Below are 72,089 nucleotides of genomic sequence, written 5' to 3'. Positions count from 1 at the left end.
GACTCAGTTAAAAAGCTATCAATTGTACACATTAAGTGGATAAATTGTGTGGCATGTAAGTTATACCAAATAAAGCTGTTTAAAGGAAACCCAAATACGAAATTCTTAGAAAAAATCTCATATTAATGGCAAATGTGAAAAACTGCATACATTCAGGTATTAATTAAACACACACATATGTGCATACATGCACACAGAAGATTTCAACTGGAATTTGGCATTTGACTTTCTCTTTTAAGTTTTGTGATAATACAGAAAAACAATTTTTCAGAGAAGCACATGGAAAGGAAGTTCTGTCAAATTAGACATAACATATAGTGGGACACCTGGGTGGTTAAGTGATTGAGTGTCTGCCTTCGGCTCCCTTGTGATCTGGAGTTCCAGGACGAAGTCCCCTGCCTGGCTCCCCTTGAAGAGCCTGCTTTTCCCCCTGCTTGTGTCTCTCCCTATCTCAGTGTGTCTCTCATGAATAAATAAATAAAATCTTTTAAAAAAAAATAAAGGAAGATAAAACATATAGTAATTAATATCAATTAAGTTCAGTAGGTTGATTTTGAGTGGAAAAAAATGTATGGACACTAAAATCCATAGTAGGATTCTCCAAAGAATCAATAGAATAGATATGCACACATCTATGAATATTTTTAGTCTATATTTCTATGGACCGAGAGATAAGATATAGGCTTACTACATACAGAAATAGATGTCTATGTACCTATATGTCTCTGCATAGATAGAGAGCGGGATAAATTTCCTGTAATCAATTGGCTAATATGATTGTGAGAGCTGGCAAATGTGGAGTCTGCAAAGAAGGCCAGCAGGCTAGAGACCCAAGGCAGTGCAGATGGTGAAGCTTCGGAATCTGAAGACAGTCATAGGTGAATAGGAAAAAGCACCTCTGAAATATATAGGTAATCGCTTCTTGGCTTTTTGGCTAATATCAAGTGTGAAATATACAGGTAATTATTATGTTCTCTAGAATGGACTGTCTAGTAAATGGTATGGTCTTTTGGGGTAAAACTTTAATATAAGCTAAATGGAACAATGCAAATAGCTTCTAGAAAGAGTTATACAAAATCTTTGAAGTTAGAATATGTGACTACATGTATGAGAATATACAGCATTTTCACGCATGCACTAGTAGAGAAGATAGAAAATAAAAATTCTGGTAGGATGTTTAACAATGTTGCTTCATAATGTCATCAAGGAACATATTCACAATATATGCCACTGAAAGAGTAATGAGAGTGCCACTTTAGGTTGAGGTACATGGCATGAAGACAAGTACTGATATGGGGTGGGGTGGGGTGGGTAACAATGAGCGCACAGGGATAAATGAAATGCACAGAGTCTGGGAGCTTGGGGTGACACAGCCACAAGGGAAGAGAAGACAGGACCCATGTTAGTTTCTTAGGGCTGCTGTAACAAATTATTACAACTGGGTGCTAAAGAACCCAAAAAATTATTGTGTCACACTTCTGGAGGCACTTAGACATCTGAAGCCAAGCTGTTGGCAGGGCCACATTTTGTCTCAAGAATTGAGTCTTGCTTTCTAACTTCGGGGGACTATAGCTATCCTCGATCTTCTTTGTCTTAGTAAACACGTCACTGTCCCTTCATCACACAGCATTGTGTGTGTAAACTTCCCTCTTGGGACGCCTGGGTGGCTGAGTGGTTGAGCCCCTGCCTTCAGCCCAGGGAGTGATCCTGGAGTCCCAGGATTGAGTCCCACATCAGGCTCCCTGCAGGAACCCTGCTTCTCTCTCTCTCTGCCTGTGTCTCTGCCTCTCTCTCTCCCTCCCTCCCTCTCTCTCTCTCTCTCTGTGTCTCTCAGAATAAATAAATAAAATGTTTTTAAAAATAATAATAAACAAACTTCCCTCTTCTCAATAGGACAAGAGGAATTGAATTGGGGTTTACCTGAATCCAGTATGACATATCAACTTAATTACATCTGCAAAAAAAAAAAAAAAAAAAAAGAAAGAAAGAAAGAAAAAAAATTACATCTACAAAGATCCTATTGCCCAAAATAGGTTACAGTTACAGGCACTTATGATTAGGACTTGAATTTTGAGACAGGTTCTATAACTTGGAACACGGCTAAAAGCACTAGGTTGTTCAATGTCACTGAGGGGTTAAAGTGCACTACATTAGGGTATGAGGCCTATGTGTGTTGAGGGAATGAGAGGGTAAAGGAAATCATGAGAAAGAAGGGGATCCTGGATGACAAATTAATGGGCAAAGGGAGTTCAAAGGCAAGGTTGGGTAAAAGACATATGCAAACTTTATTGCCTGTGATGGGTTAAAGACCATATAGGTGGAAGGGTGATAGTTACTTGTGAATGCAGTCCTGGGAGTGTTCAGTGTTGCAACGAGAGATGAAGGATGGGGAGAACAGATGATACCTGGGGAACAGAGTTAATGTGGGTGGAGGGGGATCATCAGAGCTGGGAGAAGAGTGGGCATCAGTAGGCCAAAGGGTCCATGAGACAGTCAGGGAGTGTAGGGTTGTGGGTAATGAGTGTAGGGTCATGAGGAAACTAAGGACTCTGTTAAATGATGGGTCAGATATTGATAATGGACATAGGAGACACAATAAATGGGCTAAAATCCTTGGCTTTGGGTGGGGAAGGGACAAATGGCATTGGAGGAGGAGGAAAGAATACATGGAGGTTCTTGGGACAATGGAAGGAAGAGAGCTCTAGAATCAGGCAAGAAGGGTTTATTGGTATAGAGGTCTGAAACACACTTCATGGACCTAGAAGAGCAATGAAGACTAGGAGAGTCCTTTGCAGAGAAAGAGTTTTCACGGAAATGTAAAGGTCACAGAGGTGAAGACCTTAAAGTCACAATGGGGGATAGAGAGGAAGGAGGGGAGGGATGGAGTTGGGGGTGGTAGAAATTGTAGGGGTACATTTGAAGGTCACTAATTCATCCTCCTACTCATTAGTTGTCTTATTTGTACTTGGTTCAAAACTGTCAAGTTTGTAATTCCAGCCATGGGGCAATAACCTTACTTATATAAAATGCCTAGTAGTTCCTTCACTTGAATTGGCAGTAAGGACCACGGATAAAATTTTGAGTAAACAGGGAGACTCAACATCGTCTGTCTCCCTTGAGGATACCACGCACAAGTTGTGATCATGGAGGAGATTATGTGGAAACCAGTACCTTCAATGCCTCAGGAAACCTTGATTTTAAGCTTTAGCACCCTAAACAGAAAGCCCAGTTAAGCTCAATGAAATTCAGACTTGAAAAACAGAATTCTGTTTTTAGGACCTCCTAAATACTTACAATTGGTTAAGATAGCGATAGCAAACATACACGTAGGCATATCATCAATTGTATAATGAGAAATATGTAAACAAAGTTTAAAAATGCCCATGAATTTCCCCCAGTCAGTAATAGTTTGACCTTCAGACATACAGGTTGTGAGGTTGGGGGAGGGCTTCCGTTCTGCAATTTCAGAGTATAAAACACGTAGACACTAAAATATTTTGTACTGGGTTCAACATAAATACGTAATGGTTGGTTTACATAAATATTGTCATATCACACTCATTGTCAGTGACATTGCATTCCTTAACCAATGCTGCATGAAACTGGCATTTTCACATCAGTAGAAGTGGATCGGAGCAGCGGAATATGAAAACATATTCCACAGTGATTGTAAGCACAACACCCTTGTGCAAACACTCTTCCTTCTACGTTACAAAATTGAATGTATCTGCCTCCTGTTACACACATCATGAAGTATAGATCTTTGATTTGTACACATGTGACTTAACTGGGTGGCTCTGGGAAAGGAGATTGTTGTACCATCATGACTTACATTCTTACACCGAATATACAATTTCTAAATGATTCCTCAAAAACAAAACAAACAGGACGCCTGTGTGTCTCAGTGCTTGAGTATCTGCCTTCATCCCAGGGCGTAATCCTGGGGTTCCGGGATCAAGTCCCACATCAGCCTCCTTTCAGGGAGCCTGATTCTCCCTCTGCCTATGTCTCTGCCTCTCTGTGTGTCTCTCTCATGAATAAATAAATAGAATCTTCTTTTTTAAAAAAGCAGAAGTAAAAAAAAAAAGAAAATCAAAGAAGTTGAATGTGCATCATTTCATCTCTCTTTTTAAGATTTTTTTTTTTTTTTTACTTGATAGAGCAGAAGCATGTGAAGGAGCAGAGAGAGGGAGAAGCAGGCTCCCTGCTGAGGAGGGAGCCCAACTCCCAGCTCTATCCCTGGATCCCCACATCGTGACCTGAGCAGAAGGCAGATGGTTAATGTACTGAGCCAGCCATGCGCCCTCATCCTTTCACCTTTTAACACCACACCAGGCCACCTTTCCTTTGGACCGCTTTCTCACTTGGCCTAAACATCTTCCCCTGGGCAGAACCTGAGTATGATACGTTTCCTGCCCCGCTCTGTCCACTTTTGCACATGCGCACCACAGACCAGTAGGACTCTGCCGTCAGTACCCCAGACTTCACCCTTGGTGTTGGCTCCCCAGAGCGCCTCCCCAGGATTGCCACCAAGCGCTGCACATGCACAGGGAATATTTGTGGTGCACACTGCCCCTCTCAGAGCCTAAACTTGTAGCTGTGTGCTCCTCTCTTCATCAGCCCTCGTCTCCACAGCAAGACACCCAAAACTCATCTCAAGCAAGCCCACACACTTGAGTTCACAGGTCAGGCAAGGTGGGACCAGAGTCTACGGACAGATCAGTCCATCCCCTAACCAGCGTTGTTATCTCACCCAGAAATTGAACACACCCTCTCACTTCCCTATTGCTAAGACTTCACACATGCACATAAAGAGAATACATGCGGAGCCCTCAAGAAGCTGGGTACAGCATCAGCCACAATGAAGAGGACCCCAGAGCGGGTGGGGATCACGGACTGGACATTGAGGATCACCTCGTGTAATATGAATGCATAAGGTGTCCATGAGCGCGGCAGATCTTCTGATGCTCCTGGATCCCTGTTTCATACTTCAGTGCTAACGTCGTGGGCACAGAGCTTCAAAAGACCCAGAATTTGCATCGGGAAGACTCCCTCTGCCTATATGCAGCTTGCAGAGCCTATCAGACAATTGTCCCTTCAGATTTGGTCAAAAATGGGGATCCCTGGGTGGCGCAGCGATTTGGCGCCTGCCTTCAGCCCAGGGCGTGATCCTGGAGATCCGGGATTGGGTCCCGTGTCGGGCTCCCTGCATGGATCCTGCTTCTCCCTCTGCCTGTGTCTCTGCCTCTCTCTCTGTGTCTCTCATGAATAAGTAAATTTAAAAAAATCTTTAATAAAAAAATAACGATGAAGATGTAGGTACTGGGCCCGACCTATGTGCTTCATCTTCTGTTTCCCTATTGTAAAAAAGAAAAAAAAAAAAAAAGGTTTGTAGATTATAGGTGTGAAATTAAGATAAATGGAAAACTATAGAAAGAGTAGATTAGTTCAGAGAGCTCTCATTGTTGTGTTTGTATTTTCTTTTTTTTAAGATTTTATTTATTTATTCATGAGAGACACAGAGAGAGAGAAAGAGAGAGAGAGGCAGAGACAGGGAGAGGGAGAAGCAGGCTCCATGCAAGGAGCGCAATGTGGGTCTCCATCCTGGGTCTTCAGGATCACACCCTGGGCTGAGGGTGGCGCTAAACCGCTGGGCCACAGGGGCTGCCCTGTTTGTATTTCTTAACAGGATAGAAAAATGACTGTGTAAGTATATGCCTGTTTTCCTATAGTCTGTCCACTCTCGTTAGCAATATATATTCATTTTAATTCTTCCACATTGGTGTTACCTTGTATTTTCCTGAAACTTAGTAATTCTAGCAAATAGGAAGTGTCATCTCCCTGTCGTTTCTCTGCTTTCCAGGAGGAGAGGTTCAAGAGAATGTGATATAGCTATATCCCTCTCTATCTACAATAATGTAATATTGTTTACGATATAGAAATATATCAGAATCTACTATGTGTCATACGTACTATATAACGTCTATAATACCTATATCTATCTATCTATAGATATTCGTACCCAAAATTCAGCCTTTAAAAAAAGGACAGGCTTCCATTTGGGACAAAGTAGTGAGCCTTGAGGATGTTATGCGATAACAATAAGCCACACAAAATGGCAAATACTGTATTATCTCAATAATACCTGGAATCTGCGTTGAACTCCTAAGAATAGAGTACAATTGGGATGCCCGTGTGGCTCAGCAGCTGAGTGGCTGCCTTTGGCTCAGGATGTGATCCTGGGGTCCAGGATCAAGTCCCACACTGGGCTCCTTCCAAGGAGCCTGCTTCTGACTATGTCTCTGCCTCTCTGTCTCTCATGAATAAATAAAATCTGTTTTAAAAAGGATAGAGTACAATTGTGATGGTCAGGAGATGACTGAGGACAAAATAGGAGATGTTGGTCAAATGGTACAAAATTTCAGGTATACAGGATGTACAGATTCTGGAAATCTGGAGTCTACACAATATTCTATGTCTATTATATTGGGAATTTGCTGAAAGAGTATATCTTAGGAGTTCTCAACACAACTTTATTAAAAATATCTAATAAAATATCTTAACTATAGGAGGTCAGAAGGATATTAATCAGCTGCATTGTTTTTTAATCAGGTCATAATGTATAGATATTTATATTTGGTAAGTTGAGCATCTACTGAATCTCCAGGAATGGAAAATAGGAATCTAGATGAAAGGGTCATGATGCACAGGATTTAATGTTAAACACAGAAAAGGGGATCCCTGGGTGGCGCAGCGGTTTGGTGCCTGCCTTTGGCCCAGGGCACGATCCTGGAGACCTGGGATCGAATCCCACGTCGGGCTCCCGGTGCATGGAGCCTGCTTCTCCCTCTGCCTGTGTCTCTGCCTCTCTCTCTCTCTCTGTGTGACTATCATAAATAAATTTTAAAAAATTTAAAAAAATAAATAAATAAACACAGAAAAGAAGGGCAGCCCAGCTGGCTGAGCGGTTTAGCACCACCTTCGGCCCGGGGTGTGATCCTGGAGACCTGGGATTGAGTCCCACTTCAGGTTCCCTGCATGGAGCCTGCTTCTCCCTCTGCCTGTGTGTCTGCCTCTCTCTCTCTTTCTCTCTCTCTCTGTGTGTGTGTGTGTGTGTGTGTGTATTCTGAGTGAATAAATAAAATATTTCAAAAAATTAGTTAACAAGTAAATATATAGATTTAAAAAAAAGCAAATGAAATTACTAAGATCTATAGTCCTTTGCTCCCATTTATCATACTGTGGGTTTGGGGAATTGTGAGCACCAGCCCTGAAGAGATGAAAGGAAGAGCCACTCAGAATCTGATCTCCTCTAATCTGTCCTGGGAAGGGAAGAGATCCCAGAGCTAGGGCAGATCTGAACACAGCCTCAGAAGGGGATAGATCTGGGTGGGCGAGGGAGGGATCTGGCGGTAGACTCTGATATCTCTGCCTCTATCATTGCTGAGCCTGTCCAAAGAAATTCACCACGCAGGGTTCATATTATTTTAGTCTGGTCTAGTCTCTTTTATTTCTATTTTATAAAATAAAAGAAAAAGCAACTTAACATAAATAGAGTTTTCTGGGACACTTATATTAAAAGCTTTCCTTAAGAAGAATGTCAAATAAATGCTGCTGCTATGCTAATAAAAAAATCTTTGGTCCATGGATGACCCATCAGGGATGACACCAGATCTCACAGGATAACACAGACGTGGAACTGGCCCAACTGAATCAAAGTTCCCTGTGTACCTCGTCTTCCAGACAATGACTCCAAAATCCTGAATTCAGCAAGGTACCCACTTGCTCTAACCTAAATTTTCTGGATGTTCTGTATCATGAGTCTTCATCCATTTTTATTTCTTTTTTAAAAAATATTTTATTTATTTATTCCTGATAGACACATAGAGAGAGGCAGAGACATAGGCAGAGAGAGAAGCAGGCTCCCTGCATGGAGCCTGATGTGGGACTCCATCCCAGGACTCTGGGATCACAATCTGAGCTGAAGGCAGACACTCAACTGCTGAGCCACTCTGGTGTCCCTTCATCTGGTTTTCTCGTGACCAGATGCCATGGGAAGAAACAGGTTCTATCTGTCTATATCTGTACACCTGCTTGGTCAGTGTTGTTCACTTCCCTCCTCATGATCTAATGAAAAAGAAAAATTACAATGATGGCAGACGGGGGTATAAAAATTGACAAACATACTCCCAAGGACAAGAATCCTTGGGGTAGCTGTCATCTCAGTGAAGTTCTAGGTGAGATATTGTTCCTATGATGGTGTTGGCCTTTAGGCTTGTGAGTGCACAGAATGACAACCAGAATGAGTCCTACACATGAAACATCTGAGGACCATCTGAATGCTGCATGGAGTTAGTCTATGTGTTCCATACAATGTATAGCAGAACAAGATCCAAAGCCTATAATGTTTGCGATGTTTTTGTTGTGCTTCTTACCCAATAGACATATGGGAACTGTGGTATTTATCTGCTCATGTAGAATCTGGCACAGGATATTGGAGCAGCCAATGGAAACTATGGCTTTGACTTAATGCTTCACCCACCTGGAATATGGTGACTGATGGTGATGACCTAGAAGACATCCAAGGGGCCAGAGTTGCCGATGGACACACCTCTGGACACAGTGAAACTAGAAAAGAGGGATGCCTCTCTGGCTCAGTGGTTGAGCATCCGCCTTTGGCTCAGGTTGTGATCCCAAGGTCCTGGGATCGAGTCTCGCATCGGGCTTCCTGCATGGAGCTTGCTTTTACCTCTGTCTGTGTCTCTTGTGAATAAATAAATTCTCTCTGTTTGTGTCTCTCATGAATCAATAAAGAAAATCTTTTAAACAAAAACAGAAACTAGAAAAAAAGTCTCTTTCCAAACCATAGAGAAATTGTTTCAAACCAAAGGCTCCCAAGGTATCTCAGGTTCCACTTCAAAGTTATGACCAGGGGATCCTTCGGTGGCTTGGCAGTTTAGCGCCTGCTTTCGGCTCATGGTGTGATCCTGGAGTCCCGGGATTATGCCCCTTATCAGGGTACCTGCATGGAACATGCTACTCCCTCTGCCTATATCTCTGCCTCCTGCTTTCTGCATCTTTCATGAATAAATAAATAACCTCTTTTAAAAAAGAAGAAGAAAAGAATCCCTACCAATGTGAATAGTGTGGCAAGGCCTTTATCCAGATCTCAGGCATTATTCGACATCACATCACAGGCTTCATTCATGAGAAAATCTTAACCAATGTAAACAATATACGATGGCCACTAATCATTGTTCAGTACTTACTCATCACACAATCATAATGCAGAAAACCTTAAAATGTTTTAAATTTGAGAACATTTTTAAGGACTGGTCACCCCTTAGTCCATATTAGAGAATACATATTGGAGAAAAACCTTAAAAGCTTTAGAATGTAGAAAGGCCTTACAGCAATGCTAACTAACCCTGACACCTGTTTAGAGAACGTATACTGGCGAGGATTTTTCCTGAGGTTCTGGAAACTGCATGTAAATCATTGGATGTAAAGAAATCATCATAACAGTTCATGTAGAGACAAGCTTGGTGCTGCGCTCTATCGGCCAATGTAAAGATTACCAAAGGAATTTCAACTGGAAGCCAGGAAGACTTATGAGGTTGCCTGTACTTGCCCTTACTCTATCTGAAGATCCTTCAAGACCAACAGCTAGAAATATGCTCAACTGGCTACCATTAGACCTCAGAAACTGCCTTAACATTTGGTCTAATTACTAACCATTCCCATTTAGTAACATTAATTCTATCAATGGGCTAACTTAAAAATATACCTGCATCGTCGCCTCTTCTTCTTTCAAATTTATTCAAGTTACGTAACAAATAGTGTTTTATTCGCTCATGGGATAGAGTTTAGGGATTCATCAGTTGCATCTAACTCCCAGCACTCATTACATCTAGTGCCCTCCTTAAGGTTCATCACCTAGTTTACCCCATTCCCCTGTTGAAATGAGTTTGATTGAACTGACCTATTGTTAGGAGCAAAATACTGGATCAATGGCATGAAACAATCTACCAGGTCAACTTCTAACATGTGAGACTCTTGAAGTTTCAGATGGGGGATTGCAGGAGGGCAGGACAGCCTCTATGCTGCCCTCACCACCACCTACCGAATGTGCCACATTGGCCTTGTGAGGATTTTGAGTTGAGGGTACTTGGGATCCTGCAGGCTTGAGAACCTTTACTCCGTCCCTTAAACACACAGTAGATTCTAAATTGGGGGGTGAGGTCTTTCCCAGAATAAGAGTTATTAACAGAGTTTATCTCAGTGACCCATCTCTAAGGTAGGTCATTACCAAATATGTGCCCTTCTTATTGCCGTGTGAAATGTTTTCCTTTCCTCTGAAGCCCCAGGCCCCCAGTCCTTTTTCCTTAGTTCAGCATGACATTGGCACCTCATCTTGCCTGACAGTCTTTGGAATTTCCACATCTATGGAATTCCTGTTTGGATTCCTGTGGATTCCCTGTATGTACACCTATTACGTTTGTCTCCTTTTAATCTGACGTCGATTTCATTCCTACTCCAGCTGGAAGGATATTTGAAGGGACAAGAATTCTTGTGCTCAGACAGAGAATTTTATTTTGTTTTATTTTATTTGAGGATTTGATTTTAATGCCTCATTTCCGGACATCCTATAGAAAGCATAAAAAGATGGTGGAGTAGTAGGAGGTACATGTCCAGGAGTTGATATTTTTGAGCTCAGTTTTTGCCACTATTTCAGAAGGTCCCTTTTTGTTTCCTCCATGGATATTATCTTGTGTTTGCTTTAAATTTTCTAAGTAGAAGTCAAAATATGTAACCCACTCAGTTTGTTTAGTTGAATAGATCACTCTCTCTTGAGGAGCATATGTAAGTACACAAATTAAGTCTTTCAAGCAGTCCTCATTTAGGCCACTTGAGCATTAAATCACCCTTCAGTAGAATTTTCTATTTATTTAGACACTTGCAAATAGGTAATCCATATGTGTTAACATGACTCCCACCAGATGGTTGGAAGGTGCATCTCCATCCCTTTTCTCCCTACAGTGATGGTTTATTTTCCATCCTAGTAGGTTGAAAGGTGCAGCACCTAAGGGAGTTTAGCTGGAAATGAGTGTGCTAATTAGAGTGATCTTACCCCTTCAAGTGTCCCTCTGGAGATGGTTGATTGTATTTTATGTTTTGTGTTTTCCTGGAGTTAGCCTGGCTAAATTCAAAGTGCTGAGAATGCTAAGTGGCTGATACTTCTATGTTTTCCCTGATGGACCAGATGAATTATTTGTGTTTTTTTTTTTTTAATATTTTAAAGCTTGTGTGTGTGTTTTTTTTTTTTTTTTTTTTTTTTTTGAGAGAGAGGTTGTGTGTAAGCAGGGGTGGGAGGGGCAGAGCAAGAAGGAGAGAGAGAATCCAAAGCAGGTTGCAAGTCCCGTGCAGAGCTTGATGTGGGGCTCAATCTCACAACCTTGAGATCGTGATCTGAGCTAAAATCAAGAGTCAGACACTCAACATGGTGAGCTACTGAGGCACCCTTTGAATCCACTTTTATTTCATTTTTAAGATTTTATTTATTTATTTGACAGAACAAATGATAGTGAGAGAGCATGCCCAAGCAGGAGGAGCGGCAGGCAGAGGGAAAAGGAGAGGGAGAAGCAGTCTCCTCGTGGAGCAGGGAGCCTGGTGTGGGGCTTGACCCCAGGACCCTTGGATCCCGACTTGGCCAAAGGCAGACACTTAACTGAATGAGTCATTCAGGCACCGCCCCCCCCCCTTTTTTTGGCACTCCCCATTTTTAATAACAAATATTGTACAGGTTGGGGAGTTGTACACTTCAGGCCAAAGCCATCCACACGATAGATTTATAATATTAATTCACCATTCTTCTATGTTCAAGACCAAGGCATAGGGGAGCCCCGGTGGCTCAGTGGTTTAGCGCTGCCTTCAATCCCGGGTGTAATCCTGGAGTCCGGGGATGGAGTCCCATGTCGGGCTTCCTGCATGGAGCCTGTTTCTCCCTCTGCCTCTTTCTCTCTGTCTCTCATGAATAGATAAATAAAATCTTTATTAAAAAAAAAAAAGACCAAAGCACATAAATGCTACTGTAGTGCTCAGAGGCAAAATATATTTCTCCTGTATATTTTTTATAAGATTTTATTTATTGGGATCCCTGGGTGGCGCAGCGGTTTGGCGCCTGCCTTTGGCCCAAGGCACGATCCTGGAGGCCTGGGATCGAATCCCACGTCGGGCTCCCGGTGCATGGAGCCTGCTTCTGCCTCTGCCTGTGTCTCTGCCTCTCTCTCTCTCTCTCTCTCTGTGTGACTATCATATATAAATTTAAAAAAAAAAAAAAAAGATTTTATTTATTGGGCAGCCCAGGTGGCGCAGCAGTTTAGCGCCGCCTTCAGGCCAGGGCCTGATCCTGGAGACCCAGAATCAAGTCCTCTGTCAGGCTGCCTGCATGGAGCCTGCTTCTCCCCCTGCCTGTGTTCTGCCTCTCTCTCTCTGTCTATCATGAATAAATAACAAATCTTAAAAAAAAAAAAAAAGAAAAGATTTTATTTCTTCATGAGAGACACACAGAGAGAGGCAATGATATAGGCAGAGGTAGAAACAGGCTCCTCACAGGGAACATGATTCACGAATTGATCCCAGGACCCTGGGATCACAACCTGAGCCAAAGGCAGATGCTCCACCGTGTGCCACCCAGGTGTCCCCCCTCCTGAGTATTTGAGGAAATGTTTCCTTTCAAGAAAATCTGAGAAATATAATAATCCTCCCTTGCTGACGCTAAAGCAAAAGGACCTCCTTCATTCTTTCATGCAGTGATTTACTGGTTCCTACTGATTTCCAGATTAGATCACTATAGTAAATTATCTTACTTTCAGGTACCCCTGAAAGTAACGCCTGAGATCCATGTTTGTGTTGTGTTCTTAATTAAGCAAGAATAATAAATTTGATGATATGAAATTGGAAGTGTCAAAGGCTTTCTTTAGTGAATGAGCAAAATGATATTTATACTTTTATTTATCATAACCCATTTTCACTATATGTGTTTTTTTTTAAGATTTTTAATTTATTTATTCATTAGTGATACAGAGAGAGAGGGGGGCAGAGACACAGGCAGAGGGAGAAGCAGGCTCCATGCAAGCAGCCCATGTGGGACTCAAACCAGGGAATCCGGGATCTCGGCCTGAGCCAAAGGCAGGCGCTCAACCACTGAGCCACCCAGGTGTCCCACTATATGTGTTTTGTATATGTAATATTATTTCACTACAGATTCTTGTTCCTCCATCTGCATTTCTATATATCTAATATTTTGTTAATGTGAAATTCTAATTGTGTCATAAAAATAAATCTAGTTTGGGGGCACCAGTGTAGCTAGGATGGTTAAACATCTACCGTCAGTTCAGGTCATGATATCTGGGTCTGGGGGTCGATATCTGGGTCTGGGGTTCGAGCCCCAGGTCAAGCTCCAGCTAACAGTAGTCTGCTTCTCACTCTGACTCTCCCCTCTGCCCCACTTATGCTCTCAATCTCTCTCTCTGTCTCTCAATTGAATAAACAAAAATATATTTTTTTAAATCTGTATTTAGGTAGATTTGAAAATGTTAGAAGAGAACATTTACAGGTGAAATTCAACTTTTTATTGCGCTTCATGGCTTTATTAGAATAAGGTGAATTTGAATACTTCTATTGTCCTCAGCTCATCACAATTAATAGGAATGGTGTAATATTTTGATCTAAAGTGAAACTCGAGGGATCCCTGGGTGGCGTAGCTGTTTGGCGCCTGCCTTTGGCCCAGGGCTCGATCTTGGGGAGCCGAGATCGAATCCCACGTCGGGCTCCCGGTGCATGGAGCCTGCCTCTCCCTCTGCCTGTGTCTCTGCCTCTCTTACTCTCCCTCTCTCTCTGTGACTATCATAAATAAATAAAAATTATTAAAAAATAAATAAATAAAGTGAAACTCGAAAAGAAAAATTATGGTGGATCTCTCTCTCTCAAAAAAAAATTAGAGGTACCACAGGCCAACAAAATCTACTCAGCAGTGAGTATCTCAATACTCTCCCCAAAACAAGCAGTCTGGGCAGCTAGTGCATGGTACCTTGAGATGCCCCCACTGGCTAGGGACGAGTGAATCATGGGAAGATTTTCCACATTGGACTGAGTTTCCTTTGTGCTTCCCAAAATCATAACTAAAGCAAATGAGAGTTTGTCTACCATGTGCAGTAAGCCAGTATAATCATACACTGAGCTTTTGTGGTGTATCTATTTAAGACATTTAAAGACATTAATTTGTATGGCCCCACCCAGGAGAAGAGGAAGCTAATGCTCAAAAGTGTTGAAATCCTCAATCGCTTGCAAGTGAAGACTTTTAAGGGGAAAATTTGGTTGGAGAGTCTTTTGATGTGATAGGGCAGGGACTAGACTGGGTCTTCCTCAACACTGAGCATGAAATCCAGCATTCTTTTGCTCCCTCCATAAGAAAGGAAAGAAAGAGAGAAAAAGAGAAGGAACAGGAAGGAATGGGAGGGAAGGAAAGGGGGAGAAGGAAAGGGTAGAAGGAAAGGGGAGGGAGGGGGGAGGGAAAGGAAATGCCTCCTGAGTAGTTTCTGTTGCAGGAATTCTTACTATGAATACTGGCAAAGCCTGGACCAAACCAAGTTGCACCATGATGGCTCTCCGGGACTTCTTCTTGGTGAGAGTCCCTGAGAACACTTTCCTTTGTGCTATCTCCCTCGTTCTCAAGCATATGCCCCAATAAAATCCTCACTGAAACTCTGATTTGCTGTTATCAATTTCTATGCTTAGAGCTCAAGGACAGGCTTAGTGTGGTGTCACTGAGAAGGTAGATGCTACTGATTAGAGACCCATGGGGCCATGTTAGCAGATGTTCTTTGATATCTTCTGGTGCTGTTTCACCTGGTACCCTGGAGGTGTATTCTATCTCATAAAACTTTGAATCAGAAAAAAATATCTTTCTTCGTCTTTATCTTAGAGGTGTGTGTGTGGTTTTTTTTAAGATTTTGGTTATTTATTCATGAGAGACACAGAGACATAGGCAGAGGGAGAAGCAGGCCCCCCGCAGGGAGCCTGATGCAGGACTTGATCCCGGGTCCCCAGGACCCCACCCTGGGCCAAAGGCAGCACCAGACCTCTGAGCCACCCAGGGATCCCCTATCTTAGAGGTTTTATTAGGTATATCTGGTAGTTACATCTGTAGGGTAGTGCCGATTAACCACTTACCTCATGAGCCTAGTCTCCATGTTCCTTATCTGGTACAGCTGGGCCTGAGGACAATATGACCTGTAGTGTGCATTTTTTCATCTAAACTGACAAGATCAATGCTGGTTTCATTAGATCAATGTTGTGTTGATCATACCAGGGAGCACAAATTTCTGTGCCCTTCAGGATACTTCTAGCTGGATTGAGAAACCCATTGAACAGAGACAGATTAACAGGACAAGATCAAATTAAATTTCATAGGTGTTGGGAATGCTCACAGACACGGAAATTGCAAAATTGGGTAAAATGAGGTTCATATCCTGAAGTTAGGAGGAGGGCCTGGGACTTTGAAGTGGAGAAATGCACTAAACAGGGCAATAAGAATAACAGCAGATGTTTGGTAATTAGATGTTTGCCCTGCCACACAGATGGATGACTCAAATGAAATTTGTCCCTAGCAGTAACATTTATTCTGTGAAAGATGGCCAGTTAAGATTATTCTACTCAGGGACGCCTGGGTAGCTCGGTGCTTGAGCGTCTGCCATTGGCTCAGGGTGTGATCCCAGGTTCTAGGATCCAGTCGCACATCGGGCTCTCCAGGGGGAGCCTGCTTCTCCCTCTGCCTAGGTCTTTGCCTCTCTCTGTGTGTGTGTGTCTCAGGAATGAACAGATAAATCTTTATTTTTTTTAATGATTTTTATTTATTTATGCATGAGAGACATACATAGAGAGAGGCAGAGACACAGGCAGAGGGAGAAGCAGGTTCCATGCAGGGAGCCTGACGTGAGACTCGATCCCGGGTCTCCAGGATCCCACCCTGGGCCGAGGGCGGTGTTAAACTGCTGAGCCACCGGGGGCTGCCCTGGATAAATCTTAAAAAAAAAAAAAAAGATTATTCTACATTATGAGGGGAGGGACAAAAACTTCTCTCCGCCCAATAGGGTGTCAAGTGCCTTTAGCCCAAAAAAATGTTTATACCAAACTGTCCTATCTTGAAGGCAGCCTGCCTTTGGCCGTTAGAGAACGTTGCTTTAAGGTAGTAGTCTCTGTATACAGATATGTATGTCATGTTAGATAAACTCTACATCAGATGACCTTGGTGAAAACCTAGTTCTTTCCATTTATTGGGTGGTTGGCAAAAAAATCCTTTTTTTTTTTTTTAAGATTTTATTTATTTATTCATGAGAGACCGAGAGAAAGAGAGAGAGAGAGAGAGAGAGAGAGAGGCAGAGACACAAGCAGAGGCAGAAGCAGGCTCTCTGCAGGAGCCTTACATGGGCCTGGATCCCAGACACCAGGATTAGGCCCTGAGTCAAAGGCAGATGCTCAACCACTGAGCCACCCAGGCGTCCCGGGCAAAAACTCTTATGAAAAGGAATAATGATATGTTTGGTCTCATCAATTATTTTGGTGTTTATTACTTGTACTAACTTACATAAAGTGTTATAATGCTATCTAGTGACTAGCAAATGTTTAAAAAGCATTGCTGGGGTACCTGGTGGCTCAGTCTATTAACAATCTGACTTCAACTTAGGTCATGATCTCAGGGTTCCGGGATGGAGCCACCCCACCCCAGACCCTGCCACTGGGCTCCATGCTCAGCAGGAAATCTGCTTCTCCCTCTCCCTCTGCTCCTCCCCCTGCTCAGGCTGTCTCTCTTTCTCAAACAAATAAAATCTTTTAAAAAGTAAAGTAAAAAAAAAAAAAAAAAAGTAAAGCAAAAATAAAAAGGATTGTTGTTGCCGTTCTTGGTATGCTAGTAGAGCCTTTAAATTGATTGAGGGATGCCTGGGTGGCTCAGTGGTTGAGTGTCTACCTTTGGCTCAGGGCATGACCCAGGGTCTGAGGATCGAGTCCCACATCAGGCTCTCTGCATGGAGCCTGCTTCTCCCTCTGCCTATGTCTCTGTGTCTCTTTCTCTCTGCCTCTCATGAATAAATAAATAAAATTTTTTGAAAAATTGATAAGTAAATGGATTGACTGATATATTTATATATTTACTTATTTATTGATAACAGAGAGAGAGAGAGAGAGCTTGAGGGAGGAAGAGGGGCCGTGGGATAGTATCTCCAGCAGACTCTGCACTGAGCACAGAGCCCCATTTGAGGCGGGATCCCACGACCCTGAGATCGTGACCTGAGCTGAAATCAAGACACAGACGCTTAACAGACTGAACCAACCAGGCACGCTCAGTAGGACTTTTAAATGTCACTAAAATCATTGCATTCAAACTCATCAAATAACAGTGTTTTCAGAAATCATTTTCGAGAATTCTACATTGTCCTATCTTCTCTACTGAGGACAATAGTGGGTTCAAAATTAGTGAATCTCCAACCAGACTCATATTCCTATTTTTTTATTTTTTAAAGGTTTTATTTATTTATTCATGGGAGACACAGAGAGGGAGGCAGAGGCACAGGTAGAGGAAGGAGAAGCAGGATCTAGGCGGGGAGCCCGATGCGAAACTTGATTCCAGGACTCTGGGATCTCGCCCTGAGCCAAAGATAGATGCTCAACCACTGAGCCACCTGGGCATCCCCACCCCCCTTTTTTTAAGTTTTGGGTTTTTTTTTTTTTTAGATTTTGTTTATTTATTTATTCATGAGAGACACAGACAGAAAGAGAGGCAGAGACACAGGCAGAAGGAGAAGCAGGCTCCACGTAGGGAGCCCGACGTGGGACTCGATTCCGGGTCTCCAGGATCAGGCCCTGGGCTGAAGGCGGCGCTAAACCACTGAGCCACCCGGGCTGCCCCCGCCCCCCTATTTTTTAAATAAACGGGTCTTGCTGTATCTACGCCAGACCCGGTCACCTTTTTGGAGCAAACAGGAGCCCTGAGATGTGAAGAGAAAGGAGCTGTACAGCCACAAAGTTACGAATGAAGAAAGTAGATGACTTATGTGAGGTGCAAAAGTGAAGGAGGAGACCAAACCTTAAAAGTGTCATTTGGGAAGCACTGAGTGAAAGAATTTTCTAAAAGCTTTTGTTCATTTACATTTCTGTCATAGACAATTCTAACACTTCCCATGCTCCTACATCCTGTAAGATTCTCCTTCTGCTCCCCTGGTCTTACATCATATTCACAAAGAGGGCCAAGAGACCCTTCCATGGCCTGCGAGGGCCTGCACAATCTATCTGCTTTTCTATGGCTTTGGGGGGCCTGGGGAAATCTGTGCATATTTCTAAGAAACTCCTTGCTAAGCCAATTCTTCAGTTCCATTTTTGCCTCATAACAGGTGTTGTTACCATATTTCTTAACAATAATGATTTTCTAATTTTGTCATGTGTATATGGACTTCCTTTGGTTGTGTTCTGTTTTTGCTTTGGGATTAGTTTTCTGTGAAATTGAGCTATGATTTTAGATTCTAAAGTCTTTTTTTTTTTTTTTAAGATTTTATTTATTTATCCATGAGAGACACACAGAAAGAGGCAGTGACACAGGCAGAGGTAGAAGCTGGCTCCCTGTAGGGAACCTGATGTGGGACTCCATCCAAGGACCCCAGGGTCACAACCTGAGCCCAAGGCACACGCTCAACCACTGAGTCACTCAGATGCCCCAGATTCTAAAGTTCTGATAGAACATGCTTGACAGGGCAGCGGTTTAGCGCCACCTGCAGCCCAAGGTGTGATCATGGAGACCCGGGATCCAGTCCCATGTCAGGCTCCCTGCATGGGGCCTGCTTCTCCCTCTGCCTGTGTCTCTGCATTTCTCTCTCTCTCTCTGTGTCTCATGAATAAATAAATAAAATCTTAGAAAAAAAAAAAAAAAAAGAACACGCTTGACGTACATGTGTTGCCTGGGGCGCTCAGTGGTTAAGCATCTGCCTTTGATTCAGATCATGAGTCAAAGGTCCTGGGATGGAATCCTGCATCAGGCTCCCCATGGGGAGCCTGCTTCTCTCTCTGCCTATGTCTCTGCTTCTCTCTGTTTCTCATGAATAAATAGACTTTTAAAATCTTTAAAAAAAAGGAGTTTGATAATCCCCGTATTTATTAAATGTTTTGTTCATAAATATAAATTTCCCTTGAGGCAAATCCCCTTAGAATTTTGATCTACTTTTCTCAAAATACAATTAAATTATGGTATAATTTATACTCAACTGTATGTGCATTTTAGTGTAGCAGTGATACTATATTTTATAGCATTCGTGGTGTTTCTGTATTCAGAAATATCTTTTGTTTCATTACTTAAGTGAAATCATAGTGTATTTATCTCTGTGAATTATTTCAGTCACTGTTAGCTTTTTGTGCATGATATTTCTTTTTTCGAAGTATGTATATGCTACATTTTCTTTATCCGTTCTCGAACATTTTTGTTGCTTTCATTATTAATGGCTTTTCTGAACATTGCTGCTATGAAATCTGCTTGTGCAAGTATCTCTTGCAGATCCTACTTTGAATGTTTTTGGTAATATAGTCTCAAGTGGGATGGCTGAATCATAGGACAATACAATTTAAATTTTTTTGACAAAATCCCATTGTTTTCCATAGTGCTTGTGCCATTTGCATCTCATCTAGCAGTGCTTACGGGTTCTATGAGTTCTAAGGATTCTTGTGATTTACAACTCAGAGTAGCTTTTTTTTGGTGTTATTCTCGTTTAATAGTGGGATCCGAAGAAGTAGTGAGGTATGACTCACTGTTTCGCTTGTATTTTTCTAATGAATAGTGATTTTGAGCATCTTTCATGTTTGTCCATTTGCGTATCATCCCTGGGTTTTGCCCTTATTTATTTATTTTTTTTATGATAGTCACACACAGAGAGAGAGAGAGGCAGAGACATAGGCAGAGGGAGAAGCAGGCTCCATGCACCGGGAGCCCGATGTGGGATTTGATTCCGGGTCTCCAGGATCGCGCCCTGGGCCAAAGGCAGGCGCTAAACCGCTGCACCACCCAGGGATCCCCCCATTCAATCTTTTGTCCATTTTTTAATCGTACCAGGGTCTTTTTTGTTATCTTTTGTTTTGTTTTGTGGTTGTTGCAAGAGTTCTTTCTATACGATAGATATTCATTCCTTATGCTCTAAAGGTTCTAGAGAAAATGTCCTCTCATTTCACAGGCTGCCTTTTCACTCCACTGAATGTTTCTTTGGAATCACTTTCTCTGAATTCCATGTTTCAATATGTTGAGTTTTATTTCATTAGTCTCAAGATAATTACTGGTTATTTTTTAAATTTCATTTTGACCATTGATTGTTCAAGAGTGTGTTGTATAATTTCAAACTATTTGTGGAATTTCTGATTTTCCATCTACTATTCATTTTTTAAAATTAAAATAAGTAAAATTAAATTTTATTTTAGTTATTTGTCAGAGAGAGAGAGAGCACAAGCAGAGAGGCATAAGCCAGAGGGAGAAGCAGGTTCTCTGCTGAACGAGGAGTCTGATGTGGGACTCCATCCCAGAACCCTGGGATCATGACCGAGCCAAACACAGATGCTTGACTGATTGAGCCACCCAGGGATTCTTTTCTGCTATTCATTCTTAATTTCATTACGTTGTGGTAAAACAACAACAACAACAAAAAACTTCTATGATTTTAATCTTCATAAATTTGTTAAGACTTGTTTTGCAAACAGGTTGTCTATACTAGAAAATGTTCCATGTGTGACTGAAACGATTATATATTCTGCTCTTGCTTGGTGGAGTGGTATGTATATGTCTATTACGTGTAAGTGGTCTGTAATGTGCAAGTGCTCTCCTTGGACTTAATGTGGTCTTGCTATACAATTAAACTGAAGTATTAACCTCTGCTACTCTCAAGACACCATTGAGTTCTTACTTCAATTCTGTCTTTTGTATTTCACATAAATGGGGTCCCTGTTGTTAGGTGCACATATATTTATTATTGTTATAGTATCTACAGAATTTCATTCCTTTATCTATAAATAATGTCATTTTTGTTTCCTGACACTCTATGAACTTAATGTGTATTTGCGTGATATTAGTAAGGCCATTCGTCCCTTGTTTGGCTTCCATTTGCGTGAAAAGACTTTTCACGTACTTTGGCATCTCTTGTGTGTTCTTAGATTTAATGTGACTCTCTTATAGACAGGAGGTTTTTGATCTTGTGGTTTATTCATTCAGCCAATTTACACCTTTTAATCTACTTAAAAAGTACTCACTGGATGAAAGGACCACTACTGCTGTTTTTTCATACTTTACTTCTTGTGGCTGTTTAATCCCACTTTCTCTCTTTTATTGTGCTCCATTATGTTTCTTTGACATTTTGTATTTGACAGACTTTGATACCATTCTCATTTCCTTTTTATGAGTTCTACAGGGTTATTTTCTTTTTGTGACCCTAGGGATATGATATCTAAAGCCTCTCAAAGCTATAATAAACCATTGTAACCTGGTATTGTCAACAACATACAAAACTCTACTGTTTGTCATTTCTACTCCTTCACCCAATTTATGTCACTGATATCCCAAATTCCATCTTTTATGTGGTGTGGTCTATAATTTAGATATATCATTTTTCGCTTTTATTCTTTTAAAAATTTCTGTCCCATAAATAAAAGTGATTTGTATTACCACTTTACAATAGTCCACGTTGCTATATTTGTGGAGCTTTATGTTTTCCTGTGGTTTTAATTACTGTTTAGAACCTTTTATTGTAGGTAGAAAGATTTCCTTTAATATTTCTTATAAGGCAGGTCTACTGGTACACTTCTAGTAGTTTTTCCCCGGGAAAGTTTTTATTTTTCCATTTTTGAAGCATAGTATTGCAGATACAAAACTTTGGTCGATATTTTCTGACTTTTCAGTATTTGAATATATTATCTCATACACTTATTTATAGAAGTTCTGCTGAGAAACTATGAATATTCTTAGATGAGTCTGTTGCACAAGATGAGTTACTTTTATCATGCTGTTTCAAAATTCTTTCACTTGTTATCTTTGAGAGGTTATCTATCTATCTATCTATCTATCTATCTATCTATCTATCTATTCATTCATTAGAGACACAGAGAGGCAGAGACATAGGCAGAGGGTGAAGCAGACTCCCTGTGGGGAGTCCAATGGAGACTCAATCCCAGGACCCCGGGATCACGACCTGAGCCAAAGGCAGACGCTCAACCACTGAGCCACCCAGGCGTCCCCGAGAGGTTATGTTATTTATAGCGTATCACTGTGTTCATGTCTTGACATCTATCCTACTTAGAATTCACTGAGCTTCTTGAATTTGTATCTTTCTTTCCACAATTGTGAGAAGTCTAAGCCAAAAGTTCTTCATGTAAGTTCTCTGCTCTCTTTCACTCTCCTCTCCTTCGCGTGGTCCCCTTAATGTGTATATTGGTCCACTTGTTGGTGTCCCAATAAGTCCCTCTGACTCTGTCCTTTTCCCCATGTTTTTTACTCCCCTCAATGGATAATTTAAAACAAGGGATCTGTAAAGTTGTCTAATTCTTGCTTCATTTTGATTAATTCTTTTTTTAAAGATTTTATTTATTGATTCATGAAAGATACACATAGAGAGAGAGGCAAAGACACAGGCAGAGGGAGAAGCAGGCTCCATGGGATTTGATCCCGGGTCTCCGGGATCACGCCCTGGGCCAAAGGCAGACACTCAACTCCTGAACCAGTGAGGTATCCCATTTTGATTAATTCTTTTGCTGACCATTCAGTGTCTTTTCAATTCAGTTATTGTACTTTTTTAGCTCCCAATTTCTGTTTAGTTGTTTTTTTAGACTTTCTGTCTCTTGGATTTTCATTTTGAACATGCATAGTTTACTGGTACCATGTAGTTATTTGTTTTCTCCTCTTCCTTCATGAATACTTAATGGTCACTATTTTGAATTCTTTCTCAGGCATTTAATACTTCTCTACTAATTTAGGGTCAGCTTTAGGGTTTCACTTTCTTCCTTTTGTTGGAACATGTTTTTCTGTCTCTTTGTTTGCCTGGTGATCTTTTGCTGAGATTTGGGAATTTAAAAAACAGCCTCTGGTCCCAGAATTTATGGACTTGCCTTGTAAAGGAAAACACAGACAGCAGCCACCTGTGCAATAATTCTGGGACCTGTGAAATATATATTCTGGAGGTGTATAATGTCTGAGTGCTTGCAATTTCACAGTTAAACAATTGTTTGTTGTTTCATATTCACTGCATACGATCATTCCTCTCCTGATGTTCTTCAACTCTGCATTCTCTCTGGTGTTTGAACAAACACTTTCCTTTTCTCTGAGCAGACACCAGAGTACAAGAGGGTGTTCTCATTCCCTCAGCCCTACATGTCATGCATGACAGAAACAAGCCCCACCAGGCAGCTGCAGTGAAGCCAGATTATGGCTCACATAGGTCCCTCATGTTTTCTGAACAGTCTAGAGTTTTCTCACAGTCTTGCCATGAAGTTCCAGGTAGGGTGAGCAGCTATTGTGGGCAATGTAACAAAATTTCCTTTCTTCAAACCTACTCTTCTTCACTCGTTCTTACATGAGGTTGCTGTGTTCTCCCAACTGGCTTGTGGAGCACTCAAAAAGGCAATTTGGTTAGTTCGTGTCTTCATGGTGGAGCATAGTTCTGGTGCTTCCTATTTCTGTATAATCCTAATATCCTATGTTAGGTATTCATTTTCTACATTAACATTTTATAGTATATACATGTAAGTGTAGTACGTGGGATCATTTATTGGTATCTTTCAGTTATGGCTTTTCATGGCACCCTGGGATTGTTGACAAAGGCAAAAAGATTTACTACCTAAAGTGCTATTGGGAAGACATGGAAGCTGTGGCTTTGAGATCACAGTTAGGGAAAGACTAACAAGGTGATGGCAGGAAGTGAAGAGCAAAAAGAATATTATTATGGATATAACTAAACTGGGACGATTACCATTAATGGAATCCTTACTGCCTAAAGAAATAGAGAATAGAAAACATTCTGGAGGAAACCCCATTTGAAGACAGTTATATTTGTGTTGTGCCCAGGATTGAGAATCCGAGAAACCACCAAGGAGCCGACACTGATGCAAGTACACGAGGGTTTATTTACAAGCTTGAGCTTGGGTCCAAGTATACCTGACACAGCGGAGCAGGGACTTGGACCCCGAAGTGGGTTACAGCTGGGTTTTTTATGGGCTGGTCTAGGGGATTTTCAGAAGGGGTGGAGGAATTTTTTCCATTCCAATATGGGGGAAAGTGTGGGGGAGTTTCTTAAGATCTGATATGGGATTCTCTCTGAGGGCATTCTGAGCTTTATTGTCTTTCGGATATGGGATTCCCTGCCTAGGACATTCTGCAGTTTTTCCTGTAAAGTTCAGCTCTTATTCCCAGGGACCTAAGATGGCTGTACTTGTGCTAATGCTAAACTTGAGGTGGAATGGCCTTAATTTTTCTCGGCCTCCACAGTTTGCAGGATGCCTGGGTGGCACAGCGGATGAGGGTCTACCTTTGCTTCAGGGTGTGATCCCGGAGTCCCAGGATCAAGTCCTACCTGGGGCTCCCCACAGGAAGCCTGTTTCTCCCTCTCCCTGTCTCTGCCTCTCTCTATGTATTTCTCATGAATAAATTAGTAAAATCTTAAAAAAAAAAAGTTATGTTTGCACAACAGTATCTTTGTGAACCCAAATACCCAATTCCATTATTTAAATGTACTTATTCAAAAAAAAAAATAAAAAATAAATAAATGTACTTATTCTCTGAAAAGAAAATTGGAACGTCACTTATTCTATACTGAAAGTAATGATTTGAACCATTTCAATTATAGGAGGATGAATTATTCAAACATTTATACAAATTAGAAATATTAAGCTGAACATAAAAGGCCTAGATATATTTAACTTGAGAGATCCTTATCTGAGAGTTCATTCTTCTTCTTTTTTTTTTTTTTTTGTAAATTTTTATTTATTTATGATAGTCACACACAGAGCGAGAGGGGGGGGGGGCAGAGACATAGGCAGAGGGAGAAGCAGGCTCCATGCACCGGGAGCCTGACGTAGGATTCGATTCCGGGTCTCCAGGATCGCGCCCTGGGCCAAAGGCAGGCGCTAAGTCGCTGCGCCACCTAGGGATCCCCCTCATTATTCTTCTAATAACAAAACCCAATCCTGATTCCAAAGTCCCTGATTTTGATAAACAAGAGCTTGTCTTTATCCAACCATCACTGTTCATTAGATATCACACAATACAGGATCCCTGGGTGACGCAGCGGTATAGCGCCTGCCTTTGGCCCAGGGTGCGCTCCTGGAGACCCGGGATCCAGTCCCACATTAGGCTCCCTGCATGGAGCCTGTTTCTCCCTCTGCCTCTCTCTCTCTCTCTCTCTCTCTCTGTCTGTCTCTCAGGAATAAATAAATAAAATCTTTAAAAAAAAAAAAACAAAACTTTAACCATTGCTCAAACTTTCTTTGACATTAGAGTCTACACAACTGAGAGAAATGCTACCGAGGCAGAGGATATAGCAAAACCTTTCCCCAGAACTACAACCTAAGCATAAAGCAGGCAGAGGGAAAAGCAAACTCGATGCAGGGAGCCCACTGTGGGACTCAGTCCTGGGACTCCAGGATCACACCCTGGTCCGAAGGCAGACACTCAACCACTGAGCCACCCAGGCGTCCCTCCCATGGTTTTGAGATGCATGGTATGCAAATTGTATATTTAGTAAGCTTAAGATATAATTTAGGTATAACAGAACTGATGAGGAAGAATGTCTATATGTACCAATATTTTCAGATGAAAAGGGGATGTCAGGTCAATATAGTAATAAGGAAATTTCAAAATTGATTATTTTCTAGACACTTAACTATTACCAATTCATAATGGGAATAATTTTTTTCATATTGCATTGAATTTATTCCTCCAAAATCTCATGATTCTTGCTTGGTGTGAGAATCTGCACATGCAAGTCGTGTTACCCTATTAGTTGTGTGAGATGTATTGTTTTCCTTGTTCCAATGTTCAGAATCCATTGCTGATGTCTTGCACAGGTTTTCTAAGAATGGCTTCCAACGAATTACATGATGTTCTAAGATTCATTCAAAATGGAAGTAATTCCACAGTGACTATATTACGTTGCATGTCATTTAATTGATGTGTTTCATTTCTTCCTCCTTACCTGAAGTGTTTCAAGGCATCTGACACAAAGAACATCATGTCTTGCTCTGGAATCAGATGTTATGAGAGGCACCTGAAACTTAGAGTATGCCTACCCAGATTCCATAGATGTGTTAAACCCCTGCTTCTTCTGCCTGGACAGCATGAAAATCATGAAGCCACTGCCCCACATCATGAGTCCCAAAGGTAAAACACTAGGAATAATAGCCATGCACAAATAGTGGCCCTGTGATTTCTCCTTGAAATGTAGCACAACAGTATCCAAAATCTTTTTTTGTGTGTGGTGTTCTTGCTGTTCATTTTGCCAGCTACATATATAGGAAAAGTCAAATTTATTAGTGTATATAGCATCGAATAAAGGGACATACGGGACTCCACGTACTTGGGAGATTTCACCTTAAACTCCACCCACCTGGAATTCCAGGGACTGATCACCATCTCCTGAAAGACACTCAAGAGGCAGGTGACACTCAAGAGGCACTCAAGACACTCCTGAAAGACACTCAAGAGGCAGGTCCAACAAATGTTGGACCCTTGCTCACGGGTTCCAACGTGTCCCGGTGGACGCCCCAGAGACTCAGACCCCAGACAGGCAGATGCAACAAGCAAGAGGGTTTATTGAACGTTTGCGCAAACGGGCTCTCCGCCTCAGAGGTGGCAGAGCGCCCCGATTAGCAATTACAGGCATCTTTTAAAGGCAAAGAAAACGCAGGAGTAGCATAGCATTCGGGTTATGACGTGATTGATTTCTTTGAAGGTCAACACGACCATGTTCAGGGACTTTTCCAGTCAGGGCGAGGCGGGGGATAGTTTTCTTATCTCGGAAAAACAGAATGTTTTCATTGCTTGAATTCATGGGAGGCGCCTGGATGGGCTGCCTCAGGGTTAGGCCTGGGCCCACTCACGGGTGTGTGTGTGTGTGGGGGGGGGGGGTTTCTTCATTCCCTCCTCTTTGTTTGGACTGATTTTAACCTTAAAATCTTAGGGAACTTTTTAGCAAGAGGGTCAATAGCAGAATCTAGTAAGTCCACCACTGGTGGGGGACCTCCATAGAGAATCTCGTAAGGAGTTAGTCCATGGCACGTGGGAGTGTTCCGGACTCGAAACAGGACCAAGGGGAGGAGTTGGACCCAGTCTCTAGTGCCAGTCTCCAATGTCAATTTGGTTAGGGTCTCTTTAATTGTTCTATTTATTTTTTCTACCTGCCCTGAGCTCTGGGGTCTGTATGCACAATGTAATTTTTAATTTATCCCCAGTAATCTGGCCACCAACTGACTTACCTGGGAGACGAAGGCAGGGCCGTTGTTCGACCCTATTACCTTGGGCAGTCCAAACCGGGGGAAAATTTTTTCTAGGAGTTTCTTGACAACCACCTGGGCAGTTTCTCGTCTGGTGGGGGATGCTTCTGTCCATCTTCCTGTGGGCCTAGTGCAGTGGCTCATGCTGTTTCATCGGCCATCCTGTTCCCCTCTGCTACTGGGTCGTTGCCGTGCTGATGTCCAGGACAGTGAATTATACTCAATTTTTTGCTGTCAGTATAAATGTTGACCTTTTTGTCCTTAGCTTTTTTTAGGGCCTGAGTTAGGGCTATAAGCTCCGCCCTTTGAGCTGAAGTTCCAGGCTCTAGGGCACTGGCCCAGATGACAGTTTTTTTTATTTACCACGGCAGCCCCAGCTTTACGTTCACCATTTCGTAGAAAGCTACTCCCATCTGTGTACCAGGTTGCTTCAGCATCTGGCATAGGCTGGTCCGTCAAGTCCCCTCTGGTGCCATGGACCTCGGCTAGGATCTGATGGCAATCATGCATTATCAGGGAGGGGGACTCGGCTTCTGGAAGCGAGGTGGCCGGGTTTAGGGATGTAGCCGTTCCAAACTGTATCCACTCGGAATTCAGTAACATGGCCTAATAATGGGTGACCCAAGCGTTTGAGAGCCATTGATCAGGGGGCTGGCAGATGACTGTCTCTATGGCGTGGGGGGGCCACCACAGTGAGGGGTTGGCCGAAGGCCAACTTATCTGAGTCTTTTACCAGGACTGCCACAGCCGCTATTATTCGGAGACATGGGGGCCATCCTGCAGCCACGCTGTCTAATTTTTTGAAAAGTATGCCACAGGCCTTTTTCAGGGTCCCAGTTTCTGAGTTAGGACCCCTTTGGCTATTCCTCGGTATTCATCAGCATATAGCGCAAATGGCTTGGTTACATCTGGGAGGCTCAGGGGGGGCGGTCAATAAGGCCCTTTTTATTTTGTCAAAAGCCAATTGTTGCTCCTTTCCCCAGTGGTAGGGGGTGTTGGATTTCGTGAGAGGATATAGGGGAGCCGCCAGCTCTGCAAACCCGGGTACCCAGAGGTGGCAGAACCCGGCACTGCTGAGGAACTCTCGTAGCCCTCTGGCATTAGTTGGTGCTGGGATCAGGGCTACAGCCTTTTTGCGGCCCTCCGTCAGCCATCTCTGGCCTCCTTCCAGGAGATATCCCAGATAGGTCACTCGTCTCTGGCCTATTTGGGCCTTTTTGGCGGAGGCCCTATACCCCAGTCCTCCCAGTCTCTCGAGCAGGGCCCCTGTACCTTTTACACAATCCTGTTCTGTCTTAGCCGCTAGGAGCAAATTATTCACGTACTGCAGGAGGATGAGGTCCGGATGGCCAACTCGGAAGTCTGCCAAGTCCTGATGCAAGGCTTCGTCGACAAGGTGGGGGAGTTTTTGAATCCCTGTGGCAGCCTTGTCCAAGTGAGTTGTCCTGAGAATCCCGTCTCAGGATCTTTTCATTCAAAGGCAAAAATAGGCTGGCTTTGAGAGCTTAACCTTATGCAAAAGAATGCATCTTTTAGATCTAAAACCGTATACCAGACGTGGCTCGGGGGCAAGGTGCTGAGTAAGTTGTAGGGATTCGGCACCGTGGGGTGTATGTCCTCCGCCCTTCGGTTAACTTCCCGTAAGTCTTGTACCGGCCGGTAATCTCCTGTGCCTGTTTTTTTTTTTTTTTTTTTTACGGGCAACAGAGGAGTGTTCCAGGGCGACTGACAAGGTATTAAGATGCCCAATTGTAATAGTCTCTGTATATGTGGCCGAATGCCCTCTTTGGCCTCTTTGCTCATTGAATATTGCCAGATCGATATAGGGGTGGCCGAGGATTTTAGGTTTATAATTATGGGTGACTGGTTAACAGCTAGTCCCATTCTGGCTGTTTTCACCCAGGCCTGAGGGTAGTTAGTGAGCCATTCAGAATTTAGGGGCTGCACGGACGGTGGAGAGTCCTCGTGTAGCCGGTGTTCATCCTCTAGGCGCAAGGTCTATACCTGGAGGGGCTGCCCTTCTGCGCCAGTAATGGTGGCCCCTTTCTGATGAAAATAGATCTGAGCCCCTACTTTTGTTTTTTTGTTTGTTTGTTTGTTTGTTTTTGTTTTTTTTTTTAATTAATTTTTATTGGTGTTCAATTTACCAACATACAGAAAAACACCCAGTGCTCATCCCGTCAAGTGTCCACCTCAGTGCCCGTCACCCATTCCCCTCCAACACCCGCCCTCCTCCCCTTCCACCACCCCTAGTTCGTTTCCCCGAGTTAGGAGTCTTTATGTTCTGTCTCCCTTCCTGATATTTCCCAACATTTCTTCTCCCTTCCTTTATATTCCCTTTCACTATTATTCATATTCCCCAAATGAATGAGAACATACACTGTTTGTCCTTCTCCGATTGACTTACTGCACTCAGCATAATACCCTCCAGTTCCATTCACGTTGAAGCAAATGGTGGGTATTTGTCGTTTCTAATTGCTGAGTAATATTCCATTGTATACATAAACCACATCTTCTTTATCCATTCATCTTTCGATGGACACCGAGGCTCCTTCCACAGTTTGGCTATTGTGGCCATTGCTGATAGAAACATCGGGGTGCAGGTGTCCCGACGTTTCATTGCATCTGAATCTTTGGGGTAAATTCCCAACAGTGCAATTGCTGGGTCGTAGGGCAGGTCTATTTTTAACTCTTTGAGGAACCTCCACACAGTTTTCCAGAGTGGCTGCACCAGTTCACATTCCCACCAACAGTGTAAGAGGGTTCCCTTTTCTCCGCATCCTCTCCAACATTTGTTGTTTCCTGCCTTGTTAATTTTCCCCATTCTCACTGGTGTGAGGTGGTATCTCATTGTGGTTTTGATTTGTATTTCCCTGATGGCAAGTGATGCAGAGCATTTTCTCGTGTGCATGTTGGCCATGTCCATGTCTTCCTCTGTGAGATTTCTCTTCATGTCTTTTGCCCATTTCATGATTGGATTGTTTGTTTCTTTGGTGTTGAGTTTAATAAGTTCTTCATAGATTTTGGAAACTAGCCCTTTATCTGATATGTCATTTGCAAATATCTTCTCCCATTCTGTAGGTTGTCTTTTAGTTTTGTTGACTGTATCCTTTGCTGTGCAAAAGCTTCTTATCTTGATGAAGTCCCAATAGTTCATTTTTGCTTTTGTTTCTTTTGCCTTTGTGGATGTATCTTGCAAGAAATTACTGTGGCCAAGTTCAAAAAGGGTGTTGCCTGTGTTCTCCTCTAGGATTTTGATGGAATCTTGTCTCACATTTAGATCTCTCATCCATTTTGAGTTTATCTTTGTGTATGGTGAAAGAGAGTGGTCCAGTTTCATTCTTCTGCATGTGGATGTCCAATTTTCCCAGCACCATTTATTGAAGAGACTGTCTTTCTTCCAGTGGATAGTCTTTCCTCCTTTATCGAATATTAGATGACCGTACATTTCAGGGTCCACTTCTGGGTTCTCGATTCTGTTCCATTGATCTATGTGTCTGTTTTTGTGCCAGTACCACACTGTCTTGATGACCACAGCTTTGTAGTACAACCTGAAATCTGGCATTGTGATGGCCCCAGCTATGGTTTTCTTTTTTAAAATTCCCCTGGCTATTCGGGGTCTTTTCTGATTCCACACAAATCTTAAAATAATTTGTTCTAACTCTCTGAAGAAAGTCCATGGTATTTTGATAGGGATTGCATTAAACGTATAAATTGCCCTGGGTAACATTGACATTTTTACAATATTAATTCTGCCAATCCATGAGCATGGAATATTTTTCCATCTCTTTGTGTCTTCCTCAATTTCTTTCAGAAGTGTTCTATAGTTTTTAGGGTATAGATCTTTTACCTCTTTGGTTAGGTTTATTCCTAGGTATTTTATGCTTTTGGGTGCAATTGTAAATGGGATTGACTCCTTAATTTCTCTTTCTTCAGTCTCATTGTTAGTGTATAGAAATGCCATTGATTTCTGGGCATTGATTTTGTATCCTGCCACGCTACCAAATTGCTGTATGAGTTCTAGCAATCTTGGGGTGGAGGCTTTTGGGTTTTCTATGTAGAGTATCATGTCATCGGCGAAGAGGGAGAGTTTGACTTCTTCTTTGCCAATTTGAATGCCTTTAATGTCTTTTTGTTGTCTGATTGCTGAGGCGAGGACTTCCAGAACTATGTTGAACAGCAGTGGTGAGAGTGGACATCCCTGTCTTGTTCCTGATCTTAGGGGAAAGGCTCCCAGTGCTTCCCCATTGAGAATGATATTTGCTGTGGGCTTTTCATAGATGGCTTTTAAGATGTCGAGGAAATTTCCCTCTATCCCAACACTCTGAAGGGTTTTGATCAGGAATGGATGCTGTATTTTGTCAAATGCTTTCTCTGCATCTAATGAGAGTATCATATGGTTCTTGGTTTTTGTCTTGCTGATATGATGAATCACATTGATGGTTTTATGAGTGTTGAACCAGCCTTGTGTCCCAGGGATAAATCCTACTTGGTCATGGTGAATAATTTTCTTAATGTGTTGTTGGATCCTATTGGCTAGTATCTTGTTGAGAATTTTTGCATCCATGTTCATCAGGGATATTGGTCTGTAATTCTCCTTTTTGGTGGGGTCTTTGTCTGGTTTCGGAATTAAGGTGATGCTGGCCTCGTAGAATGAATTTGGAAGTACTCCATCTCTTTCTATCTTTCCAAACAGCTTTAGTAGAATAGGTATGATTTCTTCTTTAAACGTTTGATAGAATTCCCCTGGGAAGCCATCTGGCCCTGGACTCTTGTGTCTTGGGAGGTTTTTGATGACTGCTTCAATTTCCTCCCTGGTTATTGGCCTGTTCAGGTTTTCTATTTCTTCCTGCTCCAGTTTTGGTAGTTTGTGGCTTTCCAGGAATGCGTCCATTTCTTCTAGATTTCCTAATTTATTGGCGTACAGCTGTTCATAATATGTTTTTAAAATCGTTTGTATTTCCTTGGTGTTGGTAGTGATCTCTCCTTTCTCATTCATGATTTTATTAATTTGAGTCTTCTCTCTCTTCTTTTTAATAAGGTTGGCTAATGGTTTATCTATCTTATTAATTCTTTCAAAGAACCAACTCCTGGTTCTGTTGATCTGTTCCACAGTTCTTTTGGTCTCGATATCATTGAGTTCTGCTCGAATTTTAATTAACTGTCTTCTTCTGCTGGGGGTGGGGTCTATTTGTTGCTTTTTCTCTAGTTCCTTTATGTGTAAGGTGAGCTTTTGAATTTGAGATCTTTCCAGTTTTTGAATGGATGCTTGTATTGCGATGTATTTCCCCCTCAGGACTGCTTTTGCTGCATCCCAAAGATTTTGAACGGTTGTATCTTCATTCTCATTAGTTTCCATGAATCTTTTTAATTCTTCCTTAATTTCCTGGTTGACCTTTTCATCTTTTAGCAGGATGGTCCTTAACCTCCACGTGTTTGTGGTCCTTCCATACTTCTTATTGTGATTAAGTTCTAATTTCAAGGCATTATGGTCTGAGAATATACAGGGGACTATCCCGATCTTTTGGTATCGGTTCAGACCCGATTTGTGACCCAGTATGTGGTCTATTCTGGAGAAAGTTCCATGTGCACTTGAGAAGAATGTGTATTCAGTTGAGTTTGGATGTAAAGTTCTGTAGATATCTGTGAAATCCATCTGGTCCAGTGTATCATTTAAAGCTCTCGTTTCTTTGGAGATGTTGTGCTTAGAAGACCTATCCAGGGTAGAAAGAGCTAGATTGAAGTCACCAAGTATAAGTGTATTATTATCAAGGTATTTCTTTAGTTTGGTTATTAATTGGTTTAAATATTTGGCAGCTCCCACATTCGGGGCATATATATTGAGGATTGTTAAGTCCTCTTGTTGGATAGATCCTTTGAGTATGAGATAGTGTCCCTCTTCATCTCTCACTATAGTCTTTGGGGTAAATTTTAATTTATCTGATATAAGGATGGCAACCCCTGCTTTCTATTGAGGACCATTTGAATGGTAAATGGTTCTCCAACCTTTTATTTTCAGGTTGTAGGTGTCCTTCTGTCTAAAATGAGTCTCTTGTAGACAGCAAATAGATGGGCCCTGCTTTTTTATCCAGTCTGAAACCCTGCGCCTTTTGATGGGGTCATTAAGCCCGTTCACGTTCAGAGTTACTATTGATAGATATGAGTTTAGTGTCATCATATCTATTCAGTCCTTGTTTTTGTGGATTGTTCCACTGAACTTCTTCTTAAAGGGGAATTTTAAGAGTCCCCCTTAAAATTTCTTGCAGAGCTGGTTTGGAGGTTACATATTCTTTCAGTTGCTGCCTGTGAGCCCCTACTTTTGAAAGAAGGTCTCTGCCTAGGAGGGGGTAGGGGCAGTCTGGGACCAGTAGGAAGGAATGTGTTACTTGCCCAGTGCTCAGGTGGACCTTCCGTTCAGTTGTCCATCGATATAACTTGCCTCCAGTTGCTCCCTGAACCCAAGACGTTTTAGAGCTCACGGGTCCTTTTGTCTCAGTTAAAACTGAATGTTGAGCTCCCGTATCAACCAAGAAGGTCACTGGCTGGCCCCCCACTTTAAGGGTTATCCAAGGCTCGGGGAGGGGGCTCCTGGCCCTGACACCCCTAATCTTTATCTTTTAGGGACAGAACGGCAATGGGCTTCTTCTTAGGTCCCTGCGTTTGGCCCTTCTTTGGACAATCTTTAACCCAATGTCCTTTTTCCTTGCAGTAGGCACACTGGTCTCGTTCAACCCGTGGTTTTCTTTTATCTCCCAGGTCCTTACACTGTCCTGACTTACTCTGCCCTGAGCCCTGTACTATGGTGGCCAGTATCCCAGTCAGTTCTTTATTGCGTTTCTTTTATCTCTTTTATTCCCTCGTTCCTCTTGCTCTTTACGGATCCTTTCCTCCCTTTCCTCTGGGGTGTCTCTCTCTCTCTTTTTTTTCTCTTTCTCTTTTTCTTTCTATTTCTCTCTCTCTCTCTTTCTTTCTCTCTTTCTTTCTTTCTTTTTCTCTTTCTCTCTCTCTCTCTCTCTTTCCTCTCTTTCTTTCTCTTTCTTTCTTTTTCTCTTTCTCTCTCTCTTTCTTTCTCTTTCTCTCTCTTTCTCTTTTCCTCTAAGTATACATACGGTAGCCCTCCATTAATCTTTCCAGAAAACCTGCCGGCGCCTCATCTTTCCCCTGCACTATAGCACGTACCTTTGCCAAATTGGTGGGGCATCGCCCTGCCCCTCTGAGACCCGCTAGGAGTACCTGGCGATAGAGATGGAGCCGCTCCCTACCGGTAGCAGTGTCACAGTCCCAGGTCGGGCGAACCAAGGGGAAAACATCCTCAATTTCATTAGGCAGCTGGGTCGGCCTCCCATCCGCCCCCGGGACGCTTTTCCGTGCTTCGAGGTAGAAGCGCTGTCTCCTCCATGGTGAGGAGAGTCTGCAGGAGCTGTTGGCAGTCATCCCAGGTCGGCTGGTGGGTCAACAGAATTGACTCAATTAACCCAGTTAGTGCCAGGGGGTCTTGGGAGAAAGTGGGGTTATGAGTTTTCCAGTTGTAAAGGTCAGAGGCAGAGAACGGCCAGTATTGCATCTGGCCGCCTACTGATCGGAGGGGAAGTGCCTGGGAGGTCCGGACGTCTTCCAACTCCCCCTCGCTCTCTCGTCGAAAGCGGAGGCGACTGGAGAGCGGGGGTGAAGCGAGAGGTCGCCTCTCTACCCCAGTAGAGTCGGGGGAGGGAGCTGAGGGAGCGGAGGGAGAGGTAGGGTGGGGAATAAGGGGAGTGACGCAGGGAGGGGGTGGGGGTCTCGGCCCGATCCCCCCTGAGAAGGGGTGAAGCATTTTATCCAGGGGGGTGGGTTTTTAGCGAGATCCTCCCAAACTATGATGTACGGCACCTGATCAAGGTGTCCATTGGGTCCTGGCTGAAAGACCAGGGCTTTCACCTGCAAGATAACACCAATATTAAAAGTTCCATTCCTGGGCCACCTGACGTTGAGAGTCGGCCATTCTGAGGAGCAGAAGGTGACCCATTTTCGTCTTCTGACTTCGACCGAAAGGTTGTGTGCCCGGCTGGTGACTTCTTTCCAGTGATCTAGAGTGAGGCTTAGAGGGGTGGTTACAGTCTGTCCCATGGGTGTAGAAAAGAGGTGAGCGGTGAGGAAGAGGACAGAGAGAAAGACACAGAACAAACAGACGCACACGAATGACAGGACTGGCGCGGCAGATACGGATGGGAGTGGTCTCGAACAACGACCCTCCCCGAAGAGGAGGGAGTGCCGGGGCTCCGTTCCTCTTCCAGACCACTCCGGAGTCCGACTCCGGAAGGGGACCAGGGGTCTCAGGACACGTCTGCCTCCCCCGCTGCTCCAAATACAGAGTACAGAGTACAGAGTCCTGCAGGCACAATACAGACCCGGCACAGACCCGGCCAGTCAGACAAACGGACGAGACAAATATGACATGTAGCGAGCTCGGTCTTACCTCCTACCTGTTTTAGGATTGAGCCTGGGGGCGTCTCGGATTCCGGACGAGCCCCCAAATGTTGGACCCTTGCTCACGGGTGCCAACGTGTCCCGGTGGACGCCCCAGAGACTCAGACCCCAGACAGGCAGGTGCAACACGCAAGAGGGTTTATTGAACGTTTGCGCAAACGGGCTCTCCGCCTCAGAGGTGGCAGAGCGCCCCAATTAGCAATTACAGGCATCTTTTAAAGGCAAAGAAAACGCAGGAGTAGCATAGCATTCGGGTTATGACGTGATTGATTTCTTTGAAGGTCAACACGACCATGTTCAGGGACTTTTCCAGTCAGGGCGAGGCGGGGGATAGTTTTCTTATCTCGGAAAAACAGAATGTTTTCGTTGCTTGAATTTATGGGAGGCGCCTGGATGGGCTGCCTCAGGGTCAGGCCTGGGCCCACTCACGGGGGTGTGTGTGTGTGTGGGGGGGTTTCTTCAGTGCCAACAGACACACCTCTGCCCACTTTATGAACTTAGAACACAAGTTTGTATCCAAAATCATTAAGGATGTCTTTCAGCCCCAAACCAACCATTGTCTGAGTGACTCCTGGAGTTGGCTATGGTCAGGTGTTTGAGAATCAGACCTATGGACGTTACCTGTTCCCAGTGGAAAGAAAGGAAGGTATAATGGTAAAGAAGAGAGAAATTCCTCAGGTTTTCAACAATACCCGATAATAGAAATGTTACTCCTATTGTAGAGTGTCTGGAGACCACTCTACTGGTTTCCAGATGACTGCTATTCACCTTTGTCGCCAGAGAATCCTTCATGGAAATAGGAGGCAGGAGTCATATGGAACATGTCAGCTGAAAGCCAAGAGTTTGCATTTTTTACTACTCAAGGAAATTATGAAAATAGAGGTCCTTTCTTTTCCTTAAAGATTATTTATTTATTTATTCATGAGAGATAGAGAGAGAGAGGCAGAGACACAGGGAGAGGGAGAAGCAGATTCCATGCAGGAGCCCGATGTAGGACTCGATCCCAGAACCTCAGGATCATGCCCAGAGTTGAAGGCAAACGCCCAACCTCTGAGTCATCCAGGCATCCCTAGAGGTCCTTTTCTTAAAGGCTTCCAATGCTCAACCAACCACATTAGCCTTGAAATAACAATTTATACGAATTACTGATCTGAACACTGTATATGTGTTACTTTACAAAAATTTTCATGACTCTGGAATATTGGCCCATTCATAGTTTTAATTTGCAGAGGAAAATGATATGGATGCACAATTTTAGCCAATATGTGAAAATGTGTACACTGCTTGGAATTAGAGTAGCTGGGGTTGTAGCAAAGATGGTACTTTAACTACTGTTTTATATTAACAAACTATGACGGCTGGGCCATGGTTTCAAAGAATTTTTTTAAAGATTTTACTAATTCATATGAAAGAGAGCAGAAGCAGAAAGAGGGACAGAGGGAGAAGCAGACTCCCCATTGAACAGGGAGCCCAATGTGGGGATCCATCCCAGGACCCTGGGATCATGACCTGAGCCAAAGGCAGACCCTTAAGCAAATGAGCCACTCAGGCATCCCTCAAACAATTTTGATCTATATTTACTTTTGTTTCTTACACCTTGACATTTTAATTTAGATAGTATTTTTAAGAGTTTACATATTTATTCATGAGAGACACACAGAGAGAGGCAAAGACATAGGTAGAGAGAGACACAGGCTCCCTGCGGGGAACCTGGTGGAGGCCTCTATCCCAGAACCTCAGGATCATGACCTGAGCCAAAGGCAGATGCTCAACCACTGAGCTGCCCAGGTACCCGATAGTATTTTTAAAAAAAAATTTTTTTACAAGATTTTTAGGAATAGATATGAACTATGAAGAAAGATTGCGAGTTTCTTTTTTAAGATTTTATTTATTTATTCATGAGAGACACAGAGAGAGGCAGAGACATAGGCAGAGGGAGAAGCAGGCTCCATTACAGATGCCCGATGTGGAACTTGATCCCAGGACTCTGGGATCATGCCCTGAGCCAAAGGCAGATGCTCCACACAGGTGTCCCAGATTTGGAGGTTTTATTATGTTAGGTGAATTACTGCAGTTTAATAGGAAAAGGCATCTGCCCCATGACCAACATGGATTTCATGAAAACAGAATGAGATAATTTATTAGACAGAAAAAACAAAATTTTTATTAGACAGTATTCATTTGTGTGTAAGCAGTGTCAAAGTGCAATGTCAGGTATCACAGTAAGTGAAGAGTCATATCACATTATGAAGTGATCGATGTGATACCATAAGTATGAAACTTCAAGCTTTGATACAATAGTGTAGAAATGAAGTTGTTAGTATTATCAGATCACCTATTTCTCTATTCACACCTGAGTAACAGGAAGCTATTATCAAAAAAGATGTGGGAAGTCTTGTGCATTGTAGAAAGCTGTGGAGAAATCCATGTTAAACTGAGGCATGGTACTAAAATCTTTTTTAAACCAGAGAGAATGTCACAAAATGCATTTGAGGCTAACAGCTGCTCTATGAAACACACGATGCAAAGCTTTTTTAGTACTGGTTACTTCCTCACGTCAACAGTCAATAATCACCAGAAGATGGATGTTCCAATAGAGACGGAATCAACGTCTCCCTTACGTGCATCCTAACCCATAGTTAGAGAAAAATATTTCTTTTTTTTTTTTAATTTTTTTATTTATTTATGATAGTCACACAGAGAGAGAGAGAGAGAGAGGCAGAGACACAGCCAGAGGGAGAAGCAGGCTCCATGCACCGGGAGCCCGACGTGGGATTCGATCCTGGGTCTCCAGGATTGCGCCCTGGGCCAAAGGCAGGCGCCAAACCACTGCGCCACCCAGGGATCCCGAGAAAAATATTTCTATTTTTGAAACTGTCACTCAGAGACCATTCTTTTCACAACTTGAAAACCTTTACTTATCTCCCTCTGAGGTGTCCAGGGGGCTTTTTATTCACTTGTTTCCTTGTTCTTCTGAAGGCCGGCTCTCTGAATATTTCTCCTCTATATCGCAAAATCTGTCAGTTCTCACTTCCTCCTTGGGCTTTTTCCGTAGCCCTGAACAAGTCTCACTGTGAAGTAATGACCTAGAGCTTTTGAGGTTTGCTTTGGGGTGGATCAGCTTTGAGGTCCAAGATTCCCTTTGGAGTTGGCAGTGAGGTTCTCAATATCAAAGAGGAGGGACAGCCTGTAGTGCTTAGTGGGCACTTGATATTCGGGCTGCTCTGTGCAGACTGGGATTAAAGAAATTACACGTGTAATCCAGATGGGGTCAGTGGCCTCAATAAAGTGCAAAGTCCTGAAAAATGCAGAGGACTAAGGGGGCATGAGCTCTGCCAGAATTTAAAAAGCTCATTAGAGAATGAATGAGAGCATCACTGAATACAAAATAGAGACTGGTATAGGGAGTAGAATAAATTATTCCAAAACCTGAAATCAGTTATCAACACTGCCCTTAAAATCATACATCAAATTTGATTTGTTAATTAATTTTTAAACAATAGAATCAATCTAGATATCTAAAACTTGGAGGTGTATGAAATAATCTATACTGCATTCATTGAACTGAATGCCCGTTGTATATCAAGGAATTGTTCTGGATCATTCAGTATAAGTGAGAGACAAAGGCTTACAATTCAACACTGGGGAAGCAATGTAGAACTTTGGCTTTGCAATCAGACAGTTTCAAGTGTGGTTCCAATAGTTGTTACCAAAGCAACATTTCTTTTTTTGGGCAAATATTTCAAATACTTCTAAAGAAGTTATGTTCTGTACTAATATATATACAATACGAATCCCTCCCTATCAAAACATACGCTCCAATTTTCCGAGCTCTATGCCTTTTTTAAATATACATACAGATATTGAGTTAAAAGGATGCATGCCATTTTATGAGCATATTGTGTCACATAAGGTGATGCGGCTTTTCTCAACATTTCTGTGATATGTTTTAGAGATGTTTCAGTAGTAGTAAAAATGGAATTAGGACAAATCTTAAAATATCCATCTAAGTATTTTCTATTGAACACATAGATGCCATTTTAATTTCTTCTATATAAAGAATGTTGTGATTCATATTTCAGACACATTTGTATATATTTCTTTGTTAAACCTTTTTTTATTTGAGAGAGCACATGCGGAGGGAGAGGGAAAGGGAGCAACGGGCTCCCCACTGACCAGAGAGCGAGACTTGGGACTCAATCCCAGGACCCTGGGATCATGACCTGAGCTGAAGGCAGATAGATGCTTAACTCACTCAGCCACCCAGGTGCCCCTATTTATTTCTAGGAGTAGTAGAATGTGAACTATAATTACTACTTCACAGGTAAATGAATTGAAAATTTTTACACATACTGGACAGCTCTTCCCTAAAGTTGCACTTATGTCCTATTTTATTCATAGTTTTTTTTTCCTCCTGGCTTCACCAGTACTCTTTATTACCATTTATTTTTATCTCATCTATCATAAGGCTAAAAGTGCTATCCATGTATTTATTTGTACTCCACCTCTAGCTGTGAAATCTGATCAATTTTCATTCTTGAATATTCAAGTTATTTTATCAATTAGCTTCTCCTATACTTAGAAAAATGAGGTTCAATTGCAGAGGTATTCTGTCTTTTAATCCTATTTAATAATTAAAATATTTTCTCTTTGGCTAACACTAATTATTTACCTATAATACCTAAAAAAATGTATATGCTCCTGATTCTATTGTTAAATGTATACATACCATAATTCTGATTTTGTAGCTAGGCACCAGTCCATGCTTGAAAATGCTGTATATTCTTATACACTTAGTCAACATATTCTAAGATGTTTAACTTGGGATGCCCGGGTGGCTCAGAGGTTGGGCATGTCTGCCATTGGCTCAGGGCATGATCCCAGAGTTCTGGGGATCGGGTCCCACATCAGGCTCTCTGCATTGAGCCTGCTTCTCTTCCCTTTTCCTTTTTCTCTGCTTCTGTGTGTCTCTTGTGAATAGATAAAATGTTTAAAAAAAAATATTATGTTGAACTCTTTTTAGAATTTTGTCTTTTTCCATTTTAGTGAGTTTATATTAAAGTTATATGAAAATAAACCCACACTACCTACTAGGCAGTCTGTTCTGGAGAACATAATTAGCTGTACATTTCAAAGGTGCTTCTTCCTTTTGACCTAAGTCTGTCTCCAGATGCTCTTCAGATTGTCCAGCTTCAGCATCAGCTATTTCCCAGGTCTCTAGATTGATGGCCTTCTTTGCAGCCTTCTCTTGCCAGCTCTCAATTGATTTAGTCAATTCATTAAAGAAACCTTTCACTCTCTATGTAGATATATAGAGAAATAGAGATCTATTTCTCTTTATGATAAGCTTATATCTATTTCTATAGCTATAGATCTATAGAGACAGATATTAAACGTACAAAAAGATAGATATGAATTCTATTGATTTTGTTTCTTTGCAGAAACCCATACATATTTTAGCATCTCTACTTTCTTCATCCAATATTGAAGTGCTGAATTTCAACTCCTACTAATAATTATATATGTGTAATTTGACAAAACCTCCTACCAATGTGCTTCCTTTCAAAAATTTTTGTATTACTACAAAATTGAAAACACAGGAGACAGTTAACTCCTAAATTCCATTTGAAATTCTACACATATATGTGCCTTTTTTTTTTTTAAGATTTTATTTATTCATTCATGAGAGACACAGAGAGAGGCAGAGACACAGGCAGAGCATGAAGCAGGTTCCCTGAAGGAAGCCCAGTGTGGGAACTCGATCCCGGGACTCCAGGATCACGCCCCGGGCTGAGGGCAGGCACCAAACAGCTGACCACCGAGGAATTCCGTATATGTGTTTAATAGCTGAATTTATAGTCTTGAGATGTTATACTACTAGGTCTTCTCATACGGGCATTTATTTGGGGTTCTTTTAAAACAGATTTGCATACAATTTACATGCTCTATAATTCACCCATTTATTTATTTATTTATTTATTTAATAAGTAATTTTTTTAAAATTTATTTATGATAGTCACACAGAGAGAGAGAGAGAGAGAGAGAGAGGCAGAGACATAGGCAGAGGGAGAAGCAGGCTCCATGCACCGGGAGCCCGACGTGGGATTCGATCCCGGGTCTCCAGTATCGCGCCCTGGGCCAAAGGCAGGCGCCAAACCACTGCGCCACCCAGGGATCCCTATAATTCACCTATTTAAAATGTACAAACGGGAGGTCTTTAACTGATTCTACACATAGGTGCAGGCAAACCATAGTCAAATCACAAGTAATCACCTCTTAAAGAAAACTCATTCTTTAGCTATCACCATCCCCAACCTTTTATTCGTATGCCTAAGCAACCACTAATATTGTTTCCCAGTCTCATTGAGATATAATCAACATAAAACATTTTATTAGTTTAAGATACATGCTTCATATAAGTATATATATATATATATATATATATATTTTTTTTTTAAGATTATCTTATTGATAAGAGTCACAGAAAGAGACAGGCAGAGACATTAGGAATCATGAGAGACAATAGAGAAGGCAGAGACATAGGAAGAGGGAGAAACAGGCTCCATGCAGGTAGCCTGATGTGGGACTCGATCCCGGGACTCCAGGATCACACCCTGGGCCAAAGGTAGCCACTCAACCACTGAGCCACCCAGGCATCCCAGTATAAATTATTTTAAAACATAGTTAACATCACCTTAGTTAAAATTTTTCACGTGATAAGAATTTTTAAGAGCTATTCAATTAGAAACCTTTAAATGTATTGTTAGAGCATCCATTGTATAAATGCATATTATCTACTCGTCTGCCAATGGGCAAGTTATTTCCATATTTTGCCTATCATGAATAAGGTTGCAACTTGCTTATTTTTCACGTATTTGTGAATTTTCTAGTTTTGTACTTGAAATTGACTTCTAGTTTCATGCCAAAGTGGCTTGGAAAAGATGCTTGGTATGATTTTAGTCATATATTAATTAGGACTTGTTTTGTGGCCCAATATAAAATCGATACTGGAGAATGCTTCATGGGCCTGTGAGAAGAATCTGTTATACTGATGCTGTTGGATGGAATGTTCTGTCTGCTTCTATCATTAAAGTCTGACATCACCTTATTGATTTTGTCTGGATAATCTATCCATTACTGAAGGTACAATATTAAAGTCCCCCCACCCACCCACCTTTTAAAAGATCTCTTTTCTTTATTCATGAGAGACACACAGAGAGAGAGAGGCAGAGGGAGAAGCAGGCTCCATGCAGGAGGCCCAGGAAGCCAGATACAAGAGTCGATCCTGGGACTCCAGGATCATACCCTGAGCCAAAGGCAGACGCTCAACCGCTGAGCCACCCAGGCGTCCCCTGAAGTCCCCTTCTAATGTACTGCCGTCTCTTCCTCTCTTCTTTGTTAATACTTGCTTCATGTGTTATGTACTTTCATGTTGGGTACATAGATAATCAAAAGGTTATATCCATTTGTTGAACTGACCCCCTTTTTTTTTTTTCAGGAAAAGCAGGTCATATTTAATTGAAAAAGTATAAAAGATTGCTATAAATCTATCAATCAAACTTAGGTTGTTTAGGGCAGCCCGAGTGGCTCAGTGGCTTAGCGACACCTTCAGTTCTGGGTGTGGTCCTAAAAACCCGGGATCAAGTCCCATTTCAGGTTCCCTACAGGGAGCCTATTTCTCCCTCTTCCTATGTCTCTGCCTTCTCTCTATTGTCTCTCATGAATAAATAAAATCTTTAAAAATATATATTTTCTTCATATATTCATGTTGTATTGTCCTTAATGTTCCATGGAAAATTAGGTATGATGAATCCCACTTAAGGAAGAAGAGCATCTCATATCTTTGATGCAACAACAATCACTTACATAGTTTCACAAACTCACTAGGAATAAAAAAATTTTCTGAGGACTTGTGACTATAGAAACACATTAATATTTGCAAAAGTCACAAATCTCATATAGGCTCAATGAAAACAAAAACACACTGAAATTATACCCATGCAAAAATCCATCCCTTCTCTCTTTTGAAGCACAATTGCACATACATGATCTAACTGACTAACTTTATATTAGTCCCTTTTTGATGTGATGTCTGAATAGAGTGACAGATAAACTGCTTTGTACTATGAATTGTGACATTTATTCACATTTTATGTTCAATTAAATACATTTCTAATTATTTTTACCTTTCAAGTTACTTTTCTTCTCTGAACTGTGAGGTTTCCTAAGGTGTAACATACTCTCCTCCTTCATTATGTTGCTACACTTTGAACCAAGATTGTGTTTTGGGATACTGAGTAAGGATTTGATTCCAGTTAAAGATTTGGCCACTTTCTTCCCATTTCAATTTTGTTTTTGTATGATAACTGTAATATGGAGCAAGTTATGACTTCCAGCTAGAGGTTTGCCACATTCATTCGATTTTGTATCATTTTTCCTCAATATGAACTCAGTGATGCTGAGTGAGGGTTGAACATCCTGAAACCTTTACCACATTCTTTAGTTATAATATTTCTCTCTAGTATGAATTCTGTAATGATGAGAGAGGCTTGAGAAATATGAAAGGGCTTGCCAATGTTTATATTTATAATCACTTTCACTATCCATTCTCTGATAAGGAATGAAAGTGTAACATTGCTTAAGGGTCTTGCCACATTCTTTACACATGTATTAGTTACTCTCCAATATGAATGCTCTGATGTAGAGTTAGGGTTCAACAGGTCTTAAAAATTCTCTCACTGTCTTATATTTGTAAGAACTGCTCAAGTATGAATCCTGTGATGTCGAATGAAGCTTGATTGATGGATAAAGGCCTTCCCACATTCTTTACATTTATAAGGTTTCTCTCCAGTATGAGTTTTGTGATGTCGACTAAGGTGTGCGTGCTGCTTAAAGGCCATAGAACATACCTTACATTTATAAGGTTTCTCTCCAGTATGAATTCTCTGATGTCCAATAAGGCTTGAGTGGTGGTTAAAGAATTTGCCACATTCTTTACAATTATAAGGTCTCTCTCCAGTATGAATTTTGTGATGCTGAGTAAGGTTTGATTGCTGATAAAAAGCCTTGCCGCATTGTTTACATTGGTAAAGTTTCTCTCCAGTATGAATTCTGAGATGTTGACTAAAGCTTGATTGATGGAGAAAGGCCTTGCCACATTCTTTACATTCATAAGGTTTCTCTCCAGTGTGAATTTTGTGATGGTGAATAAAGCTTGATAGATAGATATAGGCTTTGCCACATTCCTTACATTTATAATGTTTTTCTCCAGTATGAATTCTGTGATGTTGAGTAAAGCTTGACTGGTGGTTGTAGGTCTTGCCACATTCTTTACATTTATAAGGTTTCTCTCCAGTATGAATTCTGTGATGTTTACTAAGGTTTAAGTGGTGGTTAAAAGCTTTGCCACATTCCTCACATTTATAAGGTTTCTCTTTAGTATGAATTCTGTGATGTTGAGTAAGGCCTGACTGATGGATAAATGCCTTGCCACATTCTTTACATTCATAAGGTTTCTCCCCAGTATGGATTTTGTGATGTTGAGTAAAGTTTGATTTATATATAAAGGCCTTGCCACATTCCTTACATTCATAAGACTTCTCTCTAGTATGAAATCTGTGATGTTGAGTAAGGCCTGATGGATGGATAAATGCCTTGCCACATTCTTTACATTTATAAGGTTTCTCTCCAGTATGTAATTTGTGATGTCGAATAAGGTTTGGTTGGTTGTTAAAGGTCTTGCCACATTCTTTACATATATAAGGTTTCTCTCCTGTATGAGTTCTGTGATGTTGAGTAAGTTTAGATTGACAGATAAAGGCTTTGCCACATTCTTTACATTTGTAACGTTTCTCTCTCGTATGAATTCTGTGATGTTGAGTAAGTTTTGATTGACAGATAAAGGCTTTGCCACATTGTTTACATTGATAAGGTTTCTCTCCCTTATGAATTGTGTGATGCTGAGTGAGGACTGATTGATGGATAATGGCCTTGCTACGTTCCTGACATTTGAAAGGTTTCTCTCTACTACACACTGTCTTTTGTATGCGTATTCTTGATGACTGACTCAACAGGTTCCCAGGTTTAGTGTATGTGCATGGGTTTTTTCTCCCATGAATTGTCGGATGATCACCAACACTGGTGGAGTGGTTAAGATCATTTTCACAATCATTATATTTATAAGGATTCTCTCTCCTATGCATACAGTTATATACAAGGTTGGCTCTTTGATGAAAGACGTCCCCCCATGCATTACATTCAGAATGGGTCTCTGGAGAATGAGTCCTCAGATGTTTATCAACATTTGAGCCTTGATTACATTGTTCCTCAGATTCACTGCCTTGAGCAAGTCTGTCTTCACTGAAAATGGTCTGGTCATTTTGTAGGGTTGAGTCCTTGGTGAAGGACCTCTCAAATTGAAACCACCTAGCAGTTGCTTCTTCATTTATAAACCTTTGATGTTTAGACATATTTGACTGAAAGGTCGGTCTAATCCTATTTTCCAGATTGTTCAAATTATTATCTTCAGCATGGTAACTTTCCAGATTTTCTACATTATCTTTCCACAAATATGTATCTTTGAATATTTGATTTGAGCTGTTGCCTACAGAAACACTCTGCTTTATAGAACTAGTGGCCTTAAAAAGAAAGGTTTTACACAATGTTTTATATCCTTCACCATGTGGGGCAGTGAGATTCTTATTATGGGCAGTAGCCTCAATTTGGATATATCCTTTATGATCATTGTCCCAGTCTATCATTAAGTGTAACTTCTCAAGGACATTATGTTTATATGGACCCACTGACACATTTGGAAATGAAGCTTCTTTGCACAGCTCTGACAGGAAGCTTGGGGTGTCATGTGAAGATACAGCTGAAAAATATTGAATAACAGAAAAGGCAAGTCATTCCACTTACTACATTCAGAAGAAAATACTGATGACATCTAATATACAGCCATCAAATCAGTCAGAGAATATCAGCAAGATGGTTGAGGAGTCCTCAGGACTTCATCCCTCCATGGACACATAAACTTGTACACAACATACTGACCACATAGCTTAACAGTTAATTCCATAGTGTGACACAAACCACTTTCCTGTAGCTCAAGTAATCATGAAAAGTACCATAGGAGCCCAAAATCAGCAGAGGGAAGGAATTTTTAAAAAACTATTTTACTTATCTGAGAGACAGACAGACAGAGAGAGAGAGAGAGAATGAGCAAGGGGAAGGCCAAAGGAGAGGGGCAAGCAGACTCCCTGCTCAGCAGGGAGCATGACACAAGATTTAAACCCAGGACCTCGAGATCATGACCTGAGCTGAACTCAAACACTTAACTGACTGGGCAATCCTGTCACTCTGTGGAAGAAAGGAAACTTAAACATAAACAGAATGAATAAAATAGGATTTAGGAAAATATCAACAATACGAGGATTTGGTTTTCAGAAAAAATAAAAATAAAAATTGATGGACCTAGAACTAAAGTAAGAATGAAAGAGGAAACCAACTAAAATAGGAAGAAATGGTATAATCAATACTACAGAAATGAAAATAATTAAAACAGGCAATGATACATATATATGCCAAGGAATAAATACCGTTGAATGGATATAAATACCCAAAAAGGGGCCAGCCTGGTGGCTCAGCGGTTCAGTGCCACCGTTGGCCCAGGGCCTGATCCTGGAGACCCAGGATCCAGTCCCATGTGGGGCTCCCTGCATTGAGCCTGCTTCTCCCTCTGCCTGTGTCTCTGCCTCTCTCTCTCTCTCTCTCTCTCTCTCTCTCTCTGTTTCTCATGAATAAATAAATAAAATCTTAAAAAAAGAAAAAAAAAAGATCTAACTTACCTGGACTCCATCATGAAGCAATCTCTAAAACAATCTCAACTGATCTACGCCTACTAAGTAAATTGACAAAGTAATTTAAAAAAACCTCCAAACAAGGAAAAATCCTATGCCAGATGAATTCACGGGATAATTCAAACAAATATATAATGAGAAAGTACTTCAAATATCCTCAAATATTTGCAAGGAGTAAAGAGAAGGGAGAAAATGACAACACTCTCTGTGACACCAGCATTAGCAGGTTATCAAAGCCATAGGAGAAACTACAAGTAAAGAAATCTACGAACTACTATCTGTGAGGAATATTCATGCAAAGTCCAAAATGAAATAATGCAAATGGAATCAAAAGCACACTTTACCATTTTACAACATGATCAAGTGAGAATTCTTCCTGGAATTCAATACTATCAATTTGAGACTGCACATTAACAGGAAGAGGATCATAACTAACCGGACACTTTGAAGAGATTATACAAAGATTTTACTCAATAGTAAAAGGAAGTAACTACAACAAAGCAAATAAAACCAAGAGTTGGTTATTCTCCTTCCAACCAGAAGCCTACTGTGAAAATGACATAAACTACCAAATTTTGGAAAGTATGTAGATAAACCAGAAATCCCATGTGCTGTGATGTGTGTAAAAAGTGGTATAAAGATTGTGGGATGGAGTTTCATAGTGTCTGTTAAAGCTGAATAAACCTATTTACCAACAATTCACTCCCACACACACACACACACAGGCAGCAGATATATCTACATTTTTCACACTTAAAGACAAATCATAGAATTTACATGCCAGTAATAGTCATGACAGTCATAGGCTGAGAACCATTCACTTGCCTATTAATACTAGAATGATGCAGTCAGTTGATATTCACACGATGGAACTGGATCCATCCAACTCTAATGAATGGTGCACAGCAACATGCAGTGATACATACATTTACAGGCAAGACAGAAAGGAAAAGAATGCCAATTACAAAAGAGGTCCCGTCACCTGATTACATTCATGTAAAGTACAAAAACGAGGACAGGCACCTATTCCTTACGTGTTAAAGGACTGTTGAGCTTTTGGGAAAATTACTAAGGACCTCAAGGGGAATTTTAGAGGACAAACAAAATAAAGTTTCTTGAGCTCAATGGATTATAGAGATGGGATTCGGTTGTGAAATCCCACTGAACTGTTCACCTACGATCTCCACATGTGACTTTAATTTTTAAAAATGTCAAGAATAAGAGATGTATATTGAAAGATCAGTGTCAGGGCACCTGAGTGGCTCAGTGGGTTAAGCATCTGCCTTTGGCAGAAGTCATGATCTCAGGGCCCCAGGATCCTTGCTCAGCAGCAGGGAGTCTGCTTCTCCCTCTCCCTCTACTCTGTTCATTCTCTTTGTCTCTCTAATAAATAAATTCTTTAATGAAACAAACAAACAAACAAATACACAAAAGTGTCATAATGTATGCTGACAAGTTGAAATTAAAGTTAGGAAGGAACTTCCCACTGTGACTAAATTTTCATGGCATACATGAATTTATAGCTAAAGCAATATGGTACTGAGTATACAATATTCACAAAAATGAAGGAAATATAGAATTATTTTATTAAAATTCATATAGGAAAACACAAAAAAATTAAGCGGATAGAGTGTAAAGTAACATATTTTAAGAACACGGTAATTCCAAACCCCAACATCTCCATTAGAGTACTAAACATATATAAACTAAATGTTCCTGGTAACACTAAACTTTGCTTGAATATATTCCGTTGGAATTTTCCTAGAGGTGTAACTGAAACGTGAGGATGAAATTGGAAAAAAAACTAAACAAAAAACAAAACTGTGTGTGATAACCAATTAAACACGCTGCATGGCAAAAATAAATATGATATTGAATAATTTTTAACACTGAAGGAGTTTGTCACTCTTCTTCATAATGTTGTTAAGTATCTAAATGTACTCCATTCTATCTCATCAATAACACATAATCAGTGTGTGCATATTTATATACACATATAAACATATACACACATACATACATGTATGTAGCAAGACATTCATTTTTACCTCACGAGATATAAAAGTATTCATCACAGGGTTGACATCATAAAGATGGTGACATAGGTAGATCCCACTTCTGTACTTCTCATAATAAGCTCAACTAGCAACTATACACATAAGACATCTCTGGGCAATTCTCAGGACTCAGGGCTGATGCTGAGCACCCCCTGGACTACAAAGATCAATAGGGACAGCATCAGAAGGTTAAGTGGAGTCGTTTCCCTATGACCACAGTACACTTCCCCATGGGCCAGCACAGTGCCCCACCATGGGGGACCACCTAGATCGAGGGTCTTCTCCCAAGAAGAAAAGAGCCCAGAGTAGGTCAATGACACGGTGGGCATTGTGCCTTGGGGAGGATGGCTTTCCCTGAATGAATCATTATCCTTCAGTGGAACCACTTTAAAATGTGAGTATAACATGATACCCAACTTTATTTTATTAGTTTTGACAACTGATAAAAATCCTCTTTCCACTCAGATCAGGAAGGGTGTTAAGGACTGCATGGGCTGTGAAACCACATAGGGATATCAAGACTAAAAACTGGGTGGGCCATTGGAGGCATCCATGGTCATTTGAAGCATCCAAGACTGGTGACCTGCTCCTAAGATATGCAGTGCTTTGCACACAGTCAAGAACACAGGACTAGATTGAACATGGGGCTGAGTGGAAGTGAGGGAGGGAGGTTGTGCCAGCTGTGGGTCACCATCCCTGGAATGTCAAACATGTATAGTGAAGCAGATCTAGGTGGGGGTTATATACCTGGGATATCAGTGTTTCTTCTTCTGCCTATTAGTATCCAAAAGCCTTCTTCATCATCAACATCGACTCTGCCAGATGACACCTTAAACCTATGCCCAAAATGTTTAATCATCTGGAATCCTCTCTCCACCCACTCCCACATCTGCACCTGTAAAGGTATAGTTATCTATGTCACCCAATAGCAGCTAGGACCACCAGGGAATTCATTAACTCATGTGGAATGGATCTGACTGCCTTGAATCCCAGAAAATCACCACATTCCTCAAGTCCCCATCTCTGTCAATTTATTCATCACTAGAAGCTACTTAAGACATTGCAGTGACCAAAGTGAGCTCCCGACCAGAACTTCCCCAAGTTTCAAGAGTTGTCCAGGATCATCTGGTTGGTATGGTCATCTGGGTATCTGCCTTGATCGATCCCAGAATCATGGGATCGAGCAACACACTGAGCTCCCCACTCATTGAGGAGTCTGCTTCTCCTTCTCCCTCTGCCCCTCCCCCGACTCCTGCAAGCTCTTGCATGCTCTCTCTGTGTCCCTTTCTCATATAAATGAAATCCCTTGGGAAGCCCGGATGGCTCGGCGGTTTGGCACCGCCTTCAGCCCAGGGCGTGATCCTGGAGACCTGGTTGTTGGGGGGGCTTATGGGGGGAAGAGACTACCAAAGAAAGAAAAATATAGATTAAAATTTTATAAATAGCGATAGAAAATTCTGTAGATATGGCTTGTAATTATATGTGTATTGACTTTGTTCAGTTAACAGTTTTTTTTTTTAAGTAGGACCCCTGGGCATTGGATGATGAGCCAAGGTTCAATAAAAGAAAACAAAGAAAGGAAAATAAAGTTTACTACTCATAGGTACTGGAGGATGTAAATAATATGCCTTGAGAGACAGCATGAGGGTTCAAGACTGAGTGCAGGCAGAGAAATTGACCAAGAAGTGGGGCAGATGCCATGTTTCGAGTCCATGGTTGGAGTGCTTTCGAGTTCCTGGGCTAAATCTAGAATGCACAAATCAAACCAAAATGAGTAAGATTAACTGTGCAGGGATCTTCTCTAAGGGGAGCTTATGCTAAATACTGCCAGCAGACAGCTCTTTCACAAACACTATAGAGGAAGTCCTATCAAAAGTTACCTTTACTTGTGACTTGGGGCCTTTTATCTAGTGTATTTGCCACTGGGTAGAACTAGGGTCCGTTCAAAGCCCCTGCAGGCAGTGTGATTATACAAAATGCATTCCAACACAGCATTATCAAGAAATCATTTAGCCACACGCTCAATAATACATCTATATCATCCTTATTAGAAACATCATCCTGGGGTGCCTGGGTGGCTCAGTTGATTTAGCTTCTGTCTTCAGCTCAGCTCATGATGTCGGGGTCCCGGGATCAAGCCCTACATCGGGTTCCCTGCTAAGCAGGGAGTCTCTGCTTCTCCATCTCCCACTGCTGTTCCCCCTGCTTGTGCTCTCTCTCACTCAAATAAATAAATAAAATCTTAAAAGAAAAAACCCATCATACTGTTTTAGCAGTAGTATAGTATAAGGAGGAAACTTGGGGAAAATAACCTCAAATAGGGACGCCTGGGTGGCTGAGCAGTTGACCTTCTGCCTTTGCTCAGGGCATCATCCTGGGGTCCTGGGATCAAGGGATGGAGTCCCACATCGAGCTTCCTGCAAGGAACCTGCTCCTCCCTCTGCCTAGGTCTCTGACTCTGTGTGTGTGTGTGTGTGTGTGTGTGTGTCTCGTGAATAAATGAATAAAATCTTAAAAACAAAATAACCTCAAATAATTTGAGGTTTAAGAACACAAGGAAAAAAGATTATTAGTCATAGCATCCCACTGCTCTAACAAATACAGGTGAATCCTGAATACAGCACAGGTTCGTGCCAACACCCATGCAGTTGAAAATCCATGTATAATATGGACTCTCTACCACTTAATTTTAATAGCCTCCTGTTGACCAGAAACCTAATCAAAAACAGTCCATTAAAGATGCTTGGTGGCTCAGTCTATTAACCGTCCACCTTTGGCTCAGGTCATGATCCCAGGGTGCTGAGATCGAGCCCAAATCTGTTCTCCCTCTCCCCCTACTACTCCCCCTGCATATTCTCTCTCTTTCTCTCATTAAAGAAAAAAAGTCAATGAATATACATGTTATTTTACAGATGGTAATATTACAACAAAGGATGCTCAAAAAAACACAATATTAAGAAGAGCAAAGGAAAGAGAAAATACATTTACAATACTGTACTATAAATAAATCTCGCTATAAGTAGACCTACACGGTGTTCAAACTCCCATAGCACAAAGGTCAAGTATACTTTGTGTTCCTGTCTCCTTACCTACAACCTTGGTGAAGTTGGGGCAGGCTATGGTTGGTATGGGATAAAACTTCAATCCAGGGCAGAGCCCGGTGGCTGAGCGGATTACCGCTGCCTTTGGCCCAGGGCATGATCCTGGAGACCCGGGATCCAGTTCCCACACTGGGCTTCCTGCAGGGAGCCTGCTTCACCCTCTGCCTCTCTTTCTCTGTCTCTCTCTCTCTCTCTCTCTCTCTGTGTCTTTCATGATTAAATAAATAAAATCCTTAAAAAAAAAAAAAAACTTCACTCCAGATCACTGTTGACACATTACAATCCATCCAGTGTTACTAATTAAAACATATAATTTCAAATGCACTCTAAAGACACCACTGCCACATCACCATGATTCTTAGTCAAAATACCCATTATAAGCATTCAGACAAACAAGAACCATTCTTGTTCCTCAGAGGTAATTTTCTGTGAATTCTGTTCTCAATGCCTTTTTAAAAATTTTTTTAAGATTTTATTTACTTAATCATAAGAGACACAGAGACAGAGGCAGAGACCTAGGCAGAGGGAGAAGCGGTCTCACTGCACAGAGCCTGAGGTGGGACTCAATCCCAGGACCCCCAGATCACACCCTGAGCCGAAAGGCAGACGCTCAACCACTGAGCTACCCAGGCGTCCCTCTCAATGCTTTTTAAACAGAGACCAGGGCAGCCCCGGTGGCCCAGCAGTATAGCGCCGCCTGCAGCCTGGGGTGTGATCCTGGAGACCTGGGATCGAGTCTCATGTCGGGCTTCCTGCATGGAGGCTGCTTCTCCCTCTGCCTGTGTCTCTGCCTCTCTGCCTCTCTCTGAATAAAAATAAATAAATAAATTTTTAAAATAAATAAATAAATAGAGACCAAGTATGGAGTAGAGGTGGACTTACAATAATTTTATACCCTTTACAGAATAGCTAACTATACTTTCCTCAGATGTCTGTGAAATCTCTTTATTTCAACGGGATAACTAATATTCTTGACTTCTACCAACTGCTAATATAAAGATACATCCAGATGTTTTTTTTTTAATTTTTTTTAATTTTTTATTCATTAAGATAGAGAGAGAAAGAGAGGCAGAGACACAGGCAGAGGGAGAAGCAGGCTCCATGCACCGGGAGCCTGATGTGGGATTCGATCCTGGGTCTCCAGGATCGCGCCCTGGGCCAAAGGCAGGCGCCAAACCTCTGCGCCACCCAGGGATCCCGATACATCCAGATGTTAATGAACTGCCAGCATAGTCTCCTTAAACAGCTATTGGCAAATCTATTTATTTTTTTAAGATTGTTTATTTACTTAAATACCCACCATTTGCTTTGACATGGATGGAACTGGAGGGTATTATGCTGAGTGAAATAAGTCAATTGGAAAAGGACAACATTATATCGTCTCATTCATATGGGAAATATAAAAAATAGTGAAAGGGAATAAAGGGGAAAGGAGAAAAAATGAGTGAGAAATATCAGAGAGAGACAGAACACGAGAGACTCCTAACTCTGGGAAACGAACAAGGGGTGGTGGAAAGGGAGGTGGGCGGGGGGTAGGGGGTGACTGGGGGACGGGCCCTGAGGGGGGCACTTGATGGGATGAGCACTGGGTGTTATGCTGTATGTTGGCAAATTGAACTCCAATTAAAAAAAAAAAATTAAAAAAAATTAAAAATAAAACAATTTGATGTCCGAAAGCCAAAAAAAAGGATTCCTTATTTATTTTAAAGAGAGAATGAGTGACCACGAGATGCGTAGAAAAGGATGGAATCCACAACACACTCCACCCCATGAGGAGACTATGGTGATGATGCCTGAGATGATGACCGGAGCTTAAACCAAGAATCAGATGCGTAATTCACTAGGCCACCCGGGTGCTCCTTGGTAAAACTATTTAAAATTCAGGATGTTTCTTTATCTTATGTTCCTTATATCTTAAAATTTTTATTTATTTATTTATTTATTTATGATAGGCACACAGTGAGAGAGAGAGAGAGAGGCAGAGACACAGGCAGAGGGAGAAGCAGGCTCCATGCACCGGGAGCCTGATGTGGGATTCGATCCCGGGTCTCCAGGATCGCGCCCTGGGCCAAAGGCAGGCGCTAAACCGCTGCGCCACCCAGGGATCCCCGTTCCTTATATCTTAAAAATTATTTTATCCATTTATTTATCTTTTTTTTCCCAAGATTTTATTTATTTATTTTTGAGAGACACACACAAGAGAAAGAGAGAGAGAAAGAGAGGGGCAGAGACACAGGCAGAGGGAGAAGCAGACTCCACGCAGGGAGCCCAACGTGGGACTCAATCCCAGGTCTTCAGATCAGGCCCCGAGCCAAAGGCGGTGACAAACTGCTGAGCCATCTGGGCTGCCCTCCATTTATTTTTTTAAAGATTATTTATTTATTTATTCATTTATTCATGAGAGACAAACAGAGAGAGGCAGAGACATGGGCAGAGGGAGAAGCAGGCTCCCCGCAGGGAGCCGGATGTGGGACTCCATCCTGGAACTCAGGGATCATGCCCTGAGCTGAAGGCAGATGCTTAACCCTTGAACCACCCAAGCATCCCTATCCATTTATTTAGAGAGAGAAAGAACATGTGGGAGATTAGCAGGGAGGGCCAGAGGGAGAGGGACAGAAAGATCCCTAGCTGACAGGGCTGAGCACTGAGCCCAACATGGCGCTCCATCCCAACTTCCCAGATCATGACCTGAGTTGAACTGAAGAGACAGATGCTTAAGCAACTAAGCCACCCAGGCACCCTTCTCTTACTTTAACGTAAATGATGACTCTCTGAACACTTACTTCATCATGATTTAGGTCACTCTTCCTCATGACCCACAAACAGCATCTCCATGTGGACTTTCTTCATAAATTGTAAACCATAGTCTCCTTCATCATCAATGCAAAGTAGGCATGAATGAATTCCCCACCAAGTAAGAGCCCCTCATGTCTGTGAGACAGCCACAATCAAATCACTTTGATGCACCCACGCAATAAAGGCACAACACGAGATGACTTAAGAGTCAAATCAATACTATTTGCCATGCAAAAACTCTCAAATATGGTCAAAAGAAAATAAGACACACTAATACCCCTCCCCAGACATCCATCCTCTCTCGATCCCTTCAGGCATATTAGCAAATGCAGCTGACCATTGAATAAGTGGGTTTGAACAGTATGGGTCCACTTACACATAAGTTTTCTTGATACGTACTTTTTGAACAAGTACTGTAAACATGGTTTCTGTTCATTATGATTTCCTTAACATTTTCTTTTCTCAAGCTTACATTATTACAACAATGCCATATATAGGGATGCCTGGGTGGCTCAGCGGTTGAGCCTCTGCCTTTAGCTCAAGAGTGTGATCCCGGGTCCAGGAATCGAGTCCCACATCGGGCTCCCTGCAAGGAGCCTGGAGCCTGCTTCCTTCTCTATCAATGTCTCTGCCTCTCTCTCTGGGTCTCTCATGAATAAATAAATAAAATATTAAAAAGAAAAAACAATGCCAGATATAGTACAGAAAACATACTAAGAATGGGATATTGACTGTTCCTGTTCTGGAAGTCTTCTTGTCAACAATAGGCTATTTCCATGGATAAACAGGTATGGTTTTATGTATGGGGGGTCAAAAGTGACGAGCAGATTTTCAACGGTGAAAGAGTTGACACCCTAATACCTGCATTGTCCCAAGCTAAAATGTAATTAAGTGTTTGAACTTTGGATTTTACTCCATAATAAATACCCTAATTTAGAATCATGTGTGAAATAGACTGATCTTTTGCTTTCTACAGTGAATTCTTTGATTGATTGATTGAAAGATTTTATTTATTTATTCATGAGACACACAGAGAGAGAGAGAGAGAGAGAGACAGAGACAGAGACACAGCCAGAGGGAGAGGCAGGCTCCATACAAGGAGCCCCACATGGGACTGGATCCCGAGACTCTTAGGATCATGCCCCTGGGCCCAAAGCAGGTGCCAAACCGCTGCGCCATCCAGGTATCCCCTCTTATTTATTTTAGATTTCACATTCCCATTACATAGTTTGACAATTATTTACATCTTCAATATTCCATCCTTCAGGAAGGCCTCCTTCTTCTGAAGTGTGTATTAAAAACAAAGGTTTTTCATCATTCATTACATTTCTAGGGTTTCTATCCAGTATGCTTTCTCCTGTATTGAGCAAGAGTTTGTTCCCTGTGAAGACTTTGCCAACATTCTTGACATTTGTACAGTATCTCCACAGGATGTATTATCTCATGTCGAATAGTTTTCATTATGAATTAAGTGCTTTGCCACATTCTTTACACTTGTAGGGTTCCTGTCATGAGACACTGTCTAATGTTCAGAAAGTTGTAGCTTCAGAACAAAGCTTAAAGGCTTTGCACATTTTTTTTACATTGCTCAGCCTTCTCACCAGCATGTATTACCTTATGACAGTAAGTTTTGAGTAGTGCTTAAAGGCTTTGCCACAATGTTTACATTTGTAAGATTTCTTCCCATTATGAAATCTCTGCTGTTGACTGAGTTTTGAAGACCAGTTTAAAGGTTTGCCAGAGTTACTACATTTGTAAGTCTTCTCTCCTTGAGGACACAATGATGTAAAATAAGATTTGAGCTTTCATAAAAGACTTTCCCACATGTATTACTGTAGACTAGTTATCTGGAAACTGAGTTTCCTGACCCTTGATTAATGTTTCTCCCCAATATATTCCACTGATAACGTTCTGTCTCAAGTATAAACACCTCAGTGATTATGGAAGATAGAAAGGCTTTTAGTGAGGACTCTAAGTGTATAACACATAGAGATAAAAAATGTGGGACACCTGGGTGGCTCAGCGGTTGAGCAGTTGCTTCTGCCCAGGGCGTGATCCTGGGGTCCCGGGATCAAGTACCACATCAGGCTCCCTACATGGAACCTGCTTCTTTCTCTGCCTGTGTCTCTGCCTCTCTCTCTCTCTCTCTGTCTCATGAATAAACGAAATCTTAAAAAAAAGATAAATAACTTGGTCAAAATTATGTATTATGTGATAACTATTAAACATTCATGTCTGAATAAAGACCACCCCCCCCCCCGTATTTATCTAAATTAAAGATATTGAAAAAGGATTGATTATGTATTGGTGGAAGAATAATGAACCCTCTGAAAAAGCTTCCCAAATCAGTCACATTTAGAATTTTTAAAAAGATCTTAACTTATTCATGAGAGACAGAGAGAGGCAGAGACACAGGCAGAGAGAGAAGCAGGCTCCTCACAGGGAGCCCGATGCGGGACTGGGCCCCGAACCCTGGGATCATGCCCTGAGCCAAAGGAGACTCTCAACCGCTGAGCCACCCAGGCATCCCACATTTAGAACTTTTAGCTTTCTTTCTCCATGTCTAACTTTCAGACATGTCTCAGTGAATGACTGATCCAATCTTATATTTCAAATGGTTTGAATGATTATTTTCAGGATGGACTAGGGGGAGTTTCCAGAATTTCCAAATGTCCTTTCAGAGAACAGGTATGCATGAAAATGGAATTTGGCCCTCAGGTTCAAAGATACCCTTCTGCCAATGTGACTCACGTAAGGTGGGGTTTCCCCCCTAATGTTTTATATCCTTGACCTCTTCTGGTAGTTGAGATTTCATTACGGGTGATTTTCCTAGTTTGGTTAAATCCATCGAAACATCCTTCCTGCTTTTCCCTCCCCCATCCCTTTCCCAGACATTCATTAATTATAAATACTCAGGGCCACAGCTTTTGGATCTTCCTATATAACAATATTCTTTGCCTGTCTTTGCTAACAAGCCTAGGGTGTTATGGAAAGACACAACTAAAAGATACAAAATAAGTTTTTCCACTTACTAAGCTCACATGCATGTACATTAAAATGCTAATTTGCAAAATTAATACCTATCATAGGACATCAGCAACTGAGGAATTGGAAGCACTTAGGGCTTTGCTCTTCCATGGAGACAAAAAAGGACCAAATTACCTTTTAGAATGCTCCAGAAGCCAATGAGGAGAGCACAGCATCACCAGGCAAGTACAAATGAAGAAAGGCCGTATCAGAGAGACAAAGGAAGTTTTTGACACTTGCTCCTTGCAGCTAGCTGCTCAACCTGTCACTCCATGGCAACATCGTGAGAAAACTCTTACAAAAGAGTGGCCTGTATGTTCAATGATCTGGCTCCATTTTGGCTGCCTGAGGAACTTGTTTCTGTCATGCATGACATGGAAAAAAGAGAGAGTGAGAACACCCTCTGGAAGCAGTGTGGTAGCTGCTCGGACAAAAGGCGGGCACTTGTTCAAACAATAGATAATAGGGCTCAAGGGAAAGAGCCAGGAAGATATCATGAGCTATAAAGCAGTAACTGCCCTTTTGTAACGTGTAAATAACAAAAACTCAGACATGACAAATGCCCAGCATATGTGTGACAGCTGCCAGGATTACTATTATGTGTGTTCTCTACAAAGAAAGTACATAATCCTGGGCCCAGAAGCTGCTTTTCTATTTCTTTTTTTCTTTTTCTTTTTTCTGTTTTCGTAATTCACAAATGTCAACAGAAGATCACATGACACAAAGAAATAGAAAAATGTCAGGCAGCCCGGGTGGCTCAGCGGTTTAGTGCCACCTTCAGCCCCGGGGCCTGATCCTGGATACCTAGGATCGAGTCCCACGTTGGGCTCCGTGTGTGGAGCCTGCTTCTCCTTCGGCCTGTGTCTCTGCCTCTCTCATGAATAAATAAATAAAATCTTAAAAAAAAAAAAGAAAAAAGACAAATGTGTTCCAGTCACAGGAACAAAATATATACCCCAAACTGACCCTAGAATAATGAGGAACTATTAATTGGATAACAGAGAATTAATTATCTAATTTATCTATCATAAAGATGTACATGGAGAAATGAAGAGAAAACAGATACATGACTAAATGATCCAGAAAACTGTGTGACCAAAATGTAAACAAAAGAGACAAAGTATAACTATCAACCAACCAGGAATTGGGAGCCGAAGAGTACAATCACTGAACTGAAAAATACACTAAGGAGGGATGCCTGGGTGGCTCCCCGGTTGAGCTTTTGCCTTTCGCTCAGGTCATGATCCTGAGGTCCAGGATCGAGTGGCACATCGGGCTCCCTACAGGGAGCTTGCTTCTACCTCTGCCTGTGTCTCTGCCTCTCTCTGTGTCTCTCATGAATAAATAAATAAATAAATAAATACAATCTTAAAAAAAAAAATACACTGGGCACCCCAGGTGGCTCAGCGGTTTACGCCGCCTTCCACCCAGGGCATAATCTTGGGGACCCCGGATCCAGTCCCATGTCTGCCTTCCTGCATGGAGCCTGCTTCTCCCTCTGCCTGTGTCTCTGCCTCTCTCTCTCTCTCTCTCTCTCTCTGTCTCTCGACAAATAAATAAATAAATAAATAAATGCACTAAGGAGTGAGCAACACAGTTGCTCAAGCAGAAGAATGAATCAGGCTCTCCAAAGACCCTGTTTTGTTCTAAAGATTTTATTCACTTATTCATGAGAGACACAGAGAAAGAGAGAGAGGCAGAGACACAGGCAGGGGGAAAAGCAGGATCCATGCAGGGAGCATGACATGGGACTCCAGGATCACACCCCTGGCCACAGGCAGGGGCTAAACCACTGAGGCCCCAGGGATCCCCAAGACCCTTTGTTTTAAATCACCTACTAAGAACACCAAAGAAAAATGTGGAAAAGGACATGGCCTGGGGATCCATGGGACCCCAACAAGTGGGATGATATGTACATTAAGGGGACCCCATAAGGAGAGGAGTGAAAGGGGGCAGAGAGTTTACATGAAGAGCTAAAGGCTTCTACTTCACACATATGTGGAAAGAGGCAAATTCAATAAGCTCAGTAAACTCAAAGTAGGATAAATGTCAAGACAGAAACACAGTGACACATTACAATTAATCGATCAGAGATGCCTGGGGGGCTTAGCGGTTGAGCGTCTGCCTTTGGCTCAGGACATGATCCCAGGTCCGGGGAAGGAGTCCCACTCTGGGCTCACTGCGAGGAGCCGGCTTCTCCCTCTGCTTATGTCTCTGCTTCTCTCTGTGTGTCTCTCATGAATATATAAATAGAATCTTTAATATATATACATATTCATGTGTGTATATATATGTAAAACTCATCCATCAAAAATCAGAAGTGAAAAGAGAATTTTAAACCAACATGACAAAATCTACTCATCTTCTACAAGGGAGCCTCTATAGTATACTACTGAAATTCTCCGTAGACGTTACAACATAAAACTCTGCTCATGTGAATATTTAAAAGGGTACCTGGGTAGCTCAGTCAGTTACCCATCCACCTTCAACTGGGGTAGCGATCCCAGCATTCTGGGATAGAACCCCATGTCATGCTCTCTGCTCAGCGGGGAGTCTGCTTCTCTGTCTCCCTCTCCCTCTTCCCCTGCTTGTGGGCTCTCTTTCAAGTAAACACATAAAATATTTTTTTTAATAGCATAAAATTAGAAATCTACATACTAAACTGAATTAAAGTATGGGATGCCTGGGGGGCTCAACGGTTGAGCATCTGCCATTGGTCAGGTCGTGATCCCCGGGTCCAGGAATGGAGTCCCACATCGGGCTCTCCACAAGGAGCCTGATTCACCCTCTGCCTACATCTCTGCCTCTCTCTCTCTCTGTGTGTGTGTCTCTTATGAATAAATGAATAAACAAACAAACAAACAAACAAATAAATAAATAAATAAATAGGGCAGCCCAGGTGGCTCAGCGATTTGGCGCCGCCTTCAGCCCAGAGCACGATCCTGGAAACCCGGGATCGAGTTCCCACGTCGGGCTCCCTGCATGGAGCCTGCTTCTCCCTCTGCCTATCTCTCTCTGTGTCTCATAAATAAATAAAATCTTTAAAATAAATAATAAAAATAAAAAGAAAATAAAGAAATAAAACTTAAAAATAAATCTTTTAAAAAAAGAATTATTAGAAGTAAAATTATTCTATATGCAAAACATTTTTTCAATATGGGAATTTTACTATCTACTTCACTTCTTATAAAGCACATACATGCCCATGTCATATCAGAACTTTTGATCTAGGGATGCCTGGGTGGCTCAGCGGTTGAGCCCCTGCCTTCAGCTCGGGGCATGATCCTGGAGTCCCGGGATCGAGTCTCACATCGGGCTCCCTGCATGGAGCCTGCTTTTCTCTCTCCCTATGTCTCTGCCTCTCTCTCTCTCTCTCTCTCTCTGTGTGTGTGTGTGTGTCTCTCATGAATAAATGAATACAACCTTAAAAAAATAAAAAATAAAGTGCTAGCAAATAAAGGTAGAATAAATAATGTAACTGGCCAGGACTAGTATGCAAATCTGAAATAATTCAGGCAAGGATCATCAAGGGACTTTATCTGATGAAATCACTGAGTTTCTAATTTTGTATGATTAAGATTAAAGCCTCCATAACAGTGGAATGCATAAATCAGAAATCATGGGATGTCTGTCTCTAGTGTTCCTGGGATTTCTGCACCAAAACCCGTATGCCCACCACAACTCTGGCACACTTCCCACACGAGGCAAAACAGAACTTAGAAAAGAGTTAGCATCAAGTTCTTCAGAAACACGGAGATTTCCCCAAGGTCCTCAAAACGATGGAGAAGCTCTCAGATTATGGAGGCCCTCCCACTCCCATGGGAGTCTCCTGGCCCTCCCTGTGGATGTGATGGACCATAACTGGACCTGAAGGAGAATCCTTAAGAGAATAAAAGAGCATGATAATGTTGCATAATAGATGTCCCTTGGAAGACACAGAGAAATACAACTGGGCTTCCCCAACTGACTTTGATTCAAGGAGACCTACTGGAACCACACTTTAGGGTCTATCGTCCTCCTTTAGATTTGGACCTCAACTTCTGTCATCTGCTTCACATATTCCCACCTACCTGGATGGATGGCTACTGTCTTCTTTGTCTGCAGATCCCAAGGTTCCCTCCTTTGCTCCAAAAAGGAGACCAAATCTGGCTTTGATACAATTAGACCTGTTTATTAGAGAAAGGGAATAGAAGTATTGCTGGAGATTCTTTCAATCCACTATTGTGCTCAATAGAGAAGAGAGGCCATTGTAAAATAACAGAAGATGATTTCCAAACACTGTTGACCAACAGCCACTTAGGAACAGGTAGGGTTTCAAATATTCACATCCTGACTTCCACTTCCAAGTACTACTGATATAATAATGAGTAAAAATTAGAGTTTAGATGTGGGCAATAAGGGCAGCCCGTGTGGCTCAGTGGTTTAGCGCCGTCTTCAGCCTAGGGCGTGATCCTGGAGACCTGGGATCGAGTCCCATGTCGGGCTCCCTGCATGGAGCCTGCCTATCCCTCTGCCTGTGTGAGTCTCTGCCTCTCTCTCTCTCTCTCTCTCTCTCTCTCTCTGTGTGTGTCTCTAATAAGTAAATAAAAATCTAAAAAAAAATGTGGGCAATACCATTTTATGCTGCTCAATGTTCAGAATTGCCACTAATCCACAGAAATGATGTTACCTTAAGGAAGGGGAAGCTAAAGCTGAAAAGCAAATATCATTAAGATTTTTCTCTAAACCTACAACCCCAGGTCACCTGGGTGGCTCGGCAGCTGAGCATCTGCTTGAGCATCTGCCTTTGGCTCAGGGTGTGGTCCCTCAAGTCCCACGTCGAGATCCTTGCATGGAGCCTGCTTCTTCCTCTGCTCCCTACCCCTCTCTCATGAATAAATAAAAATAAAAACAAATAAATCTAAAAACCCCAACTTATGTTCCTTACTGCATGGACTGGATTCCAGTCATGCAATGAGGAATCACCCAAGAGACAGTCTTCAAAGGAAGGAACGAAACCTTGAGTTGGTTTGGGAAATCTCAAAGCAGTTATTCTCACCCACGAAGAGGAGGTGTCCATAGTTCTCTAACATCACATCTCTGTATAATTCCCGCTGAGTATGGTTCAGACATCTCCACTCCTCCTGAGAGAATTCTACGGCCACATCCCTGAACGTCAGCAGTCCCTGCAATAAATCCCACAATTACCAAATGGCCATTGACAAGAATTCACAACGTACCTAAGATGAAAGAGGGAGTTAGTGTCACCAGCTAGAACCCATGATCTGACCCTTTCTGCTTACCTGCTTATAAATGCCAACCCTAGTCTCTCACATTTTACTTAACCTCTTCTTTCCACCTTAGCCTTTACTGAGGCCAAAACACCTCATGGGCAGTCTCCAGTGGTGAAACAGAAACTATCCAATGAAGAAGGGGAATGACTGCCCCGAGGAATTGTTTGGCCTGGCGCAGGTTGAGGCAGACAGAGTAAGGTGTAACCCATGGAGTCATCTACAGTTACTTTTACCTCATTATAATACTAAAATTCTCCATGCATGGAGGACAAACATCATTTACCTAAAGTACAAAGTATTTTCTTAACGTCTATATGCAACCTTATGCCAGCTCTACATAAGGTAACAGGCTACCCTTTCTAAATATCCACCCTAACCCCCCATAATAGGAAATCATTTATCATTTCCCCTTGCACTGTGAGTCTCTGCTTTGGAAGTTATGCCCTATAATCTTATTTGTGGCAAATCAAGATCCCTGTGTGTGAGAACCCCATGTAGTGTAGTTTCCATCTGTGACTCACCAAGCAGTGAACTCATGTCATTTGAGCTATTTTAGAACTAGTTCTGTCTTACGGGCGTCTCCTGCTTTATGCAGCAAAATAGTATTTAACATGGTATTAGGCTCTAATGTACTAACTTTGAGGTCAGAGGATAGCATGTGATCCACAAAACTTATAAATACTGTGTGTTGGGGATCCCTGGGTGGCTCAGCGGTTTAGCTCCTGCCTTCAGCCCAGGGCGTGATCCTGGAATCCTGGGATCCAGTCCCGAATTGGGCTCCCTTCATGGAGCCTGCCGCTCCCTCTGCCTGCGTCTCTGCCTCTCTCTCTCTCTCTCTCTCTCTGTGTGTGTCTCTCATGAATGAATAAATAAAATCTTTAAATAGGGATCCTTGGGTGGCGCAGCGGTTTGGCGCCTGCCTTTGGCCCAGGGCGCGATCCTGGAGACCTGGGATCGAATCCCACGTCAGGCTCCCGGTGCATGGAGCCTGCTTCTCCCTCTGCCTGTATCTCTGCCTCTCTCTCTCTCTCTGTGTGTGACTATCATAAATAAATAAAAATTAAAAAAAAAAATCTTTAAATAAATACATAAATATATAAATACTGTGTGTTGATCCAATTGAAGTTGTATATTGAAAGCATCAACATAGGTATACACGTTATTGAATACTATGTTTATATCATACAGTTAAGTTGTGTCTTTTTCTTACAGGGAAAGTTTTGGGGGGCTACAAATGTAGTCATCAACTTTTTTTTTTTTTTTAAATGGTAGCTCTCTCTGCTACTCCTACTGCTTGTGCTCACACGAGCTCTCCCTCAAATAAATAAAGAATCTTTAAAAGAAACGTGACAGAGCAGCAAATTGTCATGGTGACGAATTTAAGAAACACTGTCAATGACCTGAGACTTATAAATCTCTTTGTGGATAATGTTGTTTCTTTCATTCACCCTATCTATACAAAGACATGAGATAGATACAAAACAGCTATTATTTGAGTCTAGCACAATGAGGGAATACAAGCAAAAAACGTTTGCCTTTAAACCAGAAGTGTGGGACACCTGGGTGGCTCAGCAGTTGAGCCTCGGCCTTTCGCTCCAGACGTGATTCCGGAGTCTCAGGATGGAGCCCCAGGATGGAGTCCCAGGATGGAGTCCCAGGTCGGGCTCCCCTCAAAGGGTCTGCTCTCCCTCTGCCTATATCTCGGTCTCTGTGTGTTCTCTCATGAGTAAATAAATAGAAGCTTTTAAAAAAAAGGAGTATGTCAGTGACATAAGTGTGGAATATAATAAAAACTCACAGGACAGAAGTCTGGTTGATGGAGAACCTCCACTCCCTGAAGTCGGTATGATCAACTACATGAAGCTGAGTTTTCATTTGTCCAGTGGAAACTGCTTGGTGTGGGTTGGGAGTAAAAGGTCAAGAAACTATCCATGAGACATTTTTGGTGAAAAAAATCCTTTTCTTATTAACGCTCGGGGATATGACCCATGGGCAGAAAAAGCTGCAGTGTGATTTTGAGGAAGCACGGATTATATGCTTTTAAGCTGGGGGGGTGCACAGTATAGATAAAATAAGTTTCTAAAGGGATTTACATCTGTTCAAGAGGACTTCTAGGATCCTGGGAGTCTGGCTACCATCAAGCTAAGGTTGCTCTTTGCCTCAAGCAAAGCATTAACACTAAGGCAGCTGTGAATTCCCTGAGAAAAGTCAGACTCTGCCTGTCTCAAGTATTATCAGTGAGTTGCAAATCTCACTATGGACGTTTCATTTTACCTACGTTTCTTTTGCTTTGTTCTCCTAAGAAACTACAAGCAAAGAGAAACTCAGAAGAAAGAAGTTTCCAGGTGAAAAGGGATGGTTTCTGCACATTGCTCAGCAAATCTAAGATCCTTACAAAGAGAAAAGGAAAATAGGATCATTGCAGCAGAGACATCTAGCAGAGCATCAAACCAAAAGAAGTTAACACCAGCTGTAATGAAACGTTGATATCCGTCCCTAAGGAACACTGAAGGACCCATTACTACTGGTGTTGAGGAAGGGACAGGCAGGGCTCACCAAAAATCCCAGAAATGGGGAGCCGTAAGAAAACCACAGATAAGGGAACATAAACAGATCAACTCGTTTGTTTTAAACCACAGAGATGAGATAGCGAAAGGAGAAGTAATCGTGGTGCTATCAGTGGTGATGTCAAGATTTAAGTCCCCGGGTCACGTGTCTACAAAAGATCAAACATAAAAGCCTTCATTGGCAACCAGTTCGAAACCCCTCTCACTCTAGACAGCTTTCTTTCTGTTCTCACCCTCACTTGGTAAACTATCACTTCACCCTTTTGTGTCCACGAGAGTCATTCTTCCACTCGGCAGACAAGAACCCTGCAACAGTGTGTTCTTCATAGTCGCTGCTCTTAGGCAAACAGGCTTGAGCAATGGAATGCAGAAAGAGCCAGTGACCACCTGGCTGAATGCAGACAGGCCCATCAGGCAACCCACCCTGAAGTGTCCAGAGGTCTGAACTAGCCAATGGGCTTCTTACAACCAGGTACACTTCCCCAAAAAAGGGAAGATTCCATTTGTTGCCATATCTCCTCATCTTCCCCCTTTAACCACAGCCCCCACGCTCTATACCTCTTTGCAGACAGCCTCTCCTCTGTGGTCCTACCTGCAGCTCCCTCCAGCTCCCTCGCTGTCTATTCAATGTGAACTTCTAGCTCCTTTGTTCTGCCTCAGGTGAATTCTCTCACTTCCTGGGCTACCAGCTTCTATCTGATGGTCGCCCTGTATTTGGGGGCCTGCATCCAATCAAGAGACGCCCCATTTAGGCACCACATTCTTGTGGCCCCTAAAGAGTAAATCAGACTTTAAACTATGAATACTCTTCATTTATACAAACTTCAGTTGTGGAGGCCAAGAAAAATTAAGGCCATTCCACCTCAAGTTTAGCATTAGCACAAGTACAGCCATCTTAGGCCCCTAGGAATAAGAGGTGAACTTTACAGGAAAAACTGCAAAATGTCCTAGGCAGGGAATCCCATATGGGAAAGACCATAAAGCCCAGAATGCCCTCGGCAGAGAATCCCGTATCAGATCTTAAGAACCCCCCCACCCCCAGCCTTTCCCCATATTGGAAAGAAAAACAAAAATTCCTCCACCCCTTCTGAAAATCCCCTAGACCAGTCCATAAAAAAACCAGCTGTAACCCACTTCAGGGTCCAAGCCCCTGCTCTGCTGTGTGGAGTATACTTGGACCCAAGCTCAGGCTTGTAAATAAACCCTCGTGTACTTGCAACCGTGTCGGCTCCTTGGTGGTTTCTCAGATTCGCAGTCTTGGGCCCAACAGAGTCACAGACAGTTTCCATTTCCTGTAATATCTAGTATATTTTAAATATAGTACCTTCTCCATATTCTAAACAGTAAGACTGGGCCCCTGTTTGTTCTCAGACAATATTCCCTTTTTTGGGGATCTTATATCCACTGTGTTTATTATTTAACTTGGGGGATTCCTGGGTGGCTCAGTAGTTTAGCGCCTGCCTTCGGCACAGAGCGAGATCCTGGTATCCTGGGATCCAGTCCCACGTCAGGCTCCCTGCATGGAGCCTGCGTCTCCCTCTGCCTGTGTCTCTGCCTCTCTCTCTCTGTGTCTCTCATGAATAAATTCATAAAATCTAAAGGGAAAAAAAGGATTCTTTAACTCAACACCGTCCCCGTGGATCTCTCACAAAGGAACTATTTTCAATACTTGCACTTTGTAATTCAAAGTGACAACTGTTGATGGCCTACTGAGAGCCAGATTGGGGAGAAGGGATAAAAGGCTCTGGTTAATAGGGAGAAGTGGTCTAAAGACCTGATCTTGAGTGTCATTTCTGAAAAGGTTTAAAAATTAGGTGCAAACATAAAGCAGAAACATGAGAACTAGAAAAACCAATGTTTGCAATATCTAAATCTGAGGAATTTGGGGAGAAAAGGAGGACATGGCCTCTGACCTGGGATGCAAGGCTTACCTGACAACTGGCCATTTCGTCTGTCACCTCCTTTTCTAGAGCTCTTTCTCAGAAGAGATTGCAGGAGAAATCACAGCTGCGTCAGGAAAAAATGCCTTTAAAGCCACCAGCAGAGTCTCTCGTAAGCTGCTCGCCTGCAGGTAGGACTTTGAAATGCAAAGGCACAACTTCCTCATCCTTTGTGTCAGGAGCAATTCAGAACTGATTCTCTCCCTGGAGACCAATCTTTGAGTTTTTCCTTCTCTGCTTTTCAGGGGGCCTACTCTTCCACAGATGGAGACAGATTCCACTGGAGGCTAGGAAAAGTGTGCTGCATGGAACTGACCCTCCCAGGCTCATGTGCATTTAATTAAAACATCACTGTTGTTTCCACCCTCACGGAATGACAGAATGCGGGTGTGTGTGTGTGTGTGTGTGTGTGTGAGGGGAGGGGGGCACTAGATATGATTCTTTTTGAAACTCCACACATGATCCTATTGGGAAGCATTTGGAGAGGCGACTAGGCCAAAAGGAATGACCGTTCTTTTGGTTGTTATCCAGATTTAAATCCATGTCTTCTCCAGTGATCAGTTTCTGGAATTTACACTTTCTCCCTCTTGCAGCTACGCGGAGGAAAACACCCTTACAAGTGGAGCTTTCCCTTATAAATACAAATGTGTGTTGCAAAAGGCACCTTCTACTGGGTTTCAGAGCTTTTCCTTAGTTTCTTTAAAATAATCCTTAGGTGGGACCCCTGGGTGGCTCAGGGGTTAAGCGTCTGCCTTCCCCTCAGGGTGTGATCCTGGAGTCCCGGAAACCAGGCCCGCATCCCGCATCTCCTGCATTGGGCTCCCTGCATGGAGTCTGCTCCTCCTCCCTCTGCCTCTGCCTCTCTGTGTGTCTCTTGTGAACAAATAAAATAAAATAAAATAAATAAAATGAAATTAAAATAACATAAAATAAAATAAAATAATAAAATAAAATTCATTAAATTAAATAAATAAAATAATAAAATAAAATATAAAATAAAATAAAATAAATAAAATAAAATATATAATATAATATAATATAATAAAATAAATAAAATAAAATAAAATAAATAAATAAAATAAAATAAAATAAATAAAAAATAAAATAAATAAAAAATAAAATAAATAAAAAATAAAATAAAATATTCCTTAGGCCAAAGAGACATGTTTTGTGGTGACAAAATGCTCCCCTTCCATAGGAAAGTTTATTTTCATAAGTCCCTGCCAAATAATGTTACAAATTGAATGTACTTTTTAAATTCCCATTGATGGGACACCTGCGTGGCTCAGGGGTCGAGCTTCTGCCTTCCACTCAGGGTGTGATCCCCGGGTTCTGGGATCAAGTCCTGCATCAAGCTCCCCACAGGGAGTCTGCTTCTCCCTCTGCCTATGTCTCTGCCTCTTTCTGTGTCTCTCATGCGTGAATGAAAAAAGAAAAATCTTCAAAAAAAAATAAGTAAATAAAAAGAAATTCCCATTGATGTAAAGTGTTGGGGTTTGGAGCCAGTAGCCAAGAAGGAATTCTTGAGACATCTTTAGTGCAGAAAGGTGGTTTTGTTAAAGCACAGGGACAGGACCCGTGGGCAGGAAGAGCTGCCCTGGGGTTGCAACTGGTGACTGATTATATAGTTCCAAGTTGGGAGAGAAGAAATGGCCCGTTGTCAGGAAAGCCTGGTGTCCTGGGTCAGAGGCCATGTCCTCTTTTTCTCTCCAGAAATTCCTCACATTTAAAAATTGCAAACACTGATTTTTCTAGTTTTGATGTTTCTGCTTTATGTTCGGGACAGCATGAGCCTCCAAAGCACTTTGGAAACAAGGCTTCCAGGATGTCGACAGTGCTAGCTATTTTTTTTTTTTTTAAGATTTTATTTATTCATGAGAGACACAAAAAGAGGGAGACAAACACACAGAGTGAGAAGCAGGCTCCCCACAGGTAGCCCGGTGTGGGACTCAAACCCGGGACTCCAGGATCACGCCCCCAGCCTAAGTCAGAGGCTCAACCGCTGAGCGACCCAGGCGTTCCAGGGGCTAGCTCCTTTGAAGGAAAGGACACTTAGTACTCTTCAATAAATCCGGTCACGAGACACCTCAGATGTATATTGGTGGGCTATATGTCGGAGGAAAATTGCTAACATATATCTTGGGAGGTAGAGATAAAGGTAGTTTCTAAAGGAATTTTTATATGTTAAAGTAAACACAAAGGAGACACTTGGGTGGCTCAGTCTGTTAAATGTCCGCCTTGGGCTCACATCATAATCTGAGGGTCCTGAGATCTAGTCTTGGATGGGGGCTTCCTGCTCAGTGGGGAATCTGCTTCTCCCTCTCCCTCTGCTTCTACCCCCAGGTCACTCGCTCTCTCTCTCTTTCATTATTTATAAACAAAATCTTTACAAAAATAAAGAATAGACTCATAGATGGGGTGGGGGGAGAAAAGGACAGGAGGAGGGGTGGTGGTAGAATAATGTTATTGTACGATTGTCTTTTGCCCTAAGCAAAGTGTCAACATCCAGATAGTTGAGCTCCCAGAGGAAGGTCACTCTACTTAGTTGAGGACTTGTCAATAGGCTGCAGGCAGTAAGGAAATTTAATTTTTTCTTTTGCCTTTGTTTCCCACATCACCATCAGTAGTAAATGAGAATTCTAATTCATCCATATTTTTATTAAAATTGGGTATTATCTGGGGCAGCCTGGGTGGCTCAGCGGTTTAGTGCGGCCTTCGGCCCAGCGCCTGATCCTGAAGACCTGGGATCGAGTCCTGCGTTGGGCTCCCTGCATGGAGCCTGCTTCTCCCTCTGCTTGTGTCTCTGCCTCTCTCTCTGTCTCTCATGAATAAATAAATAAAATCTTAAAAAAAATAAAAATAAAAATAAAATACAATAAAATTGGGTATTATCGTGTTTTCATTATTTTAGCCATTCTAGAAAATATTCAGTGGTTTCTCACTGTAAAATATCAAGTAGTCTTACTACGGTTGTCCTGGTGACTGAACTTGAAACCACTTAAAAGTATGAAGTTAAAGAAAATCAAAATGTCTGCATTAAAACATCTGCATTAAAACATCAGTGAGGCGGGCAGCCCCGGTGGCTCAATGGTTTGGCGCCGCCTGCAGCCTGGAGTATGATCCTGGAGACCTGGGATTGAGTCCCACATCGGGCTCCCTGCATGGAGCCTGCTTCTCCCTCTGCCTGTGTCTCTGCCTCTCTCTCTGTGTCTATGAATAAATAAATAAAATCTGAAAAAAAAAAAAAAAGACCCATCTTTATAAAATAAAAAACAAAAAAAAACCATCAGTGAGGCATGATGTTAAACCTGGTAACCCTTTTTCTCTTTTGGGAATCCTCCCCTCCTCCCTTCTTAGACTTTTTTTTTTTTTTTTAAGGAATCTGATCCTAACTGAAAACATTATAAACTGAGCTTGTAGCACAAACACAATTCCTATTGAAACTA

General features: G+C 42.0%; 1 protein-coding gene across 2 annotated transcripts; it reads right to left on the bottom strand.

Moving 5' to 3' along the window:
* Positions 1 to 41,982: 41,982 nt before the first annotated feature.
* On the bottom strand, positions 41,983 to 68,815 carry LOC112912778 (uncharacterized). 2 transcript variants are annotated; one of them, XM_072757525.1, is made up of 5 exons: positions 68,635 to 68,815; positions 63,902 to 64,028; positions 63,608 to 63,730; positions 62,934 to 63,029; positions 41,983 to 46,897 (listed from the first exon to the last, which is right to left on the bottom strand). In XM_072757525.1, exons 1-5 carry the CDS (start codon positions 68,647 to 68,649, stop codon positions 44,787 to 44,789), a joined length of 2,472 nt encoding a protein of 823 aa, XP_072613626.1. In that variant the 5' UTR covers positions 68,650 to 68,815; the 3' UTR covers positions 41,983 to 44,786. The 2 variants fall into 2 exon arrangements, with proteins under 2 accessions (XP_072613626.1, XP_072613684.1); XM_072757583.1 differs by lacking the exon at positions 63,608 to 63,730 and having other exon boundaries at positions 68,635 to 68,810.
* Positions 68,816 to 72,089: the final 3,274 nt, after the last annotated feature.

The sequence above is a fragment of the Vulpes vulpes genome, chromosome 1 (genome assembly GCF_048418805.1).
Source record: "Vulpes vulpes isolate BD-2025 chromosome 1, VulVul3, whole genome shotgun sequence".
NCBI lineage: Eukaryota > Metazoa > Chordata > Mammalia > Carnivora > Canidae > Vulpes > Vulpes vulpes.
The sequence above is the reverse complement of the archived record's forward strand: the minus strand, read 5'-3'. Positions and strand labels throughout refer to the sequence as shown.

Bases quoted from the DNA above. Each gene is read 5' to 3' on its own strand.
- LOC112912778 (XM_072757525.1), bottom strand. The intron at 63,731-63,901 runs GTGAGAATAACT...TTTATTCATGAG, and splicing joins TGGACACCTCCTCTTCGTGG to AGAGGGGTAGGGAGCAGAGG. The intron at 46,898-62,933 runs GTAGGTGGGAAT...AATATTTTTCAG, and splicing joins GACAGTAGCCATCCATCCAG to CTGTATCTTCACATGACACC.